General features: G+C 39.8%; 2 protein-coding genes and 1 pseudogene across 2 annotated transcripts; all 3 read right to left on the bottom strand.

Moving 5' to 3' along the window:
• Nucleotides 1–21,863: 21,863 nt before the first annotated feature.
• On the bottom strand, nucleotides 21,864–22,738 carry LOC133251862 (olfactory receptor 7A5-like; annotated as a pseudogene).
• Nucleotides 22,739–48,766: 26,028 nt separating this feature from the next.
• LOC133251956 (olfactory receptor 7A17-like) lies at nucleotides 48,767–49,964 on the bottom strand. The gene has a single exon (XM_061424724.1). The coding sequence runs from the start codon at nucleotides 49,755–49,757 to the stop codon at nucleotides 48,810–48,812; it is 948 nt and encodes a 315-aa protein (XP_061280708.1). The 5' UTR covers nucleotides 49,758–49,964; the 3' UTR covers nucleotides 48,767–48,809.
• A 12,265-nt stretch (nucleotides 49,965–62,229) lies between these two features.
• LOC133251861 (olfactory receptor 7A5-like) lies at nucleotides 62,230–63,149 on the bottom strand. Its single transcript, XM_061424620.1, has 2 exons — nucleotides 62,745–63,149; nucleotides 62,230–62,459 (listed from the first exon to the last, which is right to left on the bottom strand). The coding sequence occupies exons 1-2, from the start codon at nucleotides 63,097–63,099 to the stop codon at nucleotides 62,230–62,232; spliced, it is 585 nt and encodes a 194-aa protein (XP_061280604.1). The 5' UTR covers nucleotides 63,100–63,149.
• Between the last annotated feature and the right edge of the window lie 8,940 nt (nucleotides 63,150–72,089).

The following is a 72,089-nucleotide window of genomic DNA, read 5'->3' as shown; positions in this document are numbered from 1 at the left end:
TATTAAAGGAAAATAATATCCAATATACTCAATGACCCCGAGACAATGCAATAAAGAAAGATTTCCTTGCTTCATCAACATTCCAACTCCAGTGACATCTCCTTGATGTCCTGGAAAAGTAATAGAGAAAAATATATTTTGTCCAAGGATGTAAAAAATGATATACTTATGACATGGAACATCTTGGACTTCCCTTGGTGGTTCATTCAGTAAAGCATCTGTCTACAATGTGAGAGACCTGGGTTCGATCACTGGGTTGGGAAGATTCCATGGAGAAGGAAATGGCAACCCACTCCAGTACTCTTGTCTTGAAAATCCCATGGACAGAGGAGCTTGGTGCAGGCTACTATCCCTGGGGTCGCAAAGATTCGGGCACAACTGAGCAACTTCACTTTCACTATGACATGGAACATCTTACAATTTGAATATCCCAAGAGGAAAAGAAACAATTGGAATATAAACTACCAATTCAATATCAGAAATATACAAAATACAACAGAAGTTGGATATATTTTATATGAAGCATATAAAGCAGAAGTCTTTCTTAAGGACTTTCCCTATTTGTTTCCTCCTGTTCATAAATAAAATCCTTATACTTATTTTCTACTTTTACTGGAAGCATTTTATGCCTCCTATTCCTTCTAAAGGAATTTCCCTGGTGGCTCAGAAAATAAAGAATCTGCTTCTCAATGCAGGAGACATAGGTTCAATCCCTGGGTCAAGAAGATCCCCTGGAGAAGGAAATGGTAACCCACTCCAGCAGTTTTGCCTGGGAAATCCCATGGACAGAGGAGCCAGTGGGCTACAGTCCATGGGGTTGCAAGAAGTGGAGCAGGTTAGAGACTAAACCACCACATCATTCCTTCTGAGCTTCCACTATTACCATTTAATTGTCAGGATTGACATTTGTATTTTCAAGAGCAATGTTCACTTTATTTTTAGACCATAAATAAGAACATTAACACTAGGAAAATCAGAAAACAATGGCGAAGACCTCTGGCCCCTGGGCTATGCAAGATTGGTCCTTGGGTGACCTCAGGTACATGTTCCTGGTTTCCATCCTCTCTGATGCTCTCCTGCAGCGTCTGTGGACCTATCAGAATGGCCTGCCTGCAGATTGAGAGAGAAAACTTTCTCTGTAGAAGTCAAAATTCCTCCCTAAATGATTACTGATGCAGACAGAATTTTTGTCCCCAAATAAGAAAACAGGAAGTGATTAAATCAAGCATTCGTTGCCAGACAGATGTATAACTTCAAAAGCAAGAACCAGGCCTTCACCAACCAAAGTGACACTGGCTGAGGTACTGCAGCAGAGGAGATATTTACAGCTTCCTGTGTCAGCTTATTAGGCATGTTTTCCTCTGGTTACTCCAACCTCTAAATATATGATTTCCCATGGGGACTCTTTACTGGACAGAATGGATTATTTTTCCTGCTGATTCTCTTCCTAATACACTACATTAAAAGTTAGGTGAATTTATTTTTTATTACTCCTTCCTCTTTAATTCTCTTGCTTCTAAAGCTCTAAGGCTCCCAGCGTGTCATCACATCCCTGAGTACAAAATTTTCTTTAAACTGTAACATTCAGGACTTGTCTTGGCTAGGTCCCTCATGGCTTTAACACTTTGATTTGGGTCAGGGACAGAACCACTGAAATCTCTAAACATTACTATTCTCCTCTTCAAAATGGGGGATGCCTTTGCTACTTTAGAATAAAACCATGGTCAGTATACTCCTTGGATGCATGATAGTTTCTCCAAGCCAATTAGAAATTTCCCAGTTATATCAGATGTTAAGAGATATCCTTTAATACCTCAGTACTAAATGTTTGTACTTAGAGATATTTATATGTTGACATGTACTGTAAACTCTCTTAGTGTAATATATGTGTGTGTGTGTGTGTGCTATGCTCAGCCACATCTGTCTTTGTGACCCCATGGACTGTAGCCTGCCAGGCTCATCTGTCCATGGGATTGCCAGTCAAGAATACTGGAGTGGATTCTTCCCATTACAGTGAACTTCCCAAGGCAGGGATCAAGCCCATATATTCTGCATTGAAGGCAGATCCACCAGGTGGATCAGGCAGTAAAGAATCTGCTTGCATGCAGAAAATGCAGTACATATATACAGATAGATAGATATAGATATACAGATATATAGATATATATTGTGTGTGTGTGTGTGTGTGTGTGTGTGTGTGTGTCTATGTGCCATAACCTGAGATGAGTGAATGCTTGGGAACCTGGCTGTGAGACACAGCAGAGGCTCAGATGTGAAGCAATGTCTAAACAGGGACATGGCACCTACTACCGGTGCTTACATGGGCTTCATATCAGAGGCAACTCCAATCACTGACTACAGCTGGATGCCATGGCCACACCCCTACCCATACCAGAAGTCCATGCAGGTTCCATCTCCCTGGATTTGCAGCCCATAGTATTACAAGAACAGCAGCCCTATTGTAGGGCCACAAGAGATGCTTCTGAGCAGGGGAGGGCCAACTATTGGTGGTGCTTACAGAGACAGTGCATCAGAGGAAGTCTGCATCTCCAGCTCTGTCCAGGCCAACAGGTCCATGTCCCACCACATGTTGAGTGCCACAAGGTCAGCTCAGACCTGACCCTCAGGGCTTCTGATCTAGCGACTTGGGAGCTGCTTCCCTCCCATTAATGGCCAGTAATCAAAGAGGAAGCCATATCTCATACCTGACTCAAGCTGTAAAAATATGCCTAAAAACAGTTATTGAAAGATAAACAAATAGTTTATCAGATTTGGAATCAATGCATTAGTAAAGATGATATAAAACTCCATTTTCTCAAGCTAAAATGATTCAAGGAATCTTCTACAAGAAGTTTTATTTCCATTATTCACCCTGTGCAAATTGTTAATAAGTGGAAGACTATAAATATTTAATTCTCTTACAAAAGGACTGATAAAACAGTGATAATTTTAACAAGGAACTAAAAAAACCTAGTTGAACTGATCACTACAGTAAAGGAAATGAACAACTAGAAGTAATTAGTAGCATACCAGGTGATACACAAGAATGCATGAGCTAACTGAAATATAAAATCACGGAAATGACTCAGTCAGAAAAGAAAAAAAAAGAAAAATGAGAATATTTTGAAGGATATTTGACTACATTAAGAACACCAATACCAGCATAATTTGAGTGTCTGGGAAGGAAAGACAGAAAGAGAAGTTAGTCAAAATGTATTTGATAATCTTATGGATGAAAACTTCCAAAACATGAATAAAATAGCAAATTCCAGTACCAGAAGCAAAAAGGGTCCCCCAAAATGACAGCAACAAGACCCATACCAATATATCTATTCAGATCAGATCAGATCAGATCAGTCACTCAGTCGTGTCTGACTCCTCGCAACCCCATGAATAGCAGCACGCCAGGCCTCACTGTCCATCACCAACTCCCGGAGTTCAATCAGACTCAAGTCCATCGAGTCAGTGATGCCATCCAGCCATCTCATCCTCTGTCATCCCCTTCTCCTCCTGCCCCCAGTCCCTCCCAGCATCAGAGTCTTTTCCAATGAATCAACCCTTCGCATGAGGTGGCCAAAGTACTGGAGTTTCAGCTTTAGAATCATTCCTTCCAAAGAAATCCCAGGGCTGATGTCCTTCAGAATGGACTGGTTGGATCTCCTTGCAGTCCAAGGGACTCTCAAGAGTCTTCTCCAACACCACAGTTCAAAAGCATCAATTCTTCGGCGCTCAGCCTTCTTCACAGTCCAACTCTCACATCCATACATGACCACAGGAAAAACCATAGCCTTGACTAGATGAACCTTTGTTGGCAAAGTAATGTCTCTGCTTTTGAATACGCTATCTAGGTTGGTCATAACTTTCCTTCCAAGGAGTAAGCGTCTTTTAATTTCATGGCTGCAGTCACCATCTGTAGTGATTTTGGAGCCCCAAAAAGTAAAGTCTGACACTGTTTCCCCATATATTTCCCATGAAGTGATGGGACCGGATGCCATGATCTTCGTTTTCTGAATGTTGAGCTTTAAGCACAAACAAGAGTCTTTTGAGTTGCTCTTCACTTTCTGCCATAAGGGTGGTGTCATCTGCATATCTGAGGTTATTGATATTTCTCCCGGCAATCTTGATTCCAGCTTGTGTTTCTTCCAGTCCAGCGTTTCTCATGATGTACCCTGCATATAAGTTAAATAAACAGGGTGACAATATACAACCTTGACGAACTCCTTTTCCTAATTGGAACCAGTCTGTTGTTCCATGTCCAGTTCTAACTGTTGCTTCCTGACCTGCATACAAATTTCTCAAGAGGCAGATCAGGTGGTCTGGTATTCCCATCTCTTTCAGAATTTCCCACAGTTTATTTTGATCCACACAGTCAAAGACTTTGGCATAGTCAATAAAGCAGAAATAGATGTTTTTCTGGAACTCTCTTGCTTTTTCCATGATCCAGAGGATGTTGGCAATTTGATCTCTGGTTCCTCTGCCTTTTCTAAAACCAGCTTGAACATCAGGAAGTTCATGGTTCACATATTGCTGAAGCCTGGCTTGGAGAATTTTGAGCATTACCTTACTAGCGTGTGAGATGAGTGCAATTGTGCGGTAGTTTGAGCATTCTTTGGCATTGCCTTTCTTTGGGATTGGAATGAAAACTGACCCTTTCCAGTCCTGTGGCCACTGCTGAGTTTTCCAAATTTGCTGGCATATTGAGTGCAGCACTTCCATAGCATCATCTTTCAGGATTTGGAATAGCTCAACTGGTATTCCATCACCTCCACTAGCTTTGTTCGTAGTGATGCTTTCTAAGGCCCACTTGACTTCACATTCCAGGATGTCTGGCTCTAGGTCAGTGATCACACCATCTTGATTATCTGAGTCATGAAGATCTTTTTTGTACAGTTCTTCTGTGTATTCTTGCCATCTCTTCTTAATATCTTCTGCTTTTGTTAGGTCCCTACCATTTCTGTCCTTTATCGAGCTCATCTTTGCATGAAATGTTCCTTTGGTATCTCTGATTTTCTTGAAGAGATCTCTAGTCTTTCCCATTCTGTTGTTTTCCTCTATTTCTTTGCATTGATTGCTGAAGAAGGGTTTCTTATCTCTTCTTGTTATTCTTTGGAACTCTGCATTCATATGTTTATATCTTTCCTTTTCTCCTTTGTTTTTCGCTTCTCTTATTTTCACAGCTATTTGTAAGGCCTCCCCAACTACAATATTAAAGATACAGTTTTCTAAAGGAAGCAAAAGTAAAATGGCATTATATAAAAAGGAGCCCCATAAGTCTATCAACTGATTTTTTTTTTTTTTTTGCTGAAACATTACAAGTCAAATGGGAGAAATCTGATATAATTAAAGTGCTGAGAGTTTTCTGATTTGTCATTGCTAGTATATAGAAATGCAAGTGATTTCTGTGTATTGATTTTGTATCCTGAGACTTTGCTAAATCACTAATCAGCTCTAATAATTTTCTGATACTCTCTGTAGGATTTTCTATGTACAGTATCACTGCAAACAGTGAGAGCTTTATTTCTTCTTTTCCTATCTTGATTCCTTTTATTTCTTTTTCTTCTCTGATGGCCGTAGCTAGGACTTCCAGAACTATGTTGAATAATAGTGGTGAAAGTGCACACCCTTGTCTTGCTTCTGATCTTATGGGAAATGCTTTGAGTTTCTCCCTACTGAGAATAATGTTTGCTGTAGGCTTACATATATGGCCTTTACTACGTTGAGGTAGGTTCCTTCCATGCCAATTTTTTGAAGCATTTTAATCATAAATGGATTCTGAGTTTTGTCAAAGGCTTTTTCTGCTTCTATTGAGATGATCATATGGCTTTCATCTTTCAGTGTGTTATGGTGTATCACATTGATTTATTTGTGTATATTGAAGAATCCTTGCATTCCTGGAATAAACCAAACTTGATCATGGTGTATGAGCTTTTTGATGTGTGGCTGAATTCTGTTTGCTAAGATTTTGTTGAGGATTTTTGCCTCTATGTGCTTCAGTGATACCGACCTGTAGTTTTCTTTTTGTGTGTTGTCTTTGCTGGTTTTGGTATCAGGGTGATGGTGGTTTCATAGACTGAGTTTGGAAGTGTTCCTTCCTCTGCATTTTTTTGAAATAGTGTTAGAAGGATAGGCATTAGTTCTTCTCTAAATGCTTGATGGAATTCTCCTGTGAAGACATCTAGTCCTGGGTTTTTGTTTTTGGGGAGATTTTTGATCACAGCTTCAATTTCAGTGCTTGTAATTGGGTTGTTCATAATTTCTATTTCTTCCTGGTAGTCTTGAAGAATTGAGCTTTTCTAAGAATCTGTCCATTTCTTCCAGGTTATCCATATTATTGTCATATAGTTGTCTATAATAGTCTCATAATCCTTTGCATTTCTGCATTCTCTGTTGGAACCTCTCCTTTTTCATTTCTAATTTTTTTGATTTGATTCTTCTCCCTTTTTTTTTTTTCTTGATGAGACTGCCTAAAAGTTTGACATTCTTGTTTATCTTCTCAAAGTACCAGCTTTTAATTTTATTAATCTTTACTATTGTTTCTTTCATTTCTTTTTCATTTATTTCTGCTCAGATCTTTATGATTTCTTTCCTTCTTCTAATTTTGGGATTCTTTTGTTGTTGTTCTTTTTCCAGTTGTTTTTGGTGTAAAATTAGGTTATCTATTTAATGTTTTTCTTGCTTCTTGAGGTGGGATTGTATTGCTATAAACTTCCCTCTTATGACTGCTTTTGCTGCATCCCATAGGTTTTGATTTGTGTATGTTTTCATTGTCATTTGTTTCTAAAAATTTTTTGATTTTGCTTTTGATTTCTTCAGTAACCTGTTGTCTATTTAGAAACATGTTGTTTAATCTCATATATTTGTTTTCTTACAGTTTTTTTCTTGTAATTAATATCTAGTCTCATAGTGTTGTGGTCAAAGAAGATTCTTGATATGATTTCAAATTTCTTAAATTTACTAAGGTTTGATTTGTAACCTAAGATGTGTCTGGCCTGGAGAATGTTCCATGTGCACTTTAGAAGAAGGTGTATTCTTCTGTATTTTGATGGAATGTCCTGAAGATATCAGTGAGATCCATCTCATCTAATGTGTCATTAAGACTTGTGTTTCCTTATTAATTTTCTGTTTTGATGGTCTGTCCATTGGTGTGAGTGGGGTGTTAAAGCCTCCTACTATTATTGTGTTACTGTAAATATCTCCTTTTATGTATGTTAGTGTTTTTCTTATGCATTGAGGTGCTCCTTTGTTGAGTGAATAGATTTTTACAATTGTTATGTCTTCCTCTTAGATTGATCCCTTGATCATTATGTAGTGTCCTTCCTTATCTCTTGTAATTTTCTTCATTTTAAGGTCTACTATATCTGATATGAGGATTGGTACTCCAGCTTTCTTTTGCTTCTCATTTGCATGAAATATATTTTTCCATCCTCTCACTTTCAGTCTATATGTGTCTTGAAGTCTAAAGTGGGTTTCTTGTGCACTGCATGTATATGGGTCGTTTTTTTATCCATTCATCCAATACGTATCTTTTGGTTGGAGCATTTAATACATTTAGGTTTAAAGTAATTATTGATATATATGTTTCTATTTCCATTTTCTTAATTGTTTGGGGTTGATTTTGTAGATCATTTTTCTTCTTTTGTATTTCTTGACTGTGTAAGTCCATTTAACATTTGTTGTAAAGCTGGTTTGGTGGTGCTGAATTCTCTTAACTTTTGCTTGTCTTTTTATTTCTCCATCAAATTTGAATGAGATCCTTGCTGGGTACAGTAATCTTGGTTGTTGACTTTTCCTTTCAATACTTTAAATATATCCTGCCATTCCCTTCTGGCCTGCAGAGTTTCTGCTAAAAGATCAGCTGTTAAGCCTTTGGGATTTCCCTTGTATGTTACTTGTTGCTTCTCCCTTGCTATCTTTAATATTCTTTCTTTGTGTTTAGTCTTTGTAGTTCGATTATTATGTGTCTTGGTGTGTTTCTCCATGGGTTTCTCCTATTTGGGACTCTTTGTTCCTCTTGGACTCAATTGACTATTTCCTTTTCCATGTTGGTACTATTGGTACTATTTCCTTTCCAAATTTTCAACTATAAACTCTTCAAAAAATTTCTCATACCCTTCCTTTTTCTCTTCTTCTTCTGGGACCCCTATAATTTGAATGTTGGTAAATTTGATATTGTCCCAGAGGTCTCTGAGGCTATCCTCAGTTCCTTTCATTCTCTTTACTTTGTTCTGCTCTTCAGAATTTATTTCCACCATTTTATCCTCCAGCTCATTGATTCAATCTTCTGTTTCAGATATTCTGGTATTGCTTCCTTCCAGAGTATTTTTAATTTCAGTAATTGTGTTGTTTGTGTCTGCATATTTATTTTTTAGTTCTTCTGGGTATTTGTTAACTGATTCTTGAATTTTCTCCATTTCACTCCCAAGATTTTCGATAATCTTTACAATCATTGTTCTGAATTCTTTTCCAGGTAGTTTGCTATTTCCTCTTCATTTGTTTGGACTTCTATGTTTCTAGTTTTTTCCTTCTTTTGTGTAGTATTTCTCTGCCTTTTCATTATTTTTTCTTAACTTATTGTGTTTGAGGTATCCTTTTTCCAGGCTTCAAGTTTGAAGTATTTTTTACTTTTGGTTTCTGCCCTCTAAGGTTGGTCCAGTGGTTTGTGTAAGCTTTTATAGGGTGAAATTTGTACTGAGTTTTTGTTTGTTTGTTTACTTTTCCTCTGATGCACAAGGTTGAGTGAGGTGGTAATCCTGTCTGCTGCTGATTTTGTTTGTATTTTGTTGTTGTTGTTTGTTTGTTTGTTGTTTAGATGCAGAGTCCTTCACAGTGTGCTATTTGTGGTTGGGTGATGTTGGGTCTTGTATTACAGTGGTTTCCTTTGCATGATTTCTCACTATTTGATCCTCCCTAGGGTTCATTTTCTGGTAGTCTAGGTTCTTGGAGTCAGTGCCCCCACTCCAAAGGTTCAGGGCTTGATCTTTGGAATTGTCACTTCTCACCAGCCAGTAATAGAAAGTGCAGAAAACCAGGGGTAGATCTAGGCTTTGAAGAGTTGAGGTCAATACAATTTCAAGATCTCAGGGTAGACATTCAAGGAGGGGATGTCCACTGAGTACCAGCTAGAGGAAGGAGACTCTGAACTGCACTTGACAAACTGCTGGAGGCTCAGAACAGACAAGTCGTATGGGAGCTCAGTCAGAGGGGGCTCCTACAATATTGTGAGATTTATCTCCAAGAACTTGAGTAGATCCAGTAAATATTGGAGAAAAATCCCCTCGAGCATTAAAAGGAGGGAACCATTCTAAAATTCCACTCCAGTATTCTTCCTAGGAAATTCCAGGGACAAAGGAGCCAGGCAGTCTATAGTCCATGGGGTCGCAAGAGTGGACACAACTTACAACAAAACCATTACCACCATACATTCTGAGTTTCCAATATTACCATCTAATTGTCAATACTGACACTTGAATTTTCAAGTGCAAGTTTCATTTTTGTTTTAGACCATAAATAAGTACATTACTATTAGGAAAGCCAGAATACATCCACAGTAACCTCTGGCCACTGGGCTATGCTAGGTTGGTCCTCAGGTGATCTCAGGTACACGCTTCTGGCCTCCATCCTCTCTGGAGCTCTCCTGAAGTGTCTGTGGAGCTCTCAGATTCACCTGCCTGCAGACTGAGAGGGAAGGCTTTCCCCGTATAAGTCAAAATTCCTCCCTAAATGCTTAATGATACAGAACTAATTTAAGTCTCCAAATAAGAAAAGAGCTTAAATCAAACACTGATTCCCAGACAGATGTATAACTTCAAAAGCAAGAACCAAGTCTTCACCAACTAAGGAGGCACAGGCTGAGGGACTGCAGCAGAGGAGATATTTACAGCTTCCTGTGTCAACTCATTAGACATGATTCCTCAGGTTACTCCAACCTCTAACTACACGATTTCCCACAGGGAGACTTTTCTGGACAAAATGGCTTTTTTCCCCCTCTACTGATTCTCTATTCCTAAGACATGCATTATAATTTAGGTGAATTCATTTTTTAAAATATATTTTTATTTTTTTTACTTTACAATATTGCATTGGTTTTGCCATATGTCAACATGCATCCACCACGGGTGTACACATGTTCCCCATCCTGAACCCCCTCGCACCTCCCTCCCCATACCCTCCCTCTGGGTCATCCCAGTGCACCAGCCCCAAGCATCCTGTATCCTCCATCGAACCTGGACTGGCGATTCATTTCATATATGATATTACACATGTTTCAATGCCATTCTCCCAAATCATCCCCACCTCCATCTCCCAGAGTCCAAAAGACTGTTCTATAAATCTGTGTCTCTTCTGCTGTCTAGCATACAAGGTTGTCATTACCATCTTTCTAAATTCCATATATATGCATTACTATACTGTATTGGTATTTTTATTTCTGGCTTACTTCATTCTGTATAATAGGCTACAGTTTCATCCACCTTATTAGAACTGATTCAAATGTATTCTTTTTAATGGCTGAGTAATACTCCATTGTGTATATGTACCACAGCTTTCTTACCCATTCATCTATTGATGGACATCTTGGTTGATTCCATGTCCTGGCTATTATAAACAGTGTTGTGATGAACATTAGGGTACACGTGTCTCTTTCAATTCTGGTTTCCTCAGTGTGTATGCCCAGCGGTGGGATTGCTGGGTCATATAGCAGTACTATTTCCAGTTTTTTAAGGAATCTCCACACTGCTCTCCATAGTGGCTGTACTAGTTTGCATTGCCACCAACAGTGTAAGAGGGTTCCTTTAATCCACATCCTCTCCAGCATTTATTGCTTGTAGACATTTGGATCACAGCCATTCTGACTGGCGTGAAATGGTACCTCCTTGTGGTTTTGATTTGCATTTCTCTGATAATGAGTGATGTTGAGAATCTTTTCATGTGTTTGTTAGCCATCTGTATATCTTCTTTGGAGAAATGTCTATTTAGTCCTTTGGCCCATTTTTTGATTGGGTCATTTATTTTTCTGGAATTGAGCTGTAGGAGTTGCTTGTACATTTTTGAGATTAGTTGTTTGTCAGTTGCTTCATTTGCTATTATTTTCTCCCATTCCGAAGGCTGTCTTTTCACCTTGCCTATAGTTTTTTTTTTGTTGTTGTTGTTGTGCAGAAGCTTTTAAGGTTAATTAAGTCCCATTTGTTTATTTTTGCTTTTATTTCCACTATTCTGGGAGGTGGGTCATAGAGGATCCTGCTGTGATGTATGTTGGAGAGTATTTTGCCTATGTTCTCCTCTAGGAGTTTTATAGTTTCTGGTCTTATGTTTAGATCTTTAATCCATTTTGAGTTTATTTTTGTGTATGGTGTTAGAAAGTGTTCTAGTTTCATTCTTTTACAAGTGGTTGACCAGTTTTCCCAGCACCACTTGTTAAAGAGATTGTCTTTAATCCATTGTATACTATTGCCTCCTTTGTCAAAGATTAGGTGTCCATATGTGTGTGGATTTATCTATGGGCTTTCTATTTTGTTCCATTGATCTATATTTCTGTCTTTGTGCCAGTACCATACTGTCTTGATAACTATGGCTTTGTAGGAGAGCCTGAAGTCAGGCAGGTTGGTTCTTCCAGTTCCATTCTTCTTTCTCAAGATTGCTTTGGCTATTCGAGGTTTTTTTGTATTTCCATACAAATTGTGAAATTATTTGTTCTAGCTCTGTGAAAAATACTGTTGGTAGCTTGATAGGGATTGCATTGAATCTATAGATTGCTTTGGGTAGTATACTGATTTTCACCATATTGACTCTTTTGATCCACGAATATGGTATATTTCTCCATCTATTAGTGTCCTTTTGATTTCTTTCACCAGTGTTTTATAGTTTTCTATATATAGGTTTTTCGTTTCTTTAGGTAGATATATTCCTAAGTATTTTATTCTTTTCATTGCAATGGTGAATGGAATTGTTTCCTTAATTTCTCTTTCTATTTTCTCATTATTAGTGTATAGGAATGCAAGGGATTTCTGTGTGTTGATTTTATATCCTGCAACTTTACTATAGTCATTGATTAACTCTAGTAATTTTCTGGTGGAGTCTTTAGGGTTTTCTATGTATAGGATCATGTCATCTGCAAAACAGTGAGAGTTTTACTTCTTTTCCAATTTAGATTCCATTTGTTTCCTTTTCTGCTCTGATTGCCATAGCCAAAACTTCCAAAACTATGTTGAACAGTAGTGGGGAGAGTGGGCACCCTTGTCTTGTTCCTGACTTTAGGGGAAATGCTTTCAATTTTTCACCATTGAGGATAATGTTTGCTGTGTGTTTGTCATATATAGCTTTTATTATGTTGAGGTATTTTCCTTCTATTCCTGCTTTCTGGAGAGTTTTTTATCATAAATGGATGTTGAATTTTTTCAAAGGCTTTCTCTGCATCTATTGAGATAATCATATGGCTTTTATTTTTCAGTTTGTTAATGTGGTGTATTACATTGATTGATTTGAGGATATTGAAGAATCCTTGCATTCCTGGGATAAAGTCCACTTGGTCATGGTGTATGATTTTTTTAATGTGTTGTTAGATTCTGGTTCCTAGAATTTTATTAAGGATTTTTGCGTCTATGTTCATCAGTGATATTGGCCTGTAGTTTTCTTTTTCTTTCTTTCTTTTTTTTTTTTTTTTTTGTGTGTGGCATCTTTGTCAGGTTTTGGTATTAGTGTGATGGTAGCCTCATAGAATGAGTTTGGAAGTTTACCTTCCTGTGCAATTTTCTGGAAGAGTTTGAGTAGGATAGGTGTTAGCTCTTCTCTAAAGTTTTGGTAGAATTCAGCTGTGAAGCCGTCTGGACCTGGGCTTTTGTTTGCTGGAAGATTTCTGATTACAGTTTCAATTCCCATGTTTGTGATGGGTCTATTAAGATTTTCTATTTCTTCCTGGTTCAGTTTTGGAAAGTTGTACTTTTCTAAGAATGTGTCCATTTCTTCCACGTTGTCCATTTTATTGGCATATGATTGCTGATAGGAGTCTCTTATGATCCTTTGTATTTGTGTGTTGTCTGTTGTGATCTCTACATTTTAATTTCTAATTTTGTTGATTTGATTTTTCTCCCTTTGTTTCTTGATGAGTCTGGCTAATGGTTTGCCAATATTATTTATCCTTTCAAAGAGCCAGCTTTTGGCTTTGTTGATTTTTGTTATGGTCTCCTTTGTTTCTTTTTCATTTATTTCTTCCCTAATTTTTAAGATTTTTTACCTTCTACTAACCCTGGGGTTCTTCATTTCTTCCTTTTCTAGTTGCTTTAGGTGTAGAGTTAGGTTATTTTTTTGACCTTTTCCTTTTTTCTTGAGGTATGCCTGTATTGCTACGAACTTTCCCCTTAACTTTGCTTTTACAGTGTCCCATAGGTTTTGGCTTGTTGTGTTTTCCTTTTCATTCATTTCTATGCAAATTTGGTTTTCTTTTTTGATTTCTTCTGTGATTTGTTGGTTATTCAGCAGCGTGTTGTTCAGCCTCCATATGTTGGGATTTTAAATATTTTTTTCTCCTGTAATTGAGATCTAATCTTACTGCACTGTGGTCAGAAAGGATGCTTGGAATGATTTCAATTTTTTTTTTTAATTTACCAAGGCTAGATTTATGGCCCAGGATGTGATCTATCCTGTTGAGGGTTCCATGTGCACTTCAGGAAAAGGTGAAATTCATTGTTTTGGGGTGAAATGTCCTATAGATATCAATTAGGTCTAACTGGTCTATGGTATCATTTAAAGTTTGTGTTTCCCTGTTAATTTTCTGTTTAGTTGATCTATACATAGGTGTGAGTGTGGTATTAAAGTCTCCCACTATTATTATATTGTTGTTAATTTCACCTTTCATACTTATTAGCATTTGTCTTACATATTGTGGTGCTCCTATGTTGGGTGCATATATATTTATAATTGTTATATCTTCTTGGATTGATCCTTTGATCATTATGTAGTGTCCTTTTTTGTCTCTTTTCACAGTTTTTGTTTTAAAGACTATTTTATCTGATATGAGTATTGCTACTCCTGCTTTCCTTTGATCTGTATTTGCATGGAAAATCTTTTTCCAGGTCTTCACTTTCAGTCCATATGTGTCCCCTTTTTTTGTGGTGGGTCTCTTGTAGACAACATATATAGGGGCCTTGTTTTTGTATACATTCAGCCAGTCTTTGTCTTCTGGTTGGGGCATTCAACCCATTTATGTTTAAGGTAATTATTGATAAGTATGATCCCATTGCCATTTACTTTATTGTTTTGGGCTTGAGTTTATACACCGTTTTTGTGTCTCCTTTCTACAGAATATCCTTTAGCCTTTGTTGGAGAGCTGGTTTGGTGGTGCTGAATTCTCTCAGCTTTTGCTTGTCTGGAAAGCTTTTGATTTTTCCTTCATATTTGAATGAGATCCTTGCTGGGTACAGTAACCTAGGCTGTAGTTTTTTTTTTTTTTCCATCACTTTAAGTATGTCTTGCCATTCCCTCCTGGCCTGAAGAGTTTCTATTAGAAAGATCAGCTGTTATCCTTATGGGGATCCCCTTGTGTTGTTTGCTGTTTTTCCCTTGCTGCTTTTAATATTTGTTCTTTGTGTTTGATCTTTGTTAATTTGATTAAAATTTGTCTTGGGGTGTTTCACCTAGGCTTTATCCTGTTTGGGACTCTCTGGATTTCTTGGACTTGGGTGATTATTTCCTTCCCCATTTTAGGGAAATTTTCAACTATTATCTCCTCAAGTATTTTCTCATGGTCTTTCTTTTTGTCTTCTTCCTCTGGGGCTCCTATGATTCGAATGTTGGGGCGTTTAACATTGTCCTGGAGGTCTCTGAGATTTTCCTCATTTCTTTTAATTCTTTCTTCTTTTTTCCTCTCTGATTCATTTATTTCTACCATTCTATCTTCTATTTCACTAATCCTATCTTCTGCCTCCATTATTCTACTATTTGCTCCCTCCAAGTGTTTTTGATCTCAATTGCATTATTCATTATATATTGACTCTTTTTTTTTTCTTCTAGGTCCTTGTTAAACCTTTCTTGCATCTTCTCAATCCTTGCCTCCGTGCTATTTATCTATGATTCCATTTTGATTTCAAGATTTTGGATCATTTTCACTATCATTATTTGGAATTCTTTATCAGGTAGATTCCCTATCTCTTCCTCTTTTGTTTGGTTTGGTGAGCATTTATCCTGTTCCTTTGACTGCTGGGCATTCCTCTGTCTCTTCATTTTGTTTATATTGCTGAGTCTGGGGTGGCCTTTCTGTGTTCTGTCAGTTTGTGGAGTTGTCTTTATTATGGAATTTCCTCACTATGGGTGGGGTTTTATCGTTGGCTTGTCAAAGTTTCTTGGTTAGGGAAGCTTGTGTCGGTGTTCTGGTGGTGGGAGCTGGATTTCTTCTCTCTGGAGTGCAATGAAGTGTCTGGTAATGAGTTATGAGATGTCAGTGTTTTGGAGTAACTTTGGGAAGCCTGTATATTGAAGCTCAGGTCTGTGTTTCTGTGTTGCTAGAGAATGTGCATGGTATGTCTTGCTCTGGAACTTGTTGGCCCTTGGGTGGTGCTTGGTTTCAGTGTAGATATGGAGGTGTTTGATGAGCTCCTATTGCTTAATTTTCCCTGGAGTCAGCTGTTCTATGGTATTCTCAGGATTTGGACTTAAGCCACCATTAAATAAGACTGAAAACCAGAGGTCTCCACTTAAGCCTCTGGTTTTCAGTCTTATTTTTATAGTAGTCTCAAGACTTTTCCTTCTATACAACATTGTTGACAAAACATCTAGGTTAAAGATGAAGTTTCTCCACAGTGAGGGACACCCAGAGAAGTTCACAGAGTTACATGGAGAAGAGAGGGAGGAGGGAGTTAGAGGTGACCCGAATGAGATGAGGTGGAATCAAAAGAGGAGAGAGAAAGCTAGCCAGTAATCACTTCCTTATATGCGCTCCACAGTCTGGACTGCTCAGAGATGTTATGAAGTTATACAGAGAAGAGAAGAGGGAGGAAGCAGACAGAGGTGGCCAGGAGGATAAAAGCAGGGAATGAAAAGGAGAGAGACAGATCCAGCCAGTAATCAGTTCCCTAAGTGTCCTCCACTGTCTGGAATACACAGATTCAGAGAGTTGGGTGGAGAAGAGAAGGGGGAGGGAGGAGACAGAGGTGACCTAGTGGAGAGAAAGGAGAGTCCAAAGCGGGAGAAAGCAGTCAAGCCAGTAATCTCACTCCCAAGTAAAACTAGGTACTGAAGATTGGGTTCTTAAAGGTACAAAATTGATAACAAATACCAAAAAGCAAAGATTAAAATTCTAGAGTAGAGGTTGGATTTTCAAAAATACAATATTAAAGAAAAGAAGAAGAAAAAAACAAAGTCACAAAAGTGTTATATATATATATGAAGTTTGCTTTAAAAATAGTCTTTTTTTTTGAAAAGTAATAGTAGGTTATAAAAATTACAATTGAAGGAGTAATAGAGGACTTAAAAATTTTTTTAAAAAAGTTAAAACAAAAAGAAAAGAAAAAAAAAAGAAGAAGAAAAAAGAAAAGAATGATCGTAAAAATAGTAAATACATATCTAGGACTTTCTCTGGTGTTGTTGTGGCCAGTGTGAGGTCAGTTCATTTTCGGATTGTTTCTTGGTCTGGCTTATATTTCTCAAGATCTATAGGCCCCTTCCTATGTAGTCGGTACTAACTACAGGGTTTTAATCTATTGCACCTGTCACTTCCAAGGCGGTTCCCTTGGTTTTAGCTTCTGTTTGCTGGTCTCTTCAGTGTCTGATTTCCACCCTGACACAAGGGGGCAGTTGTGGACACTTTTTTAGTCTCGTTCAGTTGCACTGTGGGGAGGGAGGGACGCTGCAAACAAATAACACTGGCGTGTGCTCATAGTGTCTCAGCTACACTGGGCCTGCTCCCACTCACGGCGGTGCACCCTTTCTGCCCACACAGCTCAGTCTCTAGGTTGCTCCGCCAGGAACCGTCCAAGGCCGGCCCTGGGCTGCATGCACCTCCCAGGTCTAAGCCGCTCAAGTTCAGACACTCGGGTAGTCCTCAGAGGCGCAGACTCTGTTGGGCCTGCGTTTTGTGCCTTTCCCAGCTCCGAGCAGCTCGGGTGATGAGGTATTTGGTGAGCGCAGTCACTGTGACTTATTGCCTTTCCCATCCCTGCCACTCGGTTTTCTGGGTATACAACTGGCACACCTTCTCAGGCGGATGACTATCCAGAACCCCAAGAAATCTTAGTAAGCAAAGAAGCCTGCTTGCAGTTTGGTAGATGATGTCTCTCTGGGGCTGCGATTGCCTCCTTCCAGCTCTGGCTGCCTGTCACTGGAGGGGGATGGTCTGCAGCCAGCTAGTTTTGTTCCGCCCTTTGTTCTGTGTGCGGGCTTAGTGGTGTCTTAATGGCATTTCACGTGGTAGCTATCCCACAGTCTGGTTTGCTAGCCCAAATTAGTTCGCTCTGATTACCCTTGGGGGCATTCAAGCCCGATCCTTACTCTAAGCAATGCAGCCCGCGCCTCCCTACCCAGACCCTGCTTGCTAGTGGCAGGTGCAGGCATCTGTGCTGCTTCTCCACTGGGGGAGTTACCTTTGGGCTCGTAATCTGTGGGTCTTAATTATTTACTTATTTTTCCTCCCTATTATGTTGCCCTCTGTGCTTCCAAGGCTTGGCACAGACTCGGCAGTGAGAGTGTTTCCTGGTGTTTGGAAACCTCTCTTTTTAAGACTCCCTTCCCGGGATGGAGCTCCGTCCCTACCTCTTTTGTCTCTTTTTTTTTTTGTCTTTTATATTTCTCCTACCTCCTTTCGAAGACAATGGGCTGCTTTTCTGGGCGCCTGATGTCCTCTGCCGGCATTCAGAAGTTGTTTTGTGGATTTTACTCAGCGTTTAAATGTTCTTTGATGAATTTGTTGGGGAGAAAGTGGTCTCCCCATCCTATTCCTCTGCCATCTTAGGACCGCCTCCCCGAATTCATCTTTTATTACTCCTTCCCCTTTAATTCTCTTGCTTTTAAAGTTTCCCAGCATGGCATCACATCCCTGGGCAGAAAATTTTCTTTAAACTGTAACACTGGGGATTTGTCTTGACTAGGTCCTTAGGGTCTTCAGAGCTTTGATTTGTGGCAGGGACACAACCACTGGTATCTCTAAAAAATATTATTCTCCCCTTCAAAAAAGGGGCTAACTTTGCCCCTTTAGTATAAAACTGTGGTTATTATACTCCCTGGATCCATGACAGTTTTTCCAAGCCAATTAGAAATTCCCCAGTTATATCCGAAGTCAAGAGCTATACTTTAGTCCCTCACTACTAAATGTTTGTACTTATAAGAGAGATATTTATAAGTTTATATGCACCATAAGCTATCATAGCATATTATGTGTTTGTTTGGGCTGTGCTCATCTTGTCTGAATTTTTGTAACCCCATGGACAGTAGCCCACCAGGCTTCTCTGTTCATGGAATTTCCCAAGCAAGAATACTGGAGTGGGTTGCCATTCCCTTCCCCATGGTGTCTTCCCACTGAAAGACCAAATCTACGTCTCCTGCATTGCAGGCAGATTTTTAAACATCTGATCCACCAGGGAAGCCACACAAATACTCTTCGCTCATTTACAACTATGTGCAACCCCATGCACTGTAGCCTGCCAGGTTCCTCCACCCATGGGATTCTCCAGCCAAGAACACTGGAGTGAGTTGCCCTTTCCTTCTCCAGAGGATCTTGCAACCCAGGGATCAAACCCACATCTCTTATGTCACCTGCATTGCAAAGCAGGTTCTTTACCACTAGCACCATCTGGGAAATATCTATCTATCTATCTATCTATATCTATATCTATCTATCTATCTATCTATATCTATCTATCTATCTATCTATATATATATATATATATATATATATATGCCTCTGTGTGTGTATGTGTGCATGTGTACCTGCATGTGTGCCACAGCCTGAGCAGATGCTTGGGAACCTAGCTGTGAGTCACAGCAGAGGCTCAGATGTGAAACAATGTCTAAGCAGAGCCATGGCACCTATTACTGGTGCTTACATGGGCTTCACATCAGAAGCAACCCCAATCACTGACTACAGCTGGATACCACAGCCCACACCCTTATCCATACCAGAAGTCCATTTAGGCCTCAGCTGCCTTGTTTTGCAGCCCCATACCATGGCAAGTACAGCAGCTTTACTGTAGGCACAAAAGAGCTTCAGACCCAAAGATGCTTCTGAGCAGGGGAGAGTCAGCCATTGATGGTGCTTATACAGATAGCACATCAGAGGCAGTCTGCATCTCAAGCTCTACCCAGGCGAACAGGATCCTTGCCCCACCCCATCTACAGTGTCACACACTAGCTCTTCTTGCTCCAGGAGTGCTCCTCTCTAGGTTGACTGAGCTGGTGCAGGAGTGGGGGAGCACACAGTTAGGGGGAACAAGGTCAGCTCAGACCTTATCCTCAGGGCTTCTGCCCTAGCACCTTGGGGCTTGCCTGCCTCCCATTAAGCCAGTAATGGCTACTAAGAAAACAGAAAGCTCTATCTCATACCGGGTTCAAGCCCTAAACCATCCATCATTCTTAGCAAGATGATTGCAACCAGTACACCCTAGAGACAGACATGAATTGTGATAACATCAAATCTAACTCTTCCAGTAAAACCACTGGGCACACATCAATTGTATATGACTGTTCCCACAGAAAGACACCACTTGAAGACCACAACAGTTAACTGTGGCACATAATTTCAGATGTATAGACAAAGGTATATAAAATGAAAAGACAGAGGAATTTGTCCCAACTGAAAGAGCAAGAGATCATGTCTTAAAAAACAGCTAGAGAAAAGACAGACAGTTTACCAGATTTGGAATTCAATGCATTAATAAAGATGACTTAAAACTCCATTTTATCAAGCTAAAATGATTCAAGGAATCTTCCACAAGAAGTTTTATTTCCAGTATTCACCCTGTGAATTTGTTAATAAGTGGAAGATCATAAAATATTTAATTCTGTGAAAAAAAAAGACTAATGAACACAATGATAAACAGAGCACTATAAAATAAAAACTAATTAGAACTAAACACTACAATAAATTAAATGAACAATATATAGAAGTAGTTAATAGTACACTAAGTGATACAGAAGAATTCATAAGCTATCTGATATATATAATAATGAAAATGACTCAGTCAGAAAATAAAAAAAAGATTAAAAATTGAGAATAGTTTGAAGGATATTTGACTACATTAAGAACACCAACACTGGCATAATTAGAGTGTCCAGGAAGGAAAAGACAGAAAGAGAAGTTGGTGAAAAATTATTTTGATAAAATTATGGCTGAAAGCCTTCCAAACCTGAATAAAAAACCAGATTCAGATACCAGAAGATAAAAGGGTTCCCCCCAAATGACGGCAACAAGACCCATACCTAGATACATAAATTAAAACAACAATATTAAACGTATGAGTTGTAAAGGAACCAAAGTAAAACAGCATTATATAAAAAGTGCCCTAAAGTCTATCCAATTCTTTCTTTCTTTTTTCTTTCTTTTTTTTTTTTTTGCAGAAACATTATATGTCAGATGGGAAAAGTCTGATATATTTAAGGTGCTGAACAGGAAAAACCTGCAAACTAGGGCATACTACCCAGAAAGATTATCATTTAGAATCAGAGGAGAGATAAGGAACTTTTCAGACAAGGAAAGAATGAAACAATTTGTAATTCTATTTCTTCTTTTCTTATTATGACTATTATTGAACTGCAATTTCATTTTTTTTGTTAAATCTAATAAAAAATTTGGACTTACAAAAAAAAAAAAAAAAAAGAATGAAACAATTTATCAATTCTAGACTGCAAGGAATGACGTAGAATCTTCTCTAAGAAGGAAAGAAAAAGGCATAACAAGTAGTAAGAAACTATATGAAAGACAAAATCCCACTAGTAAAGGCAAACAGGTAGAAAGGCTGAGGATCAAATCACTTAAGCTAGAATGAAAATTTAAAAGACAAAAAGAATTTCTAAAGTCAAGTATAGCTACAATAAAAATTAAAGGGATAAATAGTGAGTTGTTAAATATGACAACAAACACACAAATGTAGGCCAGGGAGTGAAAAATGTAGTGCTATTTCAAAGTGCAGAAACCTAAAAGAAAGCCTGTTTTGAAAAGAAAATATAGTTGTAGGTCATCATATAAAAACCCATTGTTTACCATGCATCAAAAAACTATATTGGATACACAAAGACTAGAAAGAAACACAAGCATATTACTTTGCTGTCTAGTTGTTCAGTTGTGTCTGACTTGTTGCTACCCCATGGACAGCAGCATGCTAGGCTTCCCTGTCCATCAACATCTGGAGCATGCTCAAAGCATACCACTAAATAAAACATCAAACCTTAAGTAACACACAGAAGGAAAAAACAATAACTCCAAAGGCAAAAAATAAGTAACACACTGGCAATAAGCAATACCTATGGATAAACTCTTTCAGTGTAAGTAGACTAAATGCTTTAATAAAAAGACACTATTCTCAATAAATTCTTTATAAATCTATGATGCCCCACCAAAGAAATGAAATTTCAAAGCATTTTTTTTCTCCAAAAGTAAGTAAATTGTGGAATAGGAAAAAATAAAATCTGTCTGTATACAAGACTTAGAATAAAGCTTAAAAAATAGGTGTCTGAATTGTATAAAGATGCTGAATCCAAAGAAGGAAAGAAAAGTGGAAATTCAAGAAAATACATACAAGGAGAAAATTTTATTCCACAATGATCAAAGAATCACAATTTCTGGTTCTAAGGCTTTGAGTTATGCAATCCAGGGAACTATTATAATTGGTCTTTTATACTTGCTGTCAAATATAAACTCTTCAGAGGCCCCTTTATATCTTGATTTTTCACATTGTATAAAAGGGGTTTAGCAAGGGTGTGATAACAGTGTACTTCACCAAGGAAACTGTACTTGAATGTGAACTGTGCATGGCACCAGAGCTAAGGTAAATTCCTAAGGCTACAAAACAAAATACAGAGAAAACCAAGAGGTGAGATACACAGGTAGAAAATGCTTTATATTTCCCTTGAGCTGATGAGATTGTACATATGCAGGAAACTATTTTAGAATAAGAGTAAAGGATACCAGCAAAAGGTCCACCACGCATCAGGACAGCTGAAAAATACATCACTATGTTATTAAGAAAGTTGTCAGAACTGGCAAGTTGTACCATCTGACTGAGTTCACAGAAAAAGTGGGGAATTTGCACAACTGGACAGAAGGACATTCGCAGCACCATTAAGCTGTGTAGCAAGGGATACAAGGCAATCAGCACCCAGGATATCAGAACCAGCCGTCCACATAGCCAGGGGCTCATGATGACCACGTAGTGCATGGGGTGGCAGATGGCCACACACTGATCATTGGCCATCACAGTCAGCAGGAAATCATCTAATCCTGCAAAGAGTATGTAAAAATACATCTGGGTGAAGCAGCCTTCATAGGTGATATCTTTCTTCTGTGTCTGGATGTTCCACAGCATCTTTGGGATGGTGGTGGAAACGAAACGGAGGTCTACAAAGGACAGGTTGGAGAGGAAGAAATCATGGGGGTGTGGATATGGGAGTTCACACCGACAGTTAAGATGATGAACAGGTTTCCAAGCACAGTGATCAGGTACATGGCGAGGAAGAGCCCAAATATGAGGGGTTGTAGTTCTGGTTCTTTTGAAAGTTCCAAAAGAAGAAATCCTGAAATTTGTGTATTGTTACTTGGTTCCATGAGGTGGAGGTAACTACCAGGAAAAAAGGAAATAATGACAATTTTCACTCCTACTGGTGTAATTCACATAGATGAATTACTGCAATTTCTATTCAGCCCTCAAGAAGTTGGTATTAATATTTTATTTTCAGATAAGTTCTCTTTGAAAGTATGTTTATATGTTTAGCCACTTCACTCTTGTCCAACTCTGGGGGATCCCAAGGACATAGCACACTGGCCTCCACTGTCCATGGGATTTCCCAAGAAAGAGCTCTGGAGTGGGTTCTTCCCAAACCAAGTATTGAACCCACATCTCTTAAATGTCTGTTACATTACAGGTGAATTCTAAACCACTGAGCCACCACAGAAGGCCCTTTGAGAGCATACTTCATTTCCTTTCTGACTAGGAATTTTTTCCCATTCTCACAACATTTGCTAAGAGGTCATATATTTTGGAGTTTTAATGTGATATTTCTTTTTTTTTTTATTCTTCCAATTTTATTTTATTTTTAAACTTTACATAATTGTATTAGTTTTGCCAAATATCAAAATGAATCCGCCACAGGTATACATGTGTTCCCCATCCCGAACCCTCCTCCCTCCTCCCTCCCCATACCATCCCTCTGGGCCGTCCCAGTGCACCAGCTGATATTTCTTCATTCACTTGAGAAATACATATTTAGTGCTAACCATGTTCCAAGCACATGGAGGCAAGCAGTAGAAGTGCTGAAAAGTAAACCTCTCATGATCCAAGGATAGTGAATGAGGATATTAAAATAAAATATCATAGAATATGTGAGAAAGTGACAGATGCTAAGAAGAAAACAAAATCAGATATAAAGGAGAATTGTAGGAGGTGTTATTTTGTCCTGAGTGTTCAGGAAAGTCCAGCAAATTAGGTGATGTTTCAACAGATTCCTAAAGAAAGAGAGACAAGAAGCTAGTGTGATGTCAGAATTCTGTGCCTGGAAGAGGGAGTTGGCACTGCTAAGGACCTGAGGAAAATGCTTGTTCCACATATTCAAGTGCAAACACGAAAGAAAAAAAAAAAAAAAACAAAAAACAAAAACGCAATGATCTGGCTTCATTACACTCTCTTGACTTCCATCTTCTCTGACGCTCTCCTGAGGAGTCTGTGGAGCTATCAGACTCGCCTGCCTGCAGATTGAGAGAGAAAGCTTTCCCTGTAGAAGTCAAAATTCCTCCCTAAATGATTACTGATGCAGACGAAATTCTGTCCCCAAAGAAGAAAACAGGAAGTGATTAAATCAAGCATTGTTTCCAAGACAGATGTAGAACTTCAAGCTTAAGAACCAGATTCCTCACCAATCAAAGTGGCTCTGGCTGAGGGATTGCAGCAGTGAAGATATTTGGAGTTTCTTATGTCAGCTCATTAGACATGTTTTCTCTGTTTAACCTGTAGCTACATGATTTCCCTTGTGGAAACTTTTCTGGGCAGATTTGTTTGTTTGTTTTTTTTTTTCCCTGCAGATTTGCTGTTCCTAAGACACTATCTTACAAGTGACATGAATTCGTTTTTCATTACTACTTCCTCTTTAATTCTCTTGCTTCCAAAGCTCTAAGAGTCCCAGCATGTAATCACATCCAAGAAGATAAAATTTTCCTTAAATTGTAATACTGAGGATTTGTCTTGACTAGGTCCCTTGGGTCTTTATCCCTTTAATTCATGGCGGGGACTGAAATGCAGTATTTGGATGTTTTATCCAGACCAGTCTGAAATGCAGTACTTGGGTGCAATCTCAAAAACAACAGAATGATCTCTGTTTGTTTTCAAGGCAAACCAGTAATGCTGAAGAACCTGAAGTTGAACGGGACATGGAACAACAGACTGGTTCCAAATAGGAAAAGGAGTACGTCAAGGCTGTATATTGTCACCGTTTATTTAACTTATATGCAGAGTACATCATGAGAAACGCTGGACTGGAAGAAGCACAAGCTGGAATCAAGATTGCCAGGAGAAATATCAATAACCTCAGATATGCAGATGACACCACCCTTATGGCAGAAAGTGAAGAGGAACTGAAAAGCCTCTTGATGTTGGCTTAAAGCTAAACATTCAGAAAATGAAGACCATGGCATCCAGTCCCATCACTTCATGGGAAATAGATGGGGAAACAGTGGAAACAGTGTCAGACTTTATTTTTGGGGCTCCAAAATCACTGCAGATGGTGACTGCAGCCATGAAATTAAAAGACGCTTACTCCTTGGAAGGAAAGTTATGACCAACCTAGATAGCATATTCAAAAGCAGAGACATTACTTTGCCAACAAAGATCCATCTAGTCAAGGCTTTGGTTTTTCCTGTGGTCATATATGGATGTGAGAGTTGAACTGGGAAGAAGGCTGAGCGCCGAAGAATGATGCTTTTGAACTGTGGTGTTGTAGAAGACTCTTGAGAGTCCCTTGGACTGCAAGGAGATCCAACCAGTCCATTCTGGAGGAGATCAGCCCTGGGATTTCTTTGGAGGCAATGATGCTGAAGCTGAAACTTTAGTACTTTGGCCACCTCATGCGAAGAGTTGACTCATTGGAAAAGACTCTGATGCTAGGAGGGATTGGGGGCAGGAGGAGAAGGGGATGACAGAGGATGAGATGGCTGGATGGCATCACTGACTTGATGGACGTGAGTCTGAGTGAACTCCGGGAGTTGGTGATGGACAGGGAGGCCTGGCGTGCTGTGATTCATGGGGTTGCAAAGAGTCGGACATGACTGAGTGACTGAACTTAACTGAACTGATGAAGACCTATAAGACCTTCTAGAACTAACTTCCCAAAAGATATCCTTTTCATTATAGGGGACTGGAATGCAAAAGTAGGAAGTCGAGAAACACCTAGAGTAACAGGCAAATTTGACCTTGGAGTACAGAAGGAAGCAAGACAAAGGCTAATAGAGTTTGCCCACAGAATGCACTGCTCATAGCAAGCACCTACTTCCAACAACACAAGAGAAGACTCTACACATGGACATCACCAGATGGTCAATACCGAAATCAGATTGATTATATTCTTTGCAGCCAGAAATGGAGAAGCTGTTTACAATCAAGAAAAACAAGATTGGGAGTGGACTGTGGGAGTGGACCATTCAGGTGTGACCTAAATCAAATCCCTTATGGTTATACAGTGGAAGTGGGAAATAGATTTAAGGGACTAAATCTGATAGAGTGCCTGATGAACTATGGATGGAGGTTCATGATATTGAACAGAAGACAGGGAAAAAGACCACACCCAAGAAAAAGAAATGCAAAAGCAAAATGGCTGTCTGAGGAGGCCTGCCAAACAGCTGTGAAAAGAAAAGTGAAAAGCAAAGGAAAAAAGGACAGATATACCCATTTGAACACAGAATTCCAAAGAATAGCAAGAAGAGATAAGCCTTCCTCAGTGATCAGTGCAAAGAAATAGAGGGAAACAATAGAATGGGAAAAACTAGAGATCTCTTCAAGAATATTAGAGATGCCAAGGGAACATTTCATGCAAAGATGGGCACAATAAAGGACAGAAATGGTATGGACCCACAGAAGCAGAAGATATTAAGGAGAGGTGGCAAGAATGCACAGAGGTACTATGCAAAGAAGATCTTTATGACGCTGAGAATCATGATGGTATGATCACCGACCTAGAGCCAGACATCCTGGAATGCGAAGTCAAGTGGGCTTTAGGGAGCATCACTATAAACAAAGCTAGCATAGGTGATGGAATTTCAGTTGAGCTATTTCAAATCCTAAAAGATGATGCTATGAAAGTGCTGCACTCAATTTGCCAGCAAATTTGTAAAATTCAGCAGTGGCCACAGAACTGGAAAAGGGAAGTTTTCATTCCAATCCCAAAGAAAGGCAATGCCAAAGAATGCTCAAACTACTGCCCAATTGCATTCATCTCATGTGCTAGTAAAGTAATGCTCAAAATTCTCCAAGCCAGGCTTCAGCAATATGTGAACCATGAACTTCCAGGTGTTTAAGTTGGTTTTAAAAAAGCAGAGGAACCAGAGATCAAATTGCCAACATCTGCTGGATCGTCAAAAAAGCAAGAGAGTTCCAGAAAAGCATCTATTTCTGCTTTATTGACTATGCCAAAGCCTTTGACTGTGTGGATGACAATAAACTGTGGAAAATTCTTCAAGAGATGGAAATACCAGGCCACCTGACCTGCCTTTTGAGAAATTTGTATGCAGGTCAGGAAGCAACAGTTAGAACCAGACATGGAACAACAGACTGGTACCAAATAGGGAAAGGAGTCAAGTCTGTATATTGTCACCCTGCTTATTTAACCTAGGTGCAGGGTACATAATGAGAAATGCTGGGCTGGAAGAAGCACAAGCTGGAATAAAGATTTCCAGGAGTAATAACAATAACCTAAGATATGCAGATGACACCACCCTTATGGCAGAAAGCGAAGAACTAAAGCGCCTCATGATGAAAGTGAAAGAGGAGGAGAGTGAAAATGTTGGGTTAAAACTCAGTATTCAGAAAACTAAGATCATGGCATCTGGTCTCATCACTTCATGGGAAATAGATAGGGAAACAGTCAAAACAGTGGCTGACTTTATTTTGTGAGGCTCAAAAATCACTGAAGATGGTGACCGCAGCCATGAAATTTAAAGATGCTTACTCCTTGGAAGGAAAGTTATGACCAACCTAGGGACCAAGGTCCTTATACTCAAGTCTCTGGTTTTTCCAGTGGTCATGTATGGATGTGAGTTGGATTATAAAGAAAGCTGAGTGCCGAAGAATTGATGCTTTTGAACTGTGATGTTGGAGAAGACTCTTGAGAGTCCCTTGGACTTCAAGGAGATCTAACTTGTCCTTCCTAAAGGAAATCAGTCCTGAATATTCATTGGATTGACTGATATTGAAGCTGAAACTCCAATATTTTGGCCACCTGTTGTGAAGAACTGACTCATTTGAAAAAACCCTAATGCTGGAAAAGATTGAAGGCGGGAGGTGAAGGGGATGACAGAGGACAAGATATTTGGGTGCCATCACCGACTCAGTGGACATGAATTTGAGTAGACTCCTGGAGCTGATGATGGACAGGGAGACACGGCATGCTGCATCCATGGGGTTGCAAAGAGTTGGACACAACTGAGCACCTGAACTGAACTGAACTTATGGCAGAGACAGAACCACTGAAATCTCTAAACATTACTATTCTCCTCTTCAAAGAAAGGGATGACTTTGTTACTTTAGAATAAAACCATGGTTGATATATTCCTTGGATGTATGATAGTTTCTCCAAGCCAATTAGAAATTTCTCAGTTATATCAGAAGTTAAGAGCTATCCTTTAATCCCTTATTACTAAATGTTTGTACTTATAAGAGAGATATTTATATGTTGATATGTACCACAAACTATCTTACCATATTATGTGTGTGTGTGTGTGTGTGTGTGTGTGTGTGTGTGTGTGTGTGTGCTGTGCTCAGTCACACCTGAGTCTTTTTGACCCCATGGACTGTAGCCTGCCAGGCTTCCTCTGTCCGTGGGATTTGCCAATCAAGAATATTGGAGTGGGCTGCCTTTCCATTCTCCTGGGATCTTCCCAATGCAGGGATCAATCCCATATGTTCTGCTTTGCAGGCAGATCCACCAGGTGGATCAGGAAATAAAGAATCTGTCTGCATGCAGGAGATGGAGTATATATGGATTTGGATGTACATATACAGACATATAGATATATAGTGTGTGTGTGTGTGTGTGTGTGTGTGTGTGTGTGTGTGCATGCCACAACCTGACATGAGTGGATATTTGGGAACCTGGCAGTGAGACACAGCAAAGGCTCAGACGTGAAGCAGTGTCTAAACCGGGCCATGGCACCTACTACTGGTGCTTACATGGGCTTCATATCAGAGGCAACTCCAATCATTGACTACAGCTGGATGCCACGGCCACACCCCTACCCATGCCAGAAGTCCATGCAGGTCCCAGCTTCCTGTATTTGCAGCCCATAGTATTACAAGAACAGCAGCCCTATTATAGGACCACAAGAGCTTCAGACCCAAAGATGCTTCTGAGCAGGGGAGGGCCAACTATTGGTGGTGCTTGCAGAGACAGTGCATCAGAGGCAGTCTACATCTCCAGCTCTGCCCAGGCCAACAGGTCCATGACGCACCACATGTTGAGTGCCATACACTGGCACTTCTTGCTCCAGCACTGCTCCCTTCTGGGTCGACCAAGCTGGTGCAAGAGTGGGGAAGCACACACTTAGGGGGAACAAAGTCAGCTCAGACCTGACCCTCAGGGCTTCTGCTCTAGCAACTTGGTACCTGTCTACCTTCCATTAGGCCAGTGTGTTGTTAGTCACTCAGTCTTGTCTGACTCTTTGTGACCCCATGGACGGTATTCTGCCAGGCTCCTCCATCCATGGAATTTTCCAGGCAAGAATACTGAAGTGGGATGCCATTTTCTTCTTGCCTCTAAACAAAGAGAAAGACATATCTCATACCTGACTCAAGCCCAAGCCTTCCATACCTCCTAACAAGATGATTGCAATCAGTGAACCCCAAAGAAAGGCATGAATTGTGATAACATCAGAACCAGCTCTTCCAGTAAAGCCACTGGGCACACATCAACTGTATGTGACTGTTCCCACAGAAAGACACCACTTTAAGATATAAAGAGTTAACTTTGGCGCATAATTTCAGAAGACAGACAAAGGTAATTAAAATGAAAAGACAGAGGAATTTGCCCCAACTTAAATGATGAGATATCATGCCTAAAAAAGAGCTAATGAAAGAGAAACAAACAGTTCACCAGATTTGGAATCAATGCATTAGTAAAGATATAAAACTCTATTTTCTCAACCTAAAATGATTCAAGGTCTCTTCCAAGAAGTTTTACTTTCACATTCACCCTGTGCATTTAGTTAATAAGTGGAAGAACATTGTGTTACATGTGTCTCTTTCAATTCTGCTTTCCTTGGGGTGTATGTCCAGCAGTGGTGTTGGAGGGTCATATGGCAGTTCTATTTCCAGTTTTTCAAGGAATCTCAACAGTGTTCTCCATAGTGGCTGTATTAGTTTACATTCCCACCAACAGTGTAAGAGGGTTCACTTTTCTCCACATACTCTCCAGCATTTATTGTTTGTAGACTTTTGGATAGCAGCCATTGTGACTGGTGTGAAATAGTATTCATTGTGGTTTTGATTTGCATTACTCTGATAATGAGTGATGTTGAGAATCTTTTCATGTGTTTGTTAGCCATCTGTATGTCTTCTTTGGAGAAATGTCTGTTTGATTCTTTAACCCATTTTTTGACTGGGCTGTTTACTTTTCTGGAATTGAGTTGAAGGAGTTGCTTATATATTTTGAGATAAATTATTTGTCAGTTGCTTCTTTGTTATTTTTTTCTCCCATTCTGAAGTTTATCTTCTGACCTTGCTTATAGTTTCCTTTGTTGTGCAAAAGCTTTTACATTTAATTAGGTCCCATTTATTTACCTTTGCTTTTATTTCCATTACTCTGGAAGGTGGGTCACTGAGGATTCTGCTGTGATTTATTTCAGAGAGTGTTATGAATGTGTTTTCCTCTAAGAGGTTTATAGTTTCTGTTCTTTTGTTTAGATCTTTAATCCATTTTGAGTTTATTTTTGTGTATGGCATTAGAAAGTGTTCTAGTTTCATTCTATTACAAGTGGTTGACCAGTTTTCCCAGCACCACTTGTTAAAGAGACTGTCTTTTCTCCATTTTATATTTTTGCCTCCTTTGTCCAAGATAAGGTGTCCATAGGTGTGTGGATTTATCTCTGGGCTTTCTATTTTGTTCCATTGATCTATATTTCTTTCTTTGTGCCAGTACCATACTGTCTTGATGAATGTAGCTTTGTAGTAGAGCCTGAAGTCAGACAGGTTGATTCCTCTTGTTCCATTCTTCTTTCTCAACATTGTTTTGGCTATTCAAGATTTTTTGTATTTCCATACAAATTGTGAAATTATTTGTTTTAGCTCTGTGAAAAATACCGTTGGTAGCTTGATAGGGATTGCATTGAATCTATAGATTGCTTTGGGTAGTATACTCATTTTCACTATATTGATTCTTCTGATCCATGAACACTGTATACTTCTCCATCTATTAGTGTCCTCTTTGATTTCTTTCACTAGTGTTTTATAGTTTTCTAACTGGTTCCAAATAGGAAAAGGAGTTCGTCAAGGCTGTATATTGTCACACTGTTTGTTTAACTTATATGCAAAGTACATCATGAGAAATGCTGGACTGGGAAGAACACAAATTGGAATCAAGATTGCCAGGAGAAATATCAATAACCTCAGATATGCAGATGACACCACCCTTATGGCAGAAAATGAAGAGGAGCTAAAAATCCTCTTCATGAGAGTGAAAGTGGAGAGTGAAAAAGTTGGCTTAAAGCTCAACATTCAGAAAACAAAGATCATGGCATCCAGTCCCACCACTTCATGGGAAATAGATGGGGAAACAGTGGAAACAGTGTCAAACTTTATTTTTCTTGGCTCCAAAATCACTACAGATCGTGACTGCAGCCATGAAATTAAAAGACGCTTACTCCTTGGAAGGAAAATTATGACCAACCTAGATAGTATGTTCAAAAGCAGAGACATTACTTTGCCAACAAAGGTTCGTCTAGTCAAGGCTATGGTTTTTCCTGTGGTCATGTATGGATGTGAGAATTGGACTGTGAAGAAGGCTGAGCACCAAGGAATTGATGCTTTTGAACTGTGGTGTTGGAGAAGACTCTTGAGAGTCCCTTGAACTGCAAGAACATCCAACCAGTCCACTCTGAAGATCAGCCCTGGGATTTCTTTGGAAGGAATGATGCTAAAGCTGAAACTCCAGTACTTTGGCCACCTCATGTGAAGAGTTGACTCATTGGAAAAGACTCTGATGCTGGGAGTGATTGGGGGCAAGAGGAGAAGGGGACCAAAGAGGATGAGATGGCTGGATGGCATCACTGACTCGATGGAAGTGAGTCTGGGTGAACTCTGGGAGTTGGTGATGGACAGGGAGGCCTGGCATGCTGTGATTCATGGGGTCGCAAAGAGTCGGACACGACTGAGCTACTGATCTGATCTGATATATAGGTCTTTACTTTCTTTAGGTAGATATACTCCTAAGTATTTTATTCTTTTCATGGCAATGGTGAATGGGATTTTTTCCTTAATATCTTTTTCTGTTTTCTCATTGTTAGTGTATAGGAATTCAAGGGATTTCTGTGTGTTAATTTAATATCTTGCAACTTTACTCTATTCATTGACTAGCTCTAGTAATTTTCTGGTGAAGTTTTTAGGATTTTTTTATGTAAAGGATTGATGCAGTCCTAAATTGGTGGAGAAATAGGACGGGGAGAACACTTTCTCCCCAACAAATTCATCAAAAGAACATTTAAACCCTGAGTAAATTCCACAAAACATGTTCTGAATGCTGGGAGAGGACATCAGGCACCCAGAAAAGCAGCCCATTGTCTTCGAATGGAGATGTTTTATCAATGGTGCTGAATAGATGGAGAAGTCTTGAGGCTACTGTAAAAGTAAGACTGAAAACCAGAAGCAGGAGGCTTAAATCGAAATCCTGAGAACCCCAGAGAACTACTGACTCCAGGGAACATTAATCGACAGGAGCTCATCAAATGCCTCCATACCTACACTGAAACCAAGCCCCACCCAAAGGTCAACAAATTCCAGACCAAGACCATGCAAATTCTCCAGCAACACAGGAACACAGCCCTGAGCTTCAAAACACAGGCTGCCCAAAGTCACTCCAAACCCATTGACATCTCATAACTCATTACTGGACACTTCATTGCACTCCAAAGAAAAGAAGACCAGCTCCACCCACCAGAACACCGACACAGGCTTCCCTAACCAGGAAACCTTGAAAAGCCAGCTGTACAATCCCACCCACAGTGAGGAAACTCCACAATAAAGAGAACTCCACAAACTGCCAGAATACAGACCCAAAATACAGCAATTTAAACAGGATGAAGAGATAAAGGAATACCCAGCAGGTAAAGGAACAGGATAAATGCTAACCAAACCAAACAAAAGAGGAAGAGATAGGGAATCTACGTGATAAAGAATTCCGAATAATGATAGTGAAAATGATCCAAAATATTGAAATCAAAATGGAATCACAGATAAATAGCCTGGAGACAAGGATTGAGAAGATGCAAGAAAGGTTAAACAAGGACCTAGAAGAAATAAAAGAGAGTCAGTATATAATGAATTGGAGAAGGAAATGGCAACCCACTCCAGTGAATAATGCAATAAATGAGATCAAAAACACTCTGGAGGGAACAAATAGTAGAATAACAGAGGCAGAAAATAGGATTAGTGAAGTAGAAGATAGAATATAGGAAATAAATGAATCAGAGAGGAAAAAGAAAAATGAATTAAAAGAAATGAGGACAATCTCAGAGACTTCCAGGACAATGTTAAACGCCCCAACATTTGAATCATAGAAGTCCCAGAAGAAGACAAAAAGAAAGACCATGAGAAAATACTTGAAGAGATAATAGTTGAAAACTTCCCTAAAATGGGAAGGAAATAATCACCCAAGTCCAAGAAATCCAGAGAATCCCAAACAGGATAAACCCAAGGTGAAACACCCCAAGATACATATTAATCAAATTAACAGAGATCAAACACAAAGAACAAATATTAAAGGCAGCAAGGGAAAAACAACAAATAGCACACAAGGGGATTCCCGTAAGGATAACAGCTGATCCTTCTAATAGAAACTCTTCAGGCCAGGAGGGAATGGCAGGACATACTTAAAGTGATGAAAGAAAATAACCTACAGCCCAGGTTACTGTACCCAGCAAGGATCTCATTCAAATATGAAGGAGAAATTAAAAGCTTTACAGATGAGCCAAAGCTGAGAGAATTCAACACGACCAAACCAGCTCTCCAACAAATGCTAAAGGATCTTCTCTAGGCATGAAACACAGAAAGGGTGTATAAACTCGAACCCCAAACAATAAAGTAAATGGCAACGGGATCATACTTATCAATAATTACCTTAAATGTACATGGGCTGTGAAAAGAGACAAAGAAGGACATTACATAATGATCAAAGGATCAATCCAAGAAGAAGATATAATAATTACAAATATATATGGACCCAACATAGGAGCACCACAATACGTAAGACAAATGCTCACAAGTATAAAAGGGTTTTTCTATGTAGATGATCATGTCATCTGGAAACAGCAAGTTTTAATTCTTCTTTTCCAATCTGAATTCCTTTTATTTCTTTTTCTGCTCTGATTGCTGTGGCCAAAACTTCCAAAACTATGTTGAATAGTAGTGGTGAGAAAATGCACCCTTGTCTTGTCCCCTGACTTTAGGGGAAATGCTTTAATTTTTCACCACTGAGGATAATGTTTGGTGTGGGTTTGTCATATACAGCTTTTATTATGTTGAGGTATGTTCCTTCTTTTCCAATGAGTCAACTCTTCGCATGAGGTGGCCAAAGTACTGGAATTTCAGCTTTAGCATCATTCCTTCCGAGAAATACCAGGGCTGATCTCCTTCAGAATCGACTGGTTGGATCTCCTTGCAGTCCAAGGGACTGGATAAGGGGACGACAGAAGATGAGATGGCTAGATGGCATCACTGACTCGATGTACGTGAGTCTCAGTGAACTCCGGGAATTGGTGTTGGACAGGGAGGCCTGGCGTCCTGCGATTCATGGGGTTGCAAAGAGTCGGACACGACTGAGCGACTGATCTGATCTGATCTGATGTTCCTTCTACTCCTGCTTTCTGGAGAGTTTTTATCATAAATGGATGCTGAATTTTGTCAAAGGCTTTCTCTGCATTTATTGAGATAATCATATAGTTTTCATCTTTCAATTTGATAATGTGGTGTATTATGTTGATTGATTTGTGGATATGAAAAGAATCCTTGCATCCCTGGGATAAAGCCCACTTGGTCATGATGTATAATCTTTTTACCATGTTGTTGGATTCTCTTTGATAGAATTTTGTTAAGGATTTTTGCATCTATGTTCATCAGTGATATTGGAGAGTAGTTTTCTTTTTTTATGGCATCTTTGTCAGATTTTGGTATTAAGGTGATGGTGGCCTCATAGAATGAGTTTGGAAGTTTACCTTCCTCTTCAGTTTTCTGGAAGAATTTGAGTAGGATAGGTGTAAGCTCTTCTCTAAATTTTTGGTAGAATTCAGCTGTGAATCTGTCTGGTCCTGGGCTTTTGTTTGCTGGAAGATTTCTGACTACAGTTTCAATTTCCGTGCTTGTGATGGGTCTATTAAGATTTTCTATTTCTTCCTGGTTCAGTTTTGGAAAGTTTTACTTTTCTAGGAATTTGTCTATTTCTTCCAAGTTGTCCATTTTACTCTCATATAGTTGCTGATAGTAGTCTCTTATGATCCTTTGTATTTCTGTGTTGTCTGTTGTGCTTTCTCCATTTTCATTTCTAATTTTATTGATTTGATTCTTCTCCATTTGTTTCTTGATGGGTCTGGCTCATCTGGATGAGTTTGTCAATTTTATTTATTTTCTCAAAGAACTAGCTTTTAGCTTTGTTGATTTTTGCTATGGTCTCCTTTGTTTCTTTTTCATTTATTTCTGACCTAATTTTAAGATTTCTTTCCTTCTACTAACCCTGGCGTTCTTCATTTCTTCCTTTTTAGTTGCTTTAGGTGTAGAGTTAGGTTATTTATTTGACATTTTTCTTGTTTCTTGAGGTAAGACTGTGTTGCTATAAACCTTCCCCTTAGCACTATTTTTACATTTCATGCAAAGATGGGCTCGATAAAGGACAGAAATGGTATGGACCTAACAGAAGCAGAAGATATTAAAAAGAGGTGGCAATAATAAACAGAAAAACTGTACAAAAAATATCTTCATGACCCAGATAATTACGATGGTGTGATCACTCACCTAGAGCCAGACATCCTGGATTGTGAAGTCAAATGGGCCTTAGAAAACATCGCTATGAACAAAGCTAGTGGAGGTGATGGAATTCCAGTGGAGCTACTTCAAATCCTGAGAGATGATGCTGTGAAAGTGCTGCACTCAATATGCCAGCAAATTTGGAAAACTCAGCAGTGGTCACAGGACTGGAAAAAGTCAGTTTTCATTCCAATCCCAAAGAAAGGCAATGCCAAAGAATTCTCAAACTACTACACAATTGCACTCATATCACATGCTAGTAAAGAAATGCTCAAAATTCTACAAGCCAGGCTTCAGTAGTACATGAACTGTGAACTTCCAGATGTTCAAGCTGGTTTTAGAAAAGACAGAAGAACCAGAGATCAAATTGCCAACATCTGCTGGATCACTGAAAAAGCAAGAGAGTTCCATAAAAACATCTATTTCTGCTTTATTGACTACGCCAAAGCCTTTGTGTGAATCACAATAAACTGTGGAAAATTCTGAAAGAAATAGGAATACAAGACCACCTGACCTGCCTCTTGAGAAATTTGTATACAGGTCAGGAAGCAACAGTTAGAACTGGACATGGAACAACAGACTGGTTCCAAATAGGAAAAGGAGTACATCAAGGCCATATATTGTTACCCTGCTTATTTAACTAATATACAGAGTACATCATGAGAAATGCTGGGCTGGAAGAAGCACAAGCTGGAATCAAGATTGCTGGGAGAAATATCAATAACCTCAGATATGCAGATGACACCACCCTTATGGCAGAAATTTAGGAGGAACTAAAAAGCCTCTTGATGAGGGTCAAAGAGAAGAACTTAACATACAGAAAACAAAGATCAAGCATCTGATCTCATCACTTCATGGGAAATAAATGGGGAAACAATGGAAACAGTGTCAGACTTTATTTTTTGGGGCTCCAAATTCACTGCAGATGGTGACTGCAGCCATGAAATTAAAAGATGCTTACTCCTTGAAAGAAAAGTTATGACCAACCTAGATAGCATATTCAAAAGCAGAGACATTACTTTGCCAACAAAGTTTCGTCTAGTCAAGGCTATGGTTTTTCCTGTGGTCATGTATGGATGTGAGAGTTGGACTGTGAAGAAAGCTTAGTGCTGAAGAATTGATGCTTTTGAACTGTGGTGTTGGAGAAGACTCTTGAGAGTCCCTTGGACTGCAAGGAGATCCAACCAGTCCATTCTCAAGGAGATCAGCCCTGGGATTTCTTTGGAAGGAATGATGCTTAGGCTGAAACTCCAGTACTTTGGCCACCTAATGGGAAGAGGTGACTCATTGGAGAAGACTCTGATGCTGGGGGAGATTGGGGGAAGGAGGAGAAGGGGATGACAGAGGATGAGATGGCTGGATGGCATCACTGAATTGATGGACGTGAGTCTGGGTGAACTCTGGGAGTTGGTGATGGACAGAGAGGCCTGGCATGCTGCGATTCATAGGGTCACAAAGAGTCAGACACGACTGAGTGACTGAACTGAACTGATAGGTTTTGGGTTGTTGTGTTTTCATTTTCATTCGTTTTTATGCATATTTTGATTTCTGTTTTGACTTCTTCTGTGATTTGTTGGTTATTCAGCAGCGTGTTGTTCAGCCTCCATATGTGGGAGTTTTAATAGCTTTTATTTGTAATAGCTTGTAATTGACATCTAATCTTACTTCACTGTGGCCAGAAAAAATGCTTGGATGATTTCATTTTTTTTGAATTTACCTAGGCTAAATTTATGGCCCAGGATGTGATCTATCCTGGAGAAGGTTCTGTGCGCGCTTGAGAAAAAGGTGAAATTCATTGTTTTTGGATGAAATGTCCTAGAGACATCAATTAGGTCTAACTGGTCTATTATGTCATTTAAAGTTTGCATTTTCTTGTTAATTTTCTGTTTAGTTAATCTGTCCATACATTTGAGTGGGGTCTTAAAGTCTCCCACTATTACTGTGTTACTGTTAATTTCCCCTTTCATACTTGTTAGCATTTGCCTTACATATTGTGGTGCTCCTATGTTCGGTGCCTATATATCTTGTTATTATATCTTCTTCTTGGACTGATCCTTTGATCATTATGTAGTGTCCTTCTTTGTCTCTTTTCACAGTCTTTAGTTTAAAGACTATTTTACCTGATATGAGTACTGCTACTCCTGCTTTCTTTTGGTCTCTATTTGCATGGAATATCTTTTTCCAACCCTTCACTTTCAGTCTGTACGTGTCCCTTGTTTTGAGGTGGGTCTCTTGTAGACAGCATACATAGGGGTTTTGTTTTTGTATCCATTCAGTCAGTCTTTGTCTTTTGGTTGGGGCATTCAACCCATGTACATTTAAGGTAATTACTGATAAGTATGGTCCCATTGCCATTTACTTTATTGTTTGGGGTTCGAGTTTATACATCCTTTCTGTGTTTCATGCCTAGAGAAGATTCTTTAGCATTTGTTGGAGAGCTGGTTTGGTCGTGTTGAATTCCCTCAACTATTGCTCTTCTGTAAAGCTTTTGATTTCTCATTCATATTTGAATGAGATCCTTGCTGGGTACAGTAACCTGGGCTGTAGGTTATTTTCTTTCATCACTTTAAGTATGTCCTGCCATTCCCTCCTGGCCTGAAGAGTTTCTGTTAGAAAGATCAGCTGTTTTCCTTATGGGAATCCCCTTGTGTGCTATTTGTTGTTTTTCCCTTGCTGCTTTTAATATTTGTTCTTTGTGTTTGATCTTTGTTAATTTGATTAATATGTATCTTGGGGTGTTTCGCCTTGGGTTTATCCTGTTGGGAATCTCTGGATTTCTTGGACTTGGGTGATTGTTTCTTTCCCCATTTTAGGGAAGTTTTCAACTATTATCTCCACAAGTATTTTTTCATGGTCTTTTTTTTTTTTTGTCTTCCTCTTCTGGGACCCCTATGATTTGAATATTGGGGCATTTAACATTGTTCCAGAGGTCTCTAGGTTTCCTCATTTCTTTTAATTCTTTTTTCTTTTTTTCCCCTCTCTGGTTAATTTATTTCTACCATTCTATCTTATACCTCACTTATACTATTTTCTGCCTCAGTTATTCTGCTGTTGGTTCCCTCTAGAGTGCTTTTGATCTCAGTTATTGCATTATTCATTATGTATTGACTCTTTTTTTTTTTTTCTAAGTCCTTGTTAAACATTTCTTACATGTTCTCAATCCTTGTCTCCAGGCTATTTATCTGCAATTCCATTCTGTTTTCAAGATTTTGGATCATTTTCACTATCACTATTCTGAATTCTTTTTCAGGTAGATTCCCTATCTCTTTCTCTTTAGTTTGGTTTGGTGGGAATTTATCCCGTTCCTTTACCTGCTGAGTATTTCTCTGCCTTTTCATCTTGTTTATATTGCTGTGTTTGGGGTAGCCTCTCTGTATTCTGGAAGTTTGTGTTTCCTCTTTATTGTGGAGGTTCCTCGCTGTGGATTGCGTTGGATGGGTGACTTGTCAAGGTTTCCTGGTTAGGGAAGCTTGTGTCAGTGTTCTGGTGGTTGAGCCGGATTTCATCTCTCTGGAGTGCAATGAAGTGTCCAGTAGTGAGTTTTGAGATGTCAATGGGTTTGGTGTGACTTTGGGAAGCTGTATATTGAAGCTCAGAGCTATGTTCCTCTGTTACTGGAGAATTTGTGTGGTATATTTTGCTCTGGAACTTGTGGGCTTTTGGGTGGTGCTTGGTTTAAGTGTAGGTATGGAGGCTTTTGATGAGTTCTTACCAATTAATATTCCCTGGAGTCAGGAGTTCTCTGGTGTTGTCAGGTTTTGGACTTAAGCCTCCTGTCTCTGGTTTTCAGTCTTATTCTTACAGTAGCCTCAAGACTTCTCCATCTATACAGCACTGATGATCAAACATCTAGGTTAATGATGAAAATTTTCTCTACAGTGAGGGACGCCTGGAGAGGTACACAGAGTTTCATGGAGAAGAGAAGAGGGAAGAGGAAGATAGAGGTGACCAGGTGAGAAGAGGGGAAATCAAAGGGAGAGAGAGAGCAAGGTAACCAGTAATCACTCCCCTAAGTGCTCTCCACAGTCTGGATCCCTCCGAGATGTTCACGGAGTTACACAGAGAAGAAAAGAGGGAGGCAGGAGACAGAGGTGGCTAGGAGGATAAAAGGGGGAATCAAAAGGAGAGACAGAGATCCAGCCAGTAATCAGTTCCCTAAGTGTTCTCCACATCCCGCAATACACAAAGAGATTCACAAAATTGGTTAGAGAAGAGAAGGGCTAGGGAGGAGATAGAGGTGACCTGGTGGAGAAAAAGGAGAGTCAAAAAGGGGAGACAGCAATCAAGCCAGTAATCTCACTCCCAAGTAAAAATGGGTACTGAAGATTGGCTTCTTAAAGGTACACAATTGATAAGTACCAATAAGCAAAGATTAAAAATCTAGAGTAGAGGTTATATTCTCAACAATACAATATTAATAAAACAAAACAAATGCACAAAAATTATTATATATATATATATATATATATATATATATATATGAAGTCTGCTTTAAAAATAGGGTCCTTTTTTGAAAGGTAATAGTAGGTTATAAATGGAGAAGGCAATGGCATCCCACTCCAATACTCTTGCCTGGAAAATCCCATGGGCAGAGGAGCCTGGTAGGCTGCAGTCCATGGGGTCGCGAAGAGTCAGACACGACTGAGCGATTTCACTTTCACTTTTCATTTTCATGCATTGGAGAAGGAAATAGCAACCCACTCCAGTGTTCTTGCCTGGAGAATCCCAGGGACCAGGGAGCCTGGTGGGCTGTCGTCTATGGGGTCACACAGAGTCGGACATGACTGAAGTGACTTAGTAGCAGCTTAGCAGTAGGTTATAAAAATGAAAATCAAAGGAGTAATATAGGACCGAGAAAACATTAAAATGATAATAATAAAAATATATCTAGAAATTTCGCTGAAGCTGTGGCAGACAGAGTGGGGTCAGTTCATTTTCAGATAGTTCCTTGATCCAGCTTATACATTTCAAGATCTATAGGTCCCTTCTAATGTAGTACGTGCTAACTACTCGGTTTTAATCTGTTACACCTGTCACTTCCAGAGCAGTTCCCTCTGTTTATTTTAGCTTCTTCTGTTTGCCAAGTCTCTTCAGTGTCTAACTTCCGCCCTGACACAAGAAGGTGATGGTGGTCACTTTTTTAGGCTTACTTGTTTAGTCCTGCTGTGCGGAGGGACTAAGCCTACAAACAACTATCACTGGCGTGTGTGGGGAGTGCTCACAGTGTTTCAGCTGCACTGGGTTTGCACTGGCTCACTGTGTGTGTGCTTTCATGGTCTACACTTCTCAAGCTCTAGGTTGCTCTGCCAGGAACTTTCTGAGGCGGGCCCTGGGTTGTGTGCACTTCCCAGGTCTAAGCTGCTCAGATTCAGATTCTCGGGTACTCCACAAAAGTGCAGAATCAGTTGGGCCTGCATTTTGTGCCCTTCCCAGGTCCGAGTAGCTCAGGTGACCAGATGCTTGGTGAGCGTGGTCACCCCCAGGTCGGGGGGTGCATCTTGTCACCTTCCCTGTCCCAGCTGCTCAGTTTTCTGGGTGTACAATGGGCGCGCCCTCTCAGGTGTGCCAAGTGTCTCTTCTGGGGAGCTGATCTCTGGCTGCGACCCTCCCAGCAGATGTCAACCGTCCAGAATCCCAAGAAGTCTTAGTTAGCAATGAAGCCTACTTGTAGTTTGTAGAGGATGCCTCTCTGGAGCCGCAATTGCCCTCTTCTGGCTCTGGCTGCCCCCGCCTGCCTGTCTCCAGCAGGGGATGGGCCAGTCAGCAGCTGGCTAGCTCTGCTCAGTCCTTTGTTCTGTGACCAGGGCTGGCAGTGTCTTAGGTTAGGGCTTTTCATGGGATAGTTCTCTCTCCCTCTCTCTCTCTCTCTCTCTTTCTCTTTCGCTATCCCACAGTCCTGGTTGCTATCTCAAGTTAGCAATAATCCCTCAGATTATCCTTGGGGCATTCAGGCCCAGTCTTTACCCTAAACAATGCAGCCCGTGCCTCCCTGTCCAGCCCCCACTTGCTAGTGGCAGATGAGAGTGTCTGGGATGTTTCTCTGCTGAGAGTTACCCTTAGGCATGTAATCTGTAGGTCTTAATTAATTATTTATTTATTTTTACTCCCAGTTATGTTGCCCTCTGAGATTCCAAGATTCACCAAAGACCTGCCATTAGAGTGTTTTCTGGTTTCTCTCTTTTTAAAGACTCCTTTCCCGGGACAGATCTCTATCCCTATGTCTTTTGTCTCTCTTTTTATCTATTATATTTTGTCCTACCTCCTTTCAGAGACAATGGGCTGCCTTTCTGGGTGCCTGATGTCCTCTGTCAGCATTCAGAAGTTATTTTGTGGAATTTGCTCAGTGTTCAAATGTTCTTTTGATGAATTTGTGGGGGAGAAAGTGGTCTATCCATCCTATTCCTCCATGATCTTAGGACCATCAAGACATAATTCCTAATAAATTCTTCATAATTCTATGATACTCCATCAAAGAAAGGGAATTACAAAATATTTTTAATTCAAAGATAGGAAAATGGTGAGTAGAAAAAAATAAAAACTCTCTCTATATAAGACTTAGAATAGACACTTCATTGCACTCCAGAGACACAAAATCCAGCTCCACCCACCAGAACATGGACACAAGCTTCCCTAGCCAAGAAACCTTGACAAGCCACCGATATAACCCCACCCACAGAGAGGCAACTCCATAATAAAGAGAACTCCAAAAACTGCCAGAATACAGAAAGGCCACCCCAAACTCAGCAATATAAACAAGATGAAGAGACAGAGGAATACCCAGCAGGTAAAAGAACAGGATAAATGCCCACCAACCAAACAAAAGAGGAAGAGATAGGGAATCTACATGATAAAGAATTCCAAATAATGATAGTGAAAATGATCCAAAATCTTGAAATAAAAATGGAATTACAGATAAAAAACCTGGAGACAAGGACTGAGAAGATGTAAGAGGTTAAACAAGGACCTAGAAGAAATAAAAAAAGAGTCAATATATAATGAATAATGCAATAAATGAGATAAAAAACATTCTAGAGGGAACAAATAGTAGAATAACAGAAGCGGAAGATAAGATTAGTGAAGTAGAAGATAGAATGGTAGAAATAAATGAATCAGAGAGGGAAAAAGAAAAAAAGAATTAAAGGAAATGAGGACAATCACAGAGACCTCCAAGACAATGTTAAATGCCCCAACACTTGAATCATAGGAGTCCCAGAAGAAGAAGACAAAAAGAAAGACCATGAGAAAATACTTGAAGAGATAATAATTGAAAACTTCCCTAAAATGGGAAGGAAATAATCACCCAAGTCGAAGAAACCCAGAGTCCCAAACAGCATAAACCCAAGGCAAAACACCCCAAGACACATTTTCATCAAATTAACAAAGATCAAACACAAAGAACAAATATTAAAAGCAGCAAGGGAAAAACAACAAATAGCACACAAGGGGATTCCCATAAGGAAAACAGCTGATCTTTCTAATAGAAACTCTTCAGGCCAGGAGGGAATGGCAAGACATACTTAAAGTGATGAAAGAAAATAACCTACAGCCCAGATGATTGTACCCAGCAAGGATCTCATTCAAATATGAAGGAGAAATCAAAAGCTTTACAGACAAGCAAAAGTTGAGAGAATTCAACACCACCAAACCAGATCCCCAACAAATGCTAAAGGATATTTTTAAGGCTGGAAACACAAAAACGGTGTATAAACTCGAACCCAAAACAATAAAGTAAATGGCAATGGGACCATACTTATCAGTAATTACCTTAAACGTAAATGGGTTGAATGCCCCAACCAAAAGACAAAGACTGGCTGAATGGATACAAAAACAAGACCCCTATATATGTTGTCTACGAGAGATACACCTCAAAACAGGGGACACATACAGACTGAAAGTGAAGGGCTGGAAAAAGTTATTCAATGCAAATAGAGATCAAAAGAAAGCAGGAGTAGCAGTACTCATATCAGATAAAATAGACTTTAAAACAAAGGCTGTGAAAAGAGACAAAGAAGGACACTACATAATGATCAAAGGATCAATCCATGAAGATTATAAATATATATGCACCCAACATAGAAGCACCACAATATGTAAGACAAATGTTAACAAGTATGAAAGTTGTTATGTGACTGAACTCAGTTAAGGTTTCTATGTAATCTTAGAATATTCTTGAGGGTCTTCCCTGGTGGCTCAGTGGTAAAGAATCTCCTGCCAATGCAGGAGACAGGTTTGATCCCTGATCCAGGAAGATCCCACATGTCATGGAACAATTAAGCCCATGCGTCACGACTACTGAGCCTGTGCTCTAGAGCTTGAGAACTGCAACTAATGAGCCCACGAGCCACAACTACTGAAGTCGGTGTGCTCTAAAGCCTGTGCTCTGCAACAAGAGAAGCCACCGCTACAAGAAGCCCACGCACCACAGCTAGTGAATAGCCCCTGCTCATTGCCACTAGAGAAAAGCCTGCACAAGCAACAAAGACCCAGCACAATCCAAAGAAAAAAAGGTTCTGGTGGACTGGAGTGAAGATCTGCTCATCATGCAGCTGCCCAAGACAAGCCTCAAAAGTAAGTTCCTTTGATTATTAAGTGAAGTGAAAGTGAAGTCGCTCATCGTGTCCGACTCTTTGTGACCCCATGGATTGTAGCCCACCAGGCTCCCCAAATCCATGGGATTTTCCAGGCATGAATACTGCAGTTGGTTGCTGTTTCCTTCTCAAAGGAATCTTACTGACCCAGGGATGGAACCAGGGTCTCCTGCATTGTAGGCAGATGCTTTACCATCTGAGCTACCAGGGAAAGACTTGCTTATTAAACCTGTTACCTATTAAAAAAAAAAAAGAAGAAGAAGAAGAAGAAAAGAAAAGAAAGGGGAAATTAACAATAACACAATAATAGTAGGAGACATTAATATCCCACTCACACCTATGGATAGATCAACTAAACAGAAAATTAACAGGGAAACACAAACTTTAAATGATACAATAAACGTTAGACCTATTTGATATCTATTGGACATTTCAGCACCAAACAATGAATTTCACCTTTTTCTCAAGCGCACACAGAACCTTCTCCAATATAGACAACATCCTGGGCCATAAATCTAGCCTTGGTAAATTAAAAAAAAAATCTTGAAATCATTCCAAGCATCTTTTCTGACCACAATGCTGTAAGATTAGATCTCAATTACAGGAGAAAAACTATTAAAAATTCCCACATATGGAGGCTGAACAACACGCTGCTGAATAACCAACAAATCACAGAAGAAATAAAAAAGAAATCAAAATATGCATAGAAACAAATGAAAATGAAAACACAACAACCCAAAACTTATGGGACACTGTAAAAGCAGTGCTAAGGGGAAAGTTCATAGCAATACAGGCATGCCACAAGAAACAAGAAAAAAGTCAAATAAATAACCTAACTCTACACTTAAAGCAACTAGAAAAGGAAGAAATGAAGAACCCCAGGGTTAGTAGATGGAAAGAAATCTTAAAAAATAGGGCAGAAATAAATGTAAAAGAAACAAAAGAGACCATAGCAAAAATCCACAAAGCCAAAAGCCGGTTCTTTGAAAGGATAAATAAAATTGACAAACCATTAGCCAGACTCATCAAGAAACAAAGGGAGAAAAATCAAATCAATAAAATTAGGAATGAAAATGGAGAGATCACAACAGACAACACAGAAATACAAGGATCATAAGAGACAACTATCAACAATTATATGCCAATAAAATGGACAACGTGGAAGAAATGGACACATTCTTAGAAAAGTGCAACTTTCCAAAACTGAACCAGGAAGAAATAGAAAATCTTAACAGAGCCATCACAAGCACGGAAATTGAGACTGTAATCAAAAATCTTTCAGCAAACAAAAGCCCAGGTCCAGATAGCTTCACAGCTGAATTCTACCAAAAATTTAGAGAAAAGCTAACACCTATCCTACTCAAACTCTTCCAGAAAATTGCACAGGAAGGTAAACTTCCAAACTCATTCTATGAGGCTACCATCACACTAATACCAAAACCTGACAAAGATGCCACAAAAAAAGAAAACTACAGGCCAATATCACTGATGAACATAGATGCAAAAATCCTTAACAAAATTCTAGCAATCATAATCCAACAACATATTAAAAAGATCATACACCATGACAAAGTGGACTTTACTCGAGGGATGCAAGGATTCTTCAATATTCACAAATCAATCAATGTAATACACCACATCAACAAATTGAAAAATAAAAGCCATATGATTATCTCAATAGATGCAGAGTCAACCCTGTATGAGAGATAGCAAAAGAGACACAGATGTATATAACAGTCTTTTGGACTCTGTGGGAGATGGAGTAGGGGGATGATTTGGGAGAATGGCATTAAAACGTGTATAATATCAATTAAGAAACGAATCGCAAGTCCAGGTTTGATGCAAGACACAGGAAGCTTGGGGCTGGTGCACTGGGATGACCCAGAGGGATGGTATGGGGAGGGAGGTGGGCGGGGGGTTAAGGATGGGGAACACGTGTACACACGTGCTGGATGCATGTTGATGTATGGCAAAACCAATACAATATTGTAAAAAAAAATAATAATAATAATTTAAAAATTAAAAAAAATACATGCAGTGAAAGCCTTTGACAAAATTCAACATCCATTTATGATACAAACTCTCCAGAAAGCAGGAATAGAAAGAATATACCTCAACATAATAAAAGCTATATATGACAAACCCACAGCAAACATTATCCTCAATGGTGAAAAATTGACAGCATTTCCCCTAAAGTCAGGAACAAGACAAGGGTGCCCACTCTCACCACTACTATTCAACATAGTTTTGGAAGTTTTGGCCACAGCAATCAGAGCAGAAAAAGAAATAAAAGAATCCAAATTGGAAAAGAAGAAGTAAAACTCTCACTGTTTGCAGATGACACTATCCTCTACATAGAAAACCCTAAAGACTCCACCAGAAAATTACTAGAGCTAATCAATGGATACATTAAAGTTGCAGGATATAAAATCAACACACAGAAATCCCTTGCATTCCTATATACTAGTAATGAGAAAATAGAAAGAGAAATTAAGGAAAAAATTCCATCCACCATTGCAATGAAAAGAATAAAATACTTAGGAAAATATCTACCTAAAGAAACTAAAGACCTATATATATAGAAAATTATAAAACACTGGTGAAAGAAATCAAAGAGGACACTAATAGACGGAGAAATATACCATGTTCATGGATTGGGAGAATCAATATAGTGAAATTGAGCATACTACCCAAAGCAATCTATAAATTCAATGCAATCCTTATCAAGCTATCAATGGTATTTCTCAGAGCTAGAACAAATAATTTCACAATTTGTATGGAAATACAAAAAAAAACCTCGAATAGCCAAAGCAATCTTGACAAAGAAGAATGGAACTGGAGGAATCAACCTGCCTGACTTCAGGCTCTACTACAAAGCCACTGTCATCAAGACAGTATGGTACTGGCACAAAGACAGAAATATAGATCAATGGAACAAAATAGAAAGCCCAGAGATAAGTCCACACACCTATGGACACCTTATCTTGAACAAAGGAGGCAAGAATATACAATGGATTAAAGACAATCTCTTTAACAATTGGTGCTGGGAAAACTGAACCACTTGTAAAAGAATGAACCTAGAACACTTTCTAACACCACACACAAAAATAAACTCAAAATGGATTAAAGATCTCAACGTGAGGCCAGAAACTATAAAACTCATAGAAGAGACCATAGGAAAAATACTCTCTGACGTAAATCACAGCAGAATTCTCTATGACGCACCTCCCAGAATATTGGAAATAAAGGCAAAAATAAACAAATGGGACCTAATTAACCTTAAAAGCTTCTGCACATCAAAGGAAACTATTAGCAAGGTGAAAAGACAGCCTTCAGAATGGGAGAAAATAATAGCAAATGAAGCAACTGACAAACAACTAATCTCAAAAGTATACAAGCAACTCCTACAGCTCAATTCCAGAAAAAAATGTCCCAATCAAAAAAGTGGTCCAAAGAACTAAATAGACATTTCTCCAAAGAAGATATACAGATGGCTAACAAACACATGAAAAGATGCTCAACACCACTCATTATCAGAGATATGCAAATCAAAACTCCAATGAGGTACCATTTCACGCCAGTCAGAATGGCTGTGATCAAAAAGTCTACAAGCAATAAATGCTGGAGAGGGTGGGGAGAAAAGGGAACCCTCTTACACTGTTGGTGGGAATACAACTAGTACAGCCACTATGGAGAACAGTGTGGAGATTCCTAAAAAACTGGAAATAAAACTGTCTTATGATCCAACAATCCCACTTCTGGGCATACACACTGAGGAAACCAGAACTGAAAGATACACGTGTACCCCAGTGTTCATCACAGCACTGTTTATAATAGCCAGGACATGGAATCAACCTAGATGTCCATCAACAGATGAATGCATAAGAAAGCTGTGGTACATATACACAATGAAGTATTACTCAGCCATTAAAAAGAATACATTTGAATCAGTTCTAATAAGGTGGATGAAACTGGAGCCTATTATACAGAGTGAAGTAAACCAGAGAGTAAAACACCAATACAGTATACTAATGCATATATATGGAATTTAGAAAGATGGTAATGATAACCCTGTATGTGAGCCATAAAAAGAGACACAGATGTATACAACAGTCTTTGGGAGTCTGTGGGAGAGCGAGATGGTGGGATGATTTGGGAAAATGGCATTGAAACATGTATAACATCATATATGAAATGAATCGCCAGTCCAGGTTTGATGCATGATACTGGATGCTTGGGGCTGGTGCACTGGGATGACCCAGAGGGATGGTACGGGAGGGAGGTGGGATGGGGAATTAGGATGGGGAACACGTGTATACCTGTGGCGGATTCATGTTGATTTATGGCAAAACCAGTATAATATTCTAAAGTAATTAACCTCCAGTTAAAATAAATAAATTTATATTAAAAAAAAAACCATTTACATAGTTTAAAAAAAGACTGAGAATAAAGCTTAACAAGAGAGTTTCTAATATTGTATAAAGATACTGAATTCAAAGAAAAAAAAATGGAAATACCAAAAAATAAGTGGAAGAAGAAAATTTTATTTCACAATGATCAAAGAAAAAGTTCTGGTTTGATACTTTGAGTTATGCAATCCAGAGCACTAGTATAATTTGTCTTTTATACAAGGCATGAAATACAATCTCTTTAGACTCTCTTTTATATCTCGGTTTCTCAGACTGTAAATGAAAGGGTTCAGCATGGGTGTGACCACAGTGTACATCACTGAGGCGACTGTAGTTGAATGTGAGGTGTGGGTACCAGCAGAGCTAAGGAACACTCCTAAGGCTGTAAAATAAAATAGGAAGACAACTGAGAGGTGGGACACACAGGTGGAAAATGCTTTATACTTCCCCTGAGTTGATGTGAGTTTACATATGCAAGAAACTATTTTAGAATATGAGTAAAGGATACCAGCAAAAGGACCACCACCCATCAGGACAGCTGAAAAATACATCACTATGTTATTAAGAAAGTTGTCAGAACTGGCAAGTTGTACCACCTGACTGAGTTCACAGAAAAAGTGGGGGATTTGCACAACTGGACAAAAGGACAATTGCAGCACCATTAAGCTGTGTACCAAGGAATACAAGGCAATCTGCACCCAGGATATCAGAAACAGCAGTCCACAGAGCTGGAGGCTCATGATGACCATGTAGTGCAGGGGGTGGCAGATGGCCACATACCGATCATAGGCCATCACACTTAGGAGAATGTCATCTAATCCTGCAAAGAGTATGTAAAAATACATCTGGGTGATGCAGCCTTCATAGGTGATACCTTTGCTCTTGTTCTGGATATTCCACAGCATCTTTGGGATTGTGGTGGAGATGAAACAGAGGTCTACAAAGGACAGGTTGGAGAGGAAGAAATACATGGGGGTGTGGAGGTGGTAGTCTGAGCTGATGGCCAGGATAATGAGCAGGTTTCCAAACACAGTGATTAGGTACATGAAGAGGAAAAGCCCAAATATGAGAGGCTGCAGTTCTTGTTCTTCTGAAAGTCCCAGAAGAATAAATTCTGAAATTTGTGTACTATTTCCTGGTTCCATGGGGTAGAGGTGATTACCAGGGGAAAAAAAAAAAAAACATGACTAGTTTGCACACAAACTGGCATAATTCACATAGCTGAAATACCGCAATTTCTATTTAGCCCTGAAGCAATTGAACTTATTACCTTATTTATAGAAAAGTTCTCTTCCAAAGTATACTCCATTTCATCTCTGACAAAGATTTTTTGTCCCATTCTCATCACATTGGCAAAGAGCTCATATATTCTAGAGTTCTAATGAGGTATTTCTTCATTTATTTGAGAAATACGTATTTAGTGCTGACCCAGTAGAAAGTGATGAAAAATAAATCTCTCCCAACCAAGGATGGTGAGAGAGGATATTCAAATACAACATGATAGAATATGTCAGAATGTCACAGATGCTAGGAAGAAAACAAAACCAGGTATAAAGGAGAGAGTGGTAGGAGGTGTTATTTTGTCCTGAGTGTTCAGGGAAGAGCTTCAAACTAGGTGATGTTTGAAGATTCCTGAAGAGAGAGAAGAAGCCTTTGTGATGTCAGAAGAAGTGTGTGCCTGGCAAAGGGAGCTGCCACTGCTAATAACCTGACAAAGATGCTTGTTCCACATGTTCAAGTGAACACAAGGAAGCCAGTGGGGTGAAGAAATAAGTAGGAGGGGAAGTAATTAGAGATGTTGTCAAGGATGCTGGGGAAAAATGTGGCCTCCCTGCTACAGCTGAACCTTCAGCACATAGAGAATCCCTCCTTCCATGTGGTTCCTTGCACTTTATGAATTTAGTTTGAAACCATCCTGCGAATTATGTCCGTTTCCCTACTTAGTTCCATCTATTGACCAACTTCTGACCTCTGTATTATAAGTCATTTTAACATATGAGTACAGATGCCTCTGCTTTAAGAACTTGTCTCTCTTCACAAGGCACAGGCAAACACACACACACACACACACACACACACACACACACACGATGTTTCTGGCTTGTGTTACTATCATAAACTGGTCACCCAGATCCACCCTCATTAGGCCATGAATGATTAACACATGGAAAAACCAATACAATACTGTAAAGTTAAAAAATAAAATAAAATTCATAGCTTGTCAGATCAAATTATTATTCTCCAAAAGAATGTATAACTTTTACCCAGAAGTTTCAGGATTTTAAGGAATTTATGTGTTTTTTAATTGAAGCATAATAGCTTTACAGAATTTTGTTGTTTTCTGTCAAACCTCAACTTGAATCAGCCGTAGGCATACATATATCCCCTCCCTTCTGAACCTCCCTCCTATCTCCCTACACATCCCACCCCCAAATTCCAGTTTATAAACTTCCTATAGAACAATAAATTGTTGGTAAGGCCCATTTCTTCTCGATATTTTGAGAAGAATGAAAAGCATGAGAGAGAAAGAAAAAGAAAAATGAAATGGACATAGGCAAATTAAGAGGGAAAATATCCAATAAACTCAAATGACCCCTGAGACGATGCAATAAAGAAAATTTCCTTGCTTCATCAATATTCCAATTCCAGTGGCATCACGTTGATGTCCAAGAAATAATAATAAAGAAGAATATATTTTTTCAAGGGCATAAACAGGGATATATTCATGATGTGATATATCTCAAGAGAATAAGCAAATGGAACATAAACTACCAATTCAAAATAATAAATAAATGAAATACAAGAAAAGTTGGATATATTTTATATGAAGAAGCAGAATATTTATTTTTCCTGAGGAGTTTTCCTATTTGTTTACTTCAGTTCATAAATAAGATTACTAGACTTATTGTCTACTTTTACTGGAAGCCTTTTATGCCTCCAATTCCTTCCCAACCCATGGGGCTGCCTTGGTTGCTCTTAAGTAAAAAAATCCGCCTGCAATCCAGGAGGCCAAGGTTCAGTCCCTTGGTCAGGAAGATCCCTGGAGAAGGATATTGCAACCCATTCCAGTATTTTGGCCTGGGAAATTCCATGGACAGAGGAGCCAGGTGGGCTACAGTCCATGTGGTCACAAAAGGATCAGATACAACTTAGCAAGTAAACCACCACCACCATTCCTTCTAACTGAACTTCCTCTATTACCATTTGTCAACATTGACGAGTGAAGGCTTGACGTTATTTTTTTTTTTTTTAACCTAAATAGATACACTAGTATTAGGAAAGCCGGAAAATAACTGCAGTGACCTCCTGCCTCTGGACTATGCTAGATTGGTCCTCAGTGACCTCAGGTACATGTTCCTGGATTCCGTCCTCTCTGACCTTCTCCTGAAATGTGTGAATTGCGGAGCTGTCACCTGCCTGAAGATTAAGAGAGAAGGCTTTCCCTGTAGAAGTCCAAGTTCCTTTCTGAATTATTGATACAGACCAAATTTTTGTACCTAAACAAGACAACAGAAAGGGTTAAAATCAAACATTGGTTCCCAGAAAGATTCAGGAATCTAAGTTAAGGACTAGGTCCTCAGCAACCAAAGTGGCACAGGCTGAGGGGCTGCAGCAGAAGAGATATTTCCAGCTTCTTGTGTGAGCTCACAGGGCTTCTCCGGTGGTTCAGTGATAAAGAATCCACCTGCAATGCAGGAGTCGCAGGAGATGGGGGCTTGATTCCTGGGTCAGGAAAATCCCCTGGAGCACTGCATGGCAACCCACTCCAGTGTTCTTGCCTAGAGAATCCCATGGACAGAGTTGCCTAGAGGGCTACAGTCCATGAGGTCTCAAAGAGTTGGACAGGACTGAAGGGACTTAGCAAGCATGCACACATGTCAGCTAATTGGGCATATTTTCCTTTTGTTACTGCAGTCTCCAAGTACATGATTCCCCTTGGGGACACTGGGCTGGACATAATGCAATTATTTTTCTCTTGATTCTCTGTTGCTAGGTGATTGCATTATAGGTTGGGTGATTCAGTTTTTATCATTCCTTCCCCCTTAATTCTCCAGATTTCAAAGCACTAAGGCTCCCAGAACCTCATCACATCCCTGAGATCTAATTCTTTTTAAACTATAACACTGAGGATTTGTCTTGACGAGGTCCCTATGGTCTTCAAAGCTTTGATCTGTGGCAGAGAGAGAGAGAGAGAAAAAAAAAAAAAAAACTACTGAAATCTTTAAAACTACTATTTCCCTCTTCAGAACTGGGGATAACTTTGCTCCTTCAATATAAAAATGTGGGTATTATACTCCCTGGATTCATACTAGTTTTTGCAAGCCAATTACAAGTTTCTCAGTTATATCAGAAGTCAACAGCTGCCCTTTAGTTTCTCATTATAAAATGTTTATAACTATAAGAAAAATATTTATATGTTGATATGATAAGTGAAAATCACTCAGTCGTGTCTGAGTCCATGAAATTCTCCAGGCAAGAATCCTGGAGTGGGTAGCCATTCCCTTCTCCAGGGTATCTTCCCAACCCAGGGATCAAACACAGGTCTCCCACATTCCAGGCAGATTATTTACCGGCTGAGCCAGAAGGGAAGCCCAGGAATACTGGAGTGCGTAGCCTATCCCTTATCCAACAGATCTTCCTGACACAGGAATTGAACCAGGGTCTCCTGTGTTGCAGGCAGATTCTTTACTGAGTTATCAGAGAAGCCTGATATGATATTAATATGACCATAAACCAGGCTTCCCAGGTAGCTCAGTGGTAAAGAATATGCCTGCCAATGCAGGAGATGTGAGAGATGCAGGTTTGATCCCTGGGTCGGGAAGATTCCCTGGAGGAGGACATAGCAACCCACTCCAGTATTCTTCCCTTGAGTATCCCATGGACGGAAGAGCCTGGCAGGCTACAGTTCATGGGGTCACAAGCAGTTGGACACAACTGAGTGACTAACACATGACTATTAAACTATCTTAGCATGTTATAGTGATTACCAAATTTAATTTTTTAAATAGTGCATTTTTTGAGGTAGCACTTTTTTGAATTCCATTCTCTGTTGTCAGATTGGAACTCAGAAGGATTTAATGTTCTTCTTAAAAGTACAAACCAAGTAAGGGCAGGAGTCTGGATTGAGGTCTCTTAGTTCTGGAACTCTGTCCCAGTGATTCTCAACCAGACATGATTTTGACACTGGAGATACTTGGAAATATCTGAAGGGATGCTACTAATCTTCTATAAACCACAGAACAGCACCCAATACAAATAATTCTCCTGTCCAAGGCAGCATAAGAATGAGAGAAATCCTATTCCAGACAAGAATATCTATAAATTCACTGTTCATACAATTTGTTCATACAAATCACCAAGGTCTGTGGTTCAAATGTTTATTCAGATTCCTCAGGTCTCTAGTGGCCCAGGGACTGTGTTTCTGATCATTTGAGCTGCAATATCAGATTCCAGTTCAAATTCTTTACACCCTGAAAGAAGGGAACTTCTTTAACACTACCACTGGTGGTACTTTGATACTTGCCACTCCTAATAATCTTTTCAGAGCCCTGTGTATGTCTTCGTACCTTAGACTATAGATGAAGGAGCTCAGGATAGGTGTGATCACAGTGTACATCACTGAGGTGATTGCACTTGACTCTAAGCAGAAGGGCATGAGTAGCCACAGGGCTGAGGTACACTCAAAGCCCATGCAATGAAACAAGGATACAAGTGAGAAGTGAGATGCACAGGTGGAAAGCACTTTGCACTTCCCCCAAGCTGATGGTATTCCAGATAGAGAGGAAACTATCTTAGAGTAAAGAATCCCAGGTAAGAAATTTGTTGTTCAGTCACTCAGTTGTATCTGACTCTTTGTGACAGCATGGATTGCAGCATGCCAGGCTTCCCTGTCCCTCACCATATCCTGGAGCTTGCTCAAACTCATGTCCATCGAGTTGGTTATGCCATCCAGCTGTCTCATCCTCTGTTGTCCCCTTCTCCTCCTGCCTTCAATCTTTCCCAACATCAGGGTCTTTTTTTTTTTTTTTTTTAACAAGTCAGCTCTTCACATCAGGTGGCCAAAATATTGAAGCTTGAGCTTCATCATCAGTACTTCCAGTGAATATTCAGTATTGGTTTCCTTTAGGATTGACTCATTTGATCTCCTTGCAGTCCGAGCAACTCTCAAGAGTCTTCTCCAACACCACAGTTCAGAAGTATCAATTCTTTGATACACAGACTTCTTGGTGTTCCAACTCTCACATCCATACATGACTACTGGAAAAACCATAGCTTTAACTAGATGGACTTTCTTCAGCAAGGTCCCTGCTTTTTAATACACTGTTGAGGTTTGTCAAAGCTTTTCTTCCAAAGAACAAGTGTCTTTTAATTTTGTGACTGCAGTCACCATCTGCAGTGATTTTGGAGCCTAAGAAAATAAAGTCTCTCACTGTTTCCATTGTTTCCCCATCTCTTTCCCTTGAAGTGATGGGACCAGATACCATGATCTTAGTTTTTTGAATGTTGAGTTTTAAGAATGCTTTTTGACTCTCCTCTTTTACTTTCATCAAGAGGCTCTTTAGTTCCTCTTCACTTTCTGCCATAAGGGTGGTGTCATCTGCATATCTGAAGTTATTGCTATTTCTCCTGGAAATCTTGATTCCAGCTTGTGCTTCATCCAACCCAGCATTTCTCTGCATGTAAGTTAAATAAGAAGAGTGACAATATACAGCCTTGACACACTCTTTTCCCAGTTTGGAACTGGGAACCAATTACCAATCTGAAATATAACAGTTTCAAATTACATCATCATGTCATTAAGAAAGGTGTCATAATTGACTATTTGGACCTCTTATTTGCTTTTACAGGAAAAGTACAGAATTCCAAGAAGGTACAGAAGGAAAGTTGCAACACTGTTAATATTTGTAACAAAGAATGTAGGGCATTCATGTACCAAACACCAGAACCAGCAATCCACAAGTGTGTGTGTAGGGAGGGGTGCAGGGGCTGGTGGTGTTCATGGTGACAGGATGGTGAAGAGTTTGAAAGATGGCCATGAAGTGGTCATAGGTCTTTGTGGTCAGTACAATGCAGCCCAAATCGATAAAGAGTAGGTAAATGTATATTCATAGGTTATGGCTTTGCCTTCTTTGGGATGGTGATGAATGTGAAACATATCTTAAAGGAACAGATTGGAAAAGAAGAATTACATGGGTGTGTGAAGCCAGAGATGGTGGCTAGGATAATAAGCAGGTTTCTAAGCACAGTGATCTGGTACATGGGGAGAAAATGTGCAAATATAAAGTGCTGCAGTTCTGGTTTCCCTATTAATTTCAGAAGAAGAAAATTTGAAATTCGTGTATCATTTTCTGGTCTCATGTGGCCCTCATCAACTTGTTGCTTTTTGTTTCTTTGATAATAGCCATTCTCACTGTGTGCAGGTGTACCTCATTGCAATTTTGGTCTCTGTTTCTTTGAAGATTAATGATGTTAAGCCTCTTTTCATGTGTCTGTTGGCCATTTGTATATCTTCCTTGGGGGAAAATGTCTATTGAGGGTCCTCTACCTATTTTTAATATGGTTGTTTATTTATTTATTTAAATTGAGTTGACTTAGCCTGATACATAGTTTAAGTTTTCTGTTTTTGCCTATCAACTTGATTTTTTTTGGTACTTCTGCCCTCTCATTTGAAGTAGAAGAGAACACTTCAACTTTGCTTATGATGGTTCTGGGTGCTGAACTCCCCCAGCTTTTCTTTATTTGGGAGAGCCTTTATATCTTCTTCATATCTGAAGGACACCTTTGCTGGATGGAGGATTCTTGGCTAGCAGTTTTTATATCACAATAGTTTGAGAATGATATTCCATTCTCTCTTGGTCTATGGATTCTGTGCTAAGAAATTTCTTGATAACCCAATGCAGGTATCTTTGCAGGGTGCTCACTTTTTTCTGGATACCTTTAATATTCTTTCCTTTTAATAACTTTTATTGAAATGTAATTGATTTACAATGTCATATTAGTTCCAGGTATAGAGAAAATTATATATATCAGAGGAGGCAATGGCACCCCACTCCAGTACTATTGCCTGGGAAATCCCATGGACAGAGGAGCGTGGTAGGCTACAGTCCATGGAGTTGCAAAGAGTTGGATGAGGCTAAGCGACTTCACTTTCACTTTTCACTTTCATGTATTGGGGAAGGAAATGGCAGCCCACTCCAGTGTTCTTGCCTGGAGAATCCCAGAGATGGGGAAGCCTGGTGGGCTGCTGTCTATGGGGTCGCACATAGTTGGACACAACTGAAGTGACTTAGAAGTAGCAGCATATATATATATATATATATATATATTCTTTTTTATATTATTTTTCTAGTATAGATTATTATAAGATATTGAGTTTATTTTCCTGTATTTAATTCCCTAGGTCTTTGTTGATTGTCATATCTATCTATCTATATATAGAGAGATATTAGTATATAAAAACAGCATTCTTTCACTGACTTTTAAAAAAAATTTTATTTATTTATTTGCTGTATTTCTGACTGCACCAAGTCTTCCTTGCTTTGTTGGGGCTTTCTCTGGTTGTGGAGGTTGGGGGTGCTACTCTTCACCATGGTGACCTCTCTTGCTGCAGAGCACAGGCTCTACAGTACAGGCTCAGTAGTTGTGGTGCCCCTTCTTAGTGACTTTGTGGCATGTGGAATCTTTTCAGACCAGGCATCACCCCCAGTGCCTGTTCCCACCTTGGCAGGCAGATTCTTGCTTACTGCACCACCAGAGAAGTCTTTTCATTCATTGACTTTTGACAGTTTTAATACGTGTGTGTTGGAGAAGGTCTTTTGCATTGAAACATTTATGTGTTCTATTATACCTCTGTAGATGTGTGCATTCGGTTCTTGCCCCAGACTTGGAAAATTCTCAGCTATTATTTCTATACATAATCTCTCTGTTCCTTTCTCCCTCTCTTCTGCTTTTGAGACACCCAATATCCTTCTTACCTGTTCTAGTAGAGTCAGAAGTTTCTCAGAGAATATCTTCATTAAAAAAAAAAAAATATATATATATATATATATATATGTTCTGTCCTCACATCTACCTGAATCATTCTACCTTTGAACTCACTATCTCTCTACTCCATATGGTCTCCATTTCCAGTGCTTTGCAATTCATCCTTCATCTCATTTACTGAGTTCTTTAGCTCCAGAATTTCTGTTTACTTATGTTTAAGAGCTTTCATCATTTTGGACACTGTTCCTAATGTTCATTATTTTTATTCCTCAGCTAACTGATGTGTCTTTGTGAGTTTTCTTGTAGCTTGTTGAGCTTCTTCATGACTATGTTGAATTCTCCACTTGCTTGATCACAATCTTCAATTCAGTCCAGTTCAGTTCACTCACTCAGTTGTGTCCGAATCTTTGTGACCCCATGATTGCAGCACACTAGGCCTCCCTGTCCATCACCAACTCCCAAAGTTCATTCAAACTCATGTCCATCGAGTCGGTGATGCCATCCAGCTATCCCATCCTCTGTCATCCCCTTTTCCTCCTGCCCCCAATTCCTCCCAGCATCAGAGTCTTTTCCAATGAGTCAACTCTTTGCATGAGGTGGCCAAAGTACTGGAGTTTCAGCTTTAGAATCATTCCTTCCAAAGAACACCCAGGGTTGATCTGCTTTAGAATGAACTTGTTGGATCTCCTTGCAGCCCAAGGGACTCTCAAGAGGCTTCTCCAACACCACAGTTCAAAAGCATCAATTCTTCAGCGCTCAGCTTTCTTCACAGTCCAACTCTCACATCCATACATGACCACTGGAAAAAACGTAGCCTTTACTAAATGGACCTTTGTTGGCAAAGTAATATATTTGCTCTTGATTATGCTATCCAGGTTGGTCATAGCTTTCCTTCCAAGGAGTAAATGTCTTTTAATTTCATGGCTGCAGTAACCATCTTCAGTGATTTTGGAGCCCCCCAAAATAAAGTAACACTGTTTCCCCATCTATTTGCCATGAAGTGATGGGACAAGATGCCATGATCTTCGTTTTCTGAATGTTGCGCTTTAAGCCAACTTCTTGACTCTCCTCTTTCACTTTCATCATCGATCACAATCTTACAGGATGTTAAATTAGTTCATGGAGAACTGTAATTTTCTTTTTGTGATTCCATGTTACTGTGGTTTTTCATGATGCCCAGTGGGTTGCTCCTCCGTCCATTCATTTGAAGGAGCAAACAGTGTTCTTATGTAGGTAAAGCCTTGTATACTTTGATTCTAACAATTCAACAGATTGCTAACAGAGTTCCTTCTGCGTTTTTCAATTAAGTGACTTTGTGGCACAAGATTTTGCTTTCTTTCATATGAGCTGTGAGAGGGTAACAGGCAGGAAGGCCAGGGTTCTCCAAATGGAGGAAATAGCCTGCAAGTGTCAGACATTTTTATCTCTCTTAAGCGGCAGGAGGAAACAAACTAGCAATATTTTTTCCTTCTTTATACAAATTTAAAGGGAGGTTTCTCTTAAAATACTGTGTGACCATAATGACACCTGGTTTCGCCTGAAGTTAGGTATTCTTGAGCCTAGAGATAACCAATGCCTTTTTCTTATGAAAATGTTTGTCTTAAGCTATGCTAATGTACTATGTCTTTACCCCAAACTCTGTCTCCAAGTTGGTTCCGCCTCTTGGCCCAGAACCTACTTGACAAACCAGTATGGATATTGTTCCCCTAATCTATGTAAATGAAACTATTTGTATGGTGATCTGTCCTTCTTCAAGATTCAAGTTAATCACTTTATGGCCCAGGATAAACCATTTGGCGCCAAGACTATCCCAAAATGCATCTTATGGGTGAGGGGCCTGGTGCCATTCTAAATTTTAAGACATTCCTTTCTTTCATTAACAGACTGCTAGTGACTATATAACATCCAGCTGAAGACTAGCAGGGGGTACTCTTTTTGCCCCCTTCTGATGCCTATGTCAGAAGCTTTCTCTATCTCCTTTATACTTTAATAAAACTTTATTACACAAAAGCTCTGAGCGATCAAGCCTCATCTCTGGCCCCGGATTGAATTCTCCTCCTCCAGGCGCCAAGAATCCAGGTGTATTCACGTGATTCAACAACAACCTTTCAGCTGCTCCTGGCTATATTTGAGGAACTACATTTTTTGCATCTCATGGCCTCTTCCATAGGCATTGTCATTGTCCTTGCCATCAATGTTTGTTACACCAGCATCACTGGTGACCTGGTGTTGTCAGTGTCCCTGATGTGGCTGGCATCTTTGCTGGGGGTTCCCAGAGTGTTAGGTGCTCTTGCCACATGCAGGGTGACCTTGCTTGGGCCCCCCCTCCCCCCCACTGATACCTGGTTCCCTGGGGCTGCAGGTGCTGCTGCATCCAGGAGGCCAGGGTTACGCACACCACCCCAAGTGGGACTCCCAGGTGCTCTGGGGCTGCAGGCTTAGCTGCCTCAGCCATGGGGTTGGATCAGCATCACCAACTCTCCTGTTCCCCTGGCTCCACCTCCTGCATGTGAAAAATCCGCTCACCTTCAGATGTACAACTGTGTGTATCTCTGGTGTCCCAACGTGTTGGATAGGAAAAAAAAAAAAAAAAAAAAAACCTTTAGTTATGCATGATGTTATGTATAAGTTGTAGATTGAGGGGAGCAACAAAGGGAGTGTCTTCTGCCACCATAATACTCATGTCACCAATAATAGACTTTTCCCCACAAGCTATAAGGTTAAACTTGTGGCTTCCCAGGTGCTGCTGCTGCTGCTAAGTAGCTTCAGTTGTGTCTGACTCTGTACGACCCCATAGATGGCAGACCACCAGGCTCCCCTGTCCCTGGGATTCTCCAGGCAAGAACACTGGAGTGGGTTGCCATTTCCTTCTCCAAGGCATGAAAGTGAAAAGTGAAAGTGAAATCACTCAGTTGTGTCTGACTCTTCGCGAACCCATGGACTGCAGCTTACAAGGCTCCTCTGTCCATGGAATTTTCCAGGCAAGAGTACTGCAGTGGGGTGCCATTGCCTTCTCCCTTCCCAGGTGGCTCAGGTGGCTCAGTGGTTAAGAATTCACCTGCCAATGCAGGAGATGCAGGAGATGCAGGTTCGATTCCAGGGTCAAGAAAATCCCCAGAAGGGGAAATGGCAACCTACTCCAGTATTCTTGCCTGGAGAATCCCATGGACAGAGGAGCCTGGTGAGCTACAGTCCATGGGTTCATAAAGAACAGACACCACTGAGGACACATGCATAAGCATAAGATTAAAATACACAAATGGAGTAGACTATCATATATTCAGATCAGATCAGATCAGTCGCTCAGTCGTGTCCGACTCTTTGCGACCCCATGAATCGCAGCACGCCAGGCCTCCCTGTCCATCACCAACTCCCAGAGTTCACTCAAACTCACATCCATCGAGTCAGTGATGCCATCCAGCCATCTCATCCTCTGTCGTCCCCTTCTCCTCCTGCCCCCAATCCCTCCCAGCATCAGAGTCTTTTCCAATGAGTCAACTCTTCACATGAGGTGGCCAAAGTACTGGAGTTTTAATTTTAACATCATTCCTTCTGAAGAAATCCCAGGGCTGATCTCCTTCATAATGGACTGGTTGGATCTCCTTGCAGTTAGTGAAGAAATAATTGCTACATGGCTCCATACAACCCCATGGATGAGCTTTAGAGTTCCAACGTATAGAATTACTGAGAACATAGACTCATGAGAAATCCAGCAGAGATCAGAACACCTCCTTAATATTAAATCTCATTTGATAATAAAGACATCATATTAGAACAGTTACTGTTAGGATGAGTGGTTATGTGGCAACAAGTAACTGAATAAAATAAAAAATGGCATAGAACTGAGATTAACTCCAATAATCTCACTCTATGCATTTATTCTGATCTTTAAAGATAGCATTCACTACTCTGTTTTTTAATTGTATTACAGATAATTATATTCAAAAGTTTATTCTATTGCAGTTTCCTCCCAGGTAAGCAGGATATTGGCAAACATGTTTGCACAAATTGTGACCTGAACCACATGACTGGATAGGCAGTCAAGCTCTCTAGTGAGTCATCTTTGATCATGAGGTATATACACATACTATACATATAGAAAGATTTGACCCTTGAATAATGCAGAGTTTGGAAGCAAGGACACCTTGTGCAATTGAAAATCTGCCTGTAACATTGCAGTCAACCTTCCTTATCCATAGCTCCACACCCTCTGATTCAGTCAACCCTTTTATAAAATTATATAAATTGCCCTGGATTTCACTTGTACACTTTTTCATATGAGTACTATATCTCATGAATTTTTTTTCCAGAAAGCAAGGCAAAAATTACTCAGGATGACATTTGTCTTTTAAGAAAATATTATTCCTCATGTCACTCCATAAAAAATAGAAATGCCCAAATATCTCATATCTAAAGTTCGGAAAATTTTGAAGTAGAAAGAAGCACAACTTTAAAAAAAACCCTAAATGATAGTATGAAAAGAAATTTTAATAAAGTGAGTAACTGAGATTGTATAGAAAAGTTGAATTTTTATACAAATGGATATCCAAGGAATTAAGTAGAAGGAGCAAATTTTATTCCACACTGAGGAAAGTGTCACAATTACTGATTCTCAGGCTTTGAGCAATGCAGTCAAGGGCACTTCATCTGCCCCAGGACAATTGGCCTTTTTATAGCTACTATTCCATAGACTCTCTTCAGAGCCCTCTTTATGTCTTTGTTCCTCAGACTGTAGATGAATGGGTTCAGCATGGGTGTGACCACAGTGAACATCACGGAGGCTGTTGCACTTGAGTGTGAGCTGTGTGTAGCAGCAGAGCTAAGGTACACCCCCAGGCTTGTAGAATAAAATAGTAAGACAACTGAGAGATGAGATGCACAAGTGGAAAATGCTTTAAACTTTCCCTGAGTTGATAAGATTCTTTGTATGGAAGAGACTATCTTAGAGTAAGAGTAAAGGATACCAGCAAACGGCCCACCAGCTAGTAGCACTGATGCCAAATACATCACTGTGTCATTAAGAAAGGTGTTAGAACAGGCAAGTTGGAGCATCTGATTGAGTTCACAAAAAAATTGGGGAATTTCCACCTTTGTACAGAAGGTTAGCTGCAAAGCCATTAAACTTTGTAACAAGGAATGCACAGCACTCACCACCCAGGTCACCAATACCAGCAGTCCACAGAGCCGAGGGTTCATGATGACTGTGTAGTGCAGGGGGTGGCATATGGCCACAAAGCGGTCGTAGGCCATCACTGTCAGGAGGAAGTCATCTACTCCTGCAAGGAATATGTAAAAATACACCTGGACGATGCAGCCTTCATAGGTTATGACTTTGCTTTGGTTCTCAATATTGTGCAGCATCTTTGGGATGGTGGTGGAGGTGAGGCAGATGTCTACAAAGGACAAGTTGGAGAGGAAGAAGTACATGGGGGTGTGAAGGTGGGAGTCAGAGATGGTGACCAGGATGATGAGCAGGTTTCCAAACACAGCGATCAGGTACATGGAGAGGAAAAGCCCATAGATGAGGGGCTGCAATTTTGGATCTTCCGAGAATCCCAGAAGAAAAAATTCCAAAAAGTGTGTATTGTTACCTGGTTTCATGTGGTGGAGGTGACTACCAGGAAAAATGAAAATAACATGAGTAATGTTCACACAAATTGGCATAACTCACATAATGCAATTTCTATTTTGCTCTCAATAAATTAATTTTAATATCTTGTGTTTAGAAAAGTTCTATTTCATCTCTAGCTGGGCATTTTTGACCCCTTCTAAGCATATTCCCAAAGAAGTCATGCATTCTACAGTTGTAATGAGAAATACTTTCATACATTTGAAGAATATATATTGAGTGTCAACCATGTTCAAAGCACATATTGTTTAGTTGCTAAGCCGGATCTGGCACTTTTGAGACTCCCCGAACTGTATGTAGCCTGCCAAGCACCTCTGTCCATGAGATTTCCCAGGCAAGAATACTGCAATGGGTTGCCATTTCGTTCTCCGGGTGATCTTCTCAATCCAGGGTTTGAACCCGCCTCTCCTGCATTGCCAGATAGATTCTCTACCAATGAGCCACCTGTCAAGTCCCTCCAAACAAATACAGGTAACAAATAGACGGTGCTGAAAAACAAAAATGTTCACAATCCAGTGATGGTGAAAGATAATGTGTAAATATAATATGTCAAGTAATAACAGTTGGTATGAAGAAAACAAAGCTAGATATAAAAGAGTGTAGTAGGAGGTATTTTCATGTATTGAGTGTTCAGGTAAGGCCAGCAAACAAGGTGATAGTTGAACAGAGAGCTCAAGAAAGAGAGAGAAGGATCTATTATGATATCAAGAGAAATATGTGCCTGGCGAGGGGATGGCCACTACAAAAGACCTAAGGAAAATGCTTGTTTTTGCACTTTATGAATTTAGTTGCAAAAGCATCCTATGAATTAAAGCATCTCCCATCCTTAGTACCTTCTGCTAACTGAGGTCTGGGGTACGTGATATAGGGCACCTTAATATATGAATCCAAGCACCTCTGCTTAAAGAACTGCTCTCAAGGCACAAGCTCACACACACTCTCACACCTTGTCCTCCTGGGCTATGTTCCTAACACACATTTCTCACCCAGAACCACCCTCCTCACACCATATACCATTGTAACTGAAGATGACCATATCAGATCATCTTTATCTTACAGAATGTATAAATGGTACCCAGAATGAATGGATAAGAAAGCTGTGGTACATATACACAATGGAGTATTACTCAGCCATTAAAAATAATACATTTGAATCAGTTCTAATAAGGTGGATGAAACTGGAGCCTATTAAACAGAGTGAAGTAAGCCAGAAAGAAAAACACCAATACAGTATACTAACACATATACATGGAATTTAGAAAGATGGTAACAATAGCCCTGTATACGAGACAGCAAAAGAGACACTGATGTATAGAACAGTCTTTTGGACTCTGTGGGAGAGGGAGAGGGTGGGATGATTTGGGAGAATGACATTGGAATATGCATAATATCATATATGAAACGAGTGACCAGTCCAGGTTCGATGCACGATACTGGATACTTCGGGCTGGTGCACTGGGAAGACCCAGAGGGATGGTATGGGGAAGGAGGGGGGAGGAGGGTTCAGGATGGGGAACACATGTATACCTGTGGCAGATGCATTTTGATATATGGCAAAACCAATAAAATATTGTAAAGTTAAATTTAAAAAAATCCAGTTCACAGACTGCCCATAGACCAATAAACTTGGGGTTCATTTTTATGATCGCTTTCAGCTTTGTATTTAAAGAAATATAAAAAGTATGTGAGTGTGTGAAAGAGAGGTGGAGGGAGAGAGAAGAGAGGGAAATGAAATAGACATTAGGGGGTAAAAGATTTAACAAGCTCTAATAGTCCCTGAGACTACATGATGAATTAAACCTTCCTTTGTTTGGCAACATTCCAATTCCAGTTATCTCTACTTGATGTCCAGGAAAAATAATTTTCAAAAAGAAAAATACATGTTTACCTTGACAAAACAGTTATACTTTTATAATGAATGAAACTTGAAATATTTGACTACCCCAAAAGAAAAATGGGCAAAGTAAATAAAGTGAAGTGAAGTGTCTCAGTCGTGTCCGACTCTTTGCTACCTCATGGACTGTAGCCCACCAGGCTCCTCCATCCATAGAATTTTCCAGGCAAGAATACTGGATTGGGCTGCCATTTCCTTCTCCAGGGGATCTTCTTGACCCAGGGATCGAACCCAGGTCTCCCTCATCGCAGACAGACGCTTTACCATCTGAGACACAAACAAAAATGAGTATCCAAAGGAAAACAACAAAAGCTAAACGTGTTTTATATAAAGCAATAGAAGAAAGATTCCCAAAATCTTTTCCATTTCTTTGACCAATTTTTTACTGTGCTATAGGGAATGAGGCAAGCTCTTTCCCAGTTTTCTTATGGGGCATCGTGTGTTTGTTATTCTTGGAGTTTAAGCACTGTCATATTTTAAAAATAAATCTGATGAGCATAGCCCAATGTTATTCTGGTCTTTGTTCAACACGCAAAAGGCTTTTCAAACTATACTCTGACACCATGTCAATCCATCCTATTGTCCTGAATAAATTTTTTCATAGGATTCATGCCTGAACATGTTATATTATATTATATTAAATGTTCATTGTATTATTACTTTACCATGACAATGCAAAATCCTAATCATCAGAGACTTCAACTGCTATGGTCACTATTTTTTTTCCCATAATATCATTTTATTATCACAATCTGTACATATCTGTAGTTGTTTTTCTCTTTTCATTCCTATTATTGTTGACCTATAGCTTTTCTTTTTTTTTAATATGAATTTATTTGTTTTAATTGGAGGCTAATTACTATTGTACTTTCAGAAAGATATGTGAATATATTTGCACTTAAATAGAAAAAAGGCCTTTCCAGGTGGCGCTAGTGGTAAAACAAAAACAAAAACAAACCTGTCTGCCAATGCAGGAGGCATAAGAGAGGCAGGTTCAATTCCTGGGTCAGGAAGATCTCCTGGAGGAGGGAATGAAAGCCACTCTAGTATTCTTGCCTGGAGAATCCCATGAACAGAGGAGCCTGGTGGGCTACAGTCCATATGGTCACAAAGAGTCAGAAACAACTGAAGCCACTTAACATGCATGCAGGCAAACAGAAACATATGTATAGAACAGTCTTTTGGACTCTGTGGGAGAGGGAGAGGGTGGGACAATTTGGAAGAATGGCATTGAAACATGTATAATATCATATATGAAATGAGTCACCAGTCCAGGTTCAATGCATGATACTGGATGCTTGGGGATGGTGTACTGGGACGACTCAGAGGGATGGTACAAGGAGGGAGGAAGGAGGAGGGTTCAGGATGGGGAACACGTGTATACCTGTGGCAGATTCATGTTGATATATGGCAAAACCAATACAATATTGTAAAGTTAAAAAATAAAATTAAAATAAATAAATAAATAAATAACCACAATCACAGAAAACTAGTCAATCTAATCACACAGACCACAGCCATGTCTAACTCATTGAAATTAAGCCATGCAACGTAGGGCCACCTAAGATGGACAGGTCATGGTGGAGAGGTCTGACAGAATGTGGTCCACTGGAGAAGGGAATGGCAAACCACTTCAGTATTCTTACCTTGAGAACCATATGAACAGTATGAAAAGGCAAAATGATAGGATACTGAAAGAGGAACTCCCCAGGTCAGTAGGTGCCCAATATGCTACTGGAGATCAGTGGAGAAATAACTCCAGAAAGAATGAAGGGATGGAGCCAAAGCAAAAACAATACCCAGCTGTGGATGTGACTGGTGATAGAAACAAGGTCCGATGCTATAAAGAGCAATATTGCATAGGAACCTGGAATGTTAGGTCCATGAATCAAGGCAAATTGGAAGTGGTCAAACGGGCGATGCCAAGAGTGAACGTCGACATTCTAGGAATCAGCAAACTAAAATGGACCGGAATGGGTGAATTTAACTCAGATGACCATTATACCCACTACTGCAGGCAGGAATCCCTTAGAAGAAATGGAGTAGCCATCATGGTCAACAAAAGAGTCTGAAATGCAGTACTTGGATGCAATCTCAAAAGTGACAGAATGATCTCTGTTCGTTTCCAAGTCAAACCATTCAATAGCACAGTAATCCAATCTATGCCCCAACCAGTAATGCTGAAGAAGCTGAAGTTGAACGGTTTTATGAAGACCTACAAGACCTTTTAGAACTAACACCCCAAAAAAGATGTCCTTTTCATTATAGGAGACTGGAATGCAAAAGTAGGAAGTCAAGAAACACCTGGAGTAACAGGCAAATTTGGCCTTGGAATATGGAATGAAGCAGGGCAAGGCTAATAGAGTTTAGCCAAGAGAATGCACTGGTCATAGCAAATATCCTCTTAGAACAACACAAGAGAAGATTTTACACAGGGACATCACCATATGGTCGATACCAAAATCAGATTGATTATATTCTTTGCAGCCAGAGATGGAGAAGCTTTATACAGTTAGCAAAAACAAGACCAGGAGCTGACTGTGGCTCAGACCATGAACTACTTATTGCCAAATTCAGATTTAAACTTAAGAAAGTAGGAAAAACCACTAGACCATTCAGGTATGACCTAAATCAAATCCCTTTTGATTATACAGTGGAAGTGAGAAATAGATTTAAGGGACGAGATCTGATAGATAAGAGTGCCTGATGAACTATGGACTGAGGTTCATGACATTGTACAGGAGACAGGGATCAAGACCATCCCCATGGAAAAGAAATGCAAAAAAGAAGAATGGCTGTCTGGAGAGGTCTTACAAATAGCTGTTAAAAGAAGAGAAGCAAAAAGAAAAGGAGAAAAGGAAAGATATAAGCACCTGAATGCATTGTTCCAAAGAATAGCGAGGAGAGATAAGAAAGCCTTCCTCAGCAATCAACACAAAGAAATAGAGGAAAACAACAGAATGGGAAAGACTAAAGATCTCTTCAAGAAAATTAGAGATACCAAGGGAATATTTCATGCAAAGATGGGCTCAAAAAAGGACAGAAATGGTATGGACCTAACAGAAGCAGAAGATATTAAGAAGAGGTGGCAATAATACACAGAAGAACTGTACAAAAAATATCTTTCTGACCCAGATAATGACGGTGTGATCACTCACCTAGAGCCAGACACCCTAGAATGTGAAGTCAAGTGAGCCTTAGAAAGCATCACTACGAACAAAGCTAGTGGAGTTGATGGAATTCCAGTTTATCTATTTCAAATCCTGAAAGATGATGCTGTGAAAGTGCTGCACTCAATATGCCAGCAAATTTGGAAAACTCATCAGTGGCCACAGGACTGGAAAATGTCAGTTTTCATTCCAATCCCAAAGAAAGGCAATACCAAAGCATGCTCAACCTACCGCATAATTGCACTCATCTCACATGCTAGTAAAATAATGCTCAAAATTCTCCAGGTCAGGCTTCAGCAATACATGAACCATGAACTTCCAGATATCCAAGCTGGTTTTAGAAAAGGCAGAGGAACCAGAGATTAAATTGCCAACATCTGCTGACTTAAGTTTGGTTCAGTCACTCAGTCATGTCCGACTCTTTACGACCCCAAGAATTGCAGCACACCAGGCCTCCCTGTCCATCACCAACTCCCAGAGTTTACTCAAACTCACGTCCATCAAGTCGGTGATGCCATCCAGCCATCTCAGTCCGCTGGATCATCAAAAAAGCAAGAGAGTTCCAGAACAATATTTCTGTTTTATTGACTATGCCAAAGACTTTGACTGTGTGAATCACAATAAATTGTGGAAAATTCTGAAAGAGATGGGAATATCAGACCACCTGACATGCCTCTTGAGAAGCCTATATGCTGGGCAGGAAGCAACAGTTAAAACTGGACATGGAACAACAGACTGGTTCCATATAGGAAAAGGAGTACAGCAAGGCCATATATTGTAACCCTGCTTATTCAACTAATATGCAGAGTACATCATGAGAAACACTGAGCTGGAAGAAGCACAAGCTGGAATCAGGATTGCCAGGAGAAATATCAATAACCTCAGGTATGCAAATGACACCACCCTTAAGGCAGAAATTGAGGCGAAACTAAAAAGCGTCTTGATGAAAGTGAAAGAGGAGAGTGAAAAAGTTGGCTTAAAACTCAACATTCAGAAAATGAAGATCATGGCATCTGGTCCCATCACTTCATGGGAAATAGATGAGGAAACAGTGGAAACAGTGTCAGACTTTATTTTGGGGGCTCCAAAATCACTGCAGATGGTGATTGCAGCCATGAAATTAAAAGACCCTTACTCCTTGGAAGAAAGTTATATCCAACCTAGATAGCATATTGAAAAGCAGAGACATTACTTTGCCAACAAAGGTCCATCTAGTCAAGGCTATGGTTTTTCCAATGGTCATGTATAGATGTGAGAGTTGGACTGTGAAGAAAGCTGAGCGCTGAATAATTGATGATTTTGAACTGTGATGTTGGAGAAGACTCTTGAGAGTCTCTTGGACTACAAGGAGAGCCAACCAGTACATTTGAAAGGAGATCAGTCCTGGATGTTCTTTGGAAGGAATGATTCGAAGGCTGAAACTCCATTACTTTGGCCACCTCATGTGAAGAGTTGACTCACTGGAAAGTACTCTGACTAGGAGGGATTGGGGGCAGGAGGAGAAGGGGATGACAGAGGATGAGATGGCTGCATGGCATCACCAATTCGATGGAAGTGAGTTTGAGTGAACTCCAGGAGTTGGGGATGGACACGGAGGCCTGGTGTGTTGCAATTCATAGGGTTGCAAAGAGTTGGACACAACTGAGCGACTGAACTGAATGATAAGTGATCTTCTCAACCCAGGGGTTGAAACGCCTCTCCTTCATTGCCAGATAGATTCTCTATCACTGAGCCACCTGAAAAGTCTCCCCAAACAAATACAGGTAGCATATATATGGTGCTGAAAGCTGGAAGTTTTCACAATCCAGTGATGGCAAAAGATGATGTGCAAATATAATATAATACATCAAGTAATAAGAGTTGCTATGAAGAAAACAAAACTAGATATAAAAGAGAGTAGTAGGAGGTACGGAGAAGGCAATGGAACCCCACTTCAGTACACTTGCTTGGAAAATCCCATGGATGGAGGAGCCTGGAAGGCTTCAGTCCATGGGGTCACTGAGGGTTGGACACGACTGAGTGACTTCACTTTCATTTTCACTTTCATGCATTGGAGAAGGAAATGGCAACCCACTCCAGTGTTCTTGCCTGGAGAATCCCAGGGATGGGGGAGCCTGGTGGGCTGCCATCTATGGGGTCGGACACGACTGAAGTGACTTAGAAGCAGCAGCAGTAGGAGGTATTTTCATGTATTGAGTGTTTAGGTAAGGCCAGCAATCAAGGTGATAATTGAACAGATAGCTCAAGAAAGGGAGAGAAAGATCTAGCATGATATCAAGAGAAATATGTGCCTGAGGGAATGGTCACTACAAAGGACCTAAGGAAAATGGTTGTTCCTTGCACTTTATGAATTTAGTTGCAAAAGCATCCTGTGAATTAAAAAATCTCCCATCCTTAGTACCTTCTGCTGGCCGAAGTCTGGGCTCTGTGATAAGGCACATGAACAGATGAGTCCAAGTGCCTTCACTTTAAAAAGAACTGTTCTCAAAGCACAAGCACACACTCACAGACACACACACACACACGCTCACACCACGTCCTCCTGGCCTATGTTCCTGCTACGGATTTCTCACCCAGAACCATCCTGCTCACACCATATACCATTATAAACTCAAGCTGATCATGTCAGATCATCTTTCTCCTACAGAATGTATAAATGGTACCCAGAAATTCCAGTTCATAGCTTGCCCAGAGACCAATAAACTTGGGGTTTATTTTTATGATCACTTTTAGCTTTATATTTAAACAAATATAAAAAGTATGTGTGTGTGTGAAAGAGAGGCAAGGAAGAGAGAGAAGAGAGGGAAATGAAATAGACCTTAGAGAGTAAAAGATTTAATAAGCTCTAAATGGCACCCCAATTCAGTACTCATGCCTGGAAAAATCCCATGGAGCCTGGTGGGCTGCAGTCCATGGGGTTGCTAAAAGTCAGACATGACTGAGCAACTTCACTTTCACTTTTCACTTGCATGCACTGGAGAAGGAAATGGCAACCCACTCTGGTGTTCTTGCCTGGAGAATCCGAGGACGGTGGAGCCTGGGGTCGCACAGAGTGACTTAGCAATGGTCCAGTACGTTGGCCACCTCATACGAAGAGTTGACTCATTGGAAAAGACTCTGATGCTGGGAGGGATTAGGGGCAAGAGGAGAAGGGGATGACAGAGGATGAGATGACTGGATGGCATCACCAACTCAATGGGCATGAGTTTGAGTGAACTCTGGGAGTTGGTGATGGACAGGGAGGTGTGGCATGCTGCAGTTCATGGGGTTGCAAAGAGTTGGATACGACTGAGCGACTGAACTGAACTGAACTGAATGGTCCCTGAGATTATGTGATGAATTAAAGCTTCCTTTGTTTCACAACATTCCAATTCCAGTTATCTATACTTGATGCCCAGGAAAAATAATTTTCAAAAAGAAAAATACATGTTTTCCTTGACAGAAACAGTTATATTTTTATAATGAAAGAAACCTGAAATATTTGACTACCCCAAAGAAAAATGGGCAAAGTAAATAAACCAACAAAAATGAATATCCAAAGAAAAACAACAAAAGCTAAACACATTTTATATAAAGCAATAGAAGACATTTTCCAAAAATCTTTTCCATGTCTTTGACCAATTTTTTACTGTTCTATAAGGAATGAGGGAAGCTCTTTCCCAGTTTCCTTATGGGGCATCATGCATTTGTTATTCTTGGAGTTTAAGCACTATCATATATTTAAAATAAATCTGATGAGCATACCCCAATGCTATTCTGGTCTTTGTTCAACATGCAAAAGGCTTTTCAAACTATACTC

This window comes from Bos javanicus, chromosome 7, assembly GCF_032452875.1.
Source record: "Bos javanicus breed banteng chromosome 7, ARS-OSU_banteng_1.0, whole genome shotgun sequence".
Classification (NCBI taxonomy): domain Eukaryota; kingdom Metazoa; phylum Chordata; class Mammalia; order Artiodactyla; family Bovidae; genus Bos; species Bos javanicus.
This window is presented reverse-complemented; position numbering and strand designations above follow the sequence as displayed.

Excerpts from the sequence above, each read along its gene's own strand:
- LOC133251861 (XM_061424620.1), bottom strand. The coding sequence starts at position 63,099 with ATGTACCTGATCGCTGTGTTTGGAAACCTGCTCATCATCCTGGTCACC. Across the intron at positions 62,460-62,744 it reads ATTGGTGACCTGGGTGGTGA|TTGTCTTACTATTTTATTCT; the intron begins GTGCTGTGCATT and ends CTCATCTCTCAG.
- LOC133251956 (XM_061424724.1), bottom strand. The coding sequence starts at position 49,757 with ATGGAACCAGGAAATAGTACACAAATTTCAGAATTTATTCTTCTGGGA.